Source organism: Aulonocara sp. 'chitande type north' Nkhata Bay, linkage group LG3 (assembly GCF_057382095.1).
Source record: "Aulonocara sp. 'chitande type north' Nkhata Bay isolate Kocher_YH1m ecotype deep benthic linkage group LG3, A_spYH_male_GT1.1, whole genome shotgun sequence".
NCBI classification, from domain to species: domain Eukaryota; kingdom Metazoa; phylum Chordata; class Actinopteri; order Cichliformes; family Cichlidae; genus Aulonocara; species Aulonocara sp. 'chitande type north' Nkhata Bay.
In genome coordinates, this window is record NC_141346.1 from 3017568 (window position 1) to 3087942 (window position 70375).

At 44.3% G+C, this 70375-nt stretch overlaps 5 protein-coding genes and 1 pseudogene across 19 annotated transcripts in view; 3 read left to right on the top strand and 3 right to left on the bottom strand.

The window, feature by feature from the left end:
- LOC147333504 (uncharacterized) overlaps positions 1-935 on the top strand; it is a 13112-nt gene extending 12177 nt beyond the window's left edge. The window contains exon 7 of the mRNA XM_086268040.1: positions 1-935. This exon is cut by the window's left edge and continues 1037 nt beyond it. The gene's annotated coding sequence lies outside the window, so the exon portion shown is untranslated.
- A 9445-nt stretch (positions 936-10380) lies between these two features.
- On the bottom strand, positions 10381-12336 carry LOC147333505 (ladderlectin-like). 2 transcript variants are annotated; one of them, XM_086287277.1, is made up of 7 exons: positions 12296-12336; positions 12127-12204; positions 11979-12029; positions 11635-11744; positions 11396-11530; positions 11005-11116; positions 10381-10713 (listed from the first exon to the last, which is right to left on the bottom strand). In XM_086287277.1, exons 2-7 carry the CDS (start codon positions 12200-12202, stop codon positions 10643-10645), a joined length of 555 nt encoding a protein of 184 aa, XP_086143403.1. In that variant the 5' UTR covers positions 12203-12204; positions 12296-12336; the 3' UTR covers positions 10381-10642. The 2 variants fall into 2 exon arrangements, with proteins under 2 accessions (XP_086143403.1, XP_086143404.1); XM_086287278.1 differs by having other exon boundaries at positions 10382-10713; positions 11635-11741.
- A 10268-nt stretch (positions 12337-22604) lies between these two features.
- On the bottom strand, positions 22605-34388 carry LOC147333506 (CST complex subunit CTC1-like). 12 transcript variants are annotated; one of them, XR_015125574.1, is made up of 17 exons: positions 34067-34388; positions 33750-33834; positions 33266-33365; positions 32968-33190; positions 31758-31987; positions 31552-31681; positions 31186-31482; positions 30983-31105; positions 30667-30896; positions 30402-30546; positions 30126-30328; positions 29884-30053; positions 29691-29805; positions 29142-29547; positions 28975-29064; positions 28688-28844; positions 22605-23227 (listed from the first exon to the last, which is right to left on the bottom strand). XR_015125574.1 is itself a non-coding variant. In XM_086268101.1 (17 exons), the coding sequence occupies exons 4-17, from the start codon at positions 33328-33330 to the stop codon at positions 28830-28832; spliced, it is 2442 nt and encodes an 813-aa protein (XP_086124227.1). In that variant the 5' UTR covers positions 33331-33365; positions 33476-33632; positions 33750-33834; positions 34067-34110; the 3' UTR covers positions 27111-28829. The 12 variants fall into 12 exon arrangements, 4 of the variants coding, with proteins under 4 accessions (XP_086124227.1, XP_086124236.1, XP_086124192.1 ...); XR_015125568.1 differs by having other exon boundaries at positions 27860-28844; XR_015125567.1 differs by having other exon boundaries at positions 27512-28844.
- LOC147333507 (E3 ubiquitin-protein ligase TRIM21-like) lies at positions 23469-25709 on the top strand (annotated as a pseudogene).
- Positions 34389-36187: 1799 nt separating the features above from the next.
- On the bottom strand, positions 36188-44294 carry LOC147333508 (uncharacterized). 3 transcript variants are annotated; one of them, XM_086268152.1, is made up of 10 exons: positions 44136-44294; positions 38864-38917; positions 38452-38748; positions 38188-38362; positions 38044-38100; positions 37803-37948; positions 37596-37676; positions 37319-37503; positions 36944-37189; positions 36188-36854 (listed from the first exon to the last, which is right to left on the bottom strand). In XM_086268152.1, exons 3-10 carry the CDS (start codon positions 38736-38738, stop codon positions 36517-36519), a joined length of 1515 nt encoding a protein of 504 aa, XP_086124278.1. In that variant the 5' UTR covers positions 38739-38748; positions 38864-38917; positions 44136-44294; the 3' UTR covers positions 36188-36516. The 3 variants fall into 3 exon arrangements, with proteins under 3 accessions (XP_086124278.1, XP_086124287.1, XP_086124271.1); XM_086268161.1 differs by lacking the exon at positions 38864-38917; XM_086268145.1 differs by lacking the exon at positions 44136-44294 and having other exon boundaries at positions 38864-38931.
- Positions 44295-68687: 24393 nt separating this feature from the next.
- Positions 68688-70375, top strand: part of LOC147333509 (E3 ubiquitin-protein ligase TRIM21-like) — a 2512-nt gene continuing 824 nt past the window's right edge. Inside the window, exon 1 of the mRNA XM_086268174.1 lies at positions 68688-70375. This exon is cut by the window's right edge and continues 824 nt beyond it. Coding sequence (XP_086124300.1) covers positions 69360-70375 — 1016 coding nt within the window. The 5' untranslated portion in view covers positions 68688-69359.

The window sequence follows — 70375 nt, forward strand, 5'->3', positions numbered from 1 at the left end:
CAAATTACAGTTTTTTTACTTTCATCCCTGAAGAGGAACTTTGTGTTTTTGAGTTTTGTTGAGATGTCCAGTGTGCCGGCTCAAATTTGGATTTATAAAAAACAGATTCAGGTTCCAAAAGGTAAAACAGGGAGAACTCAGCAAAAACGAGGGTTAGATGGCAGGAGGTTTAATAAGTGTGTTGATCAGTGTTTGTGGAAGCTCCGACAGAGTTAGTTCAGTTCTGAAACTTTACTGTGGCCTCACAGCTCTTCTTCTACTGTGTCATTGAAGAACCTTCAAACTCTCTGAGCTGGTTTTCCTCCTCAGTCCTGTTTGATGACAGAAAGCACCAAACTGTGTCCTAATCTCACTTCATTATTTATCAACTTGTTTCTTTACTAACCAACAAATTATTTGAACATGTCAGCAAATAGCAGATTGAAGAAAAGCAAAATAATAACTTTAACTCCAAGTGTCTCATATTTGATGCGTGAGTTTTTCACACTTCTACATCGTCAATGTCATTTTACATAATAACCTGCTGGATGCAGCAAATGTGATACAAATTAAAACTCACATATGCAAATGAATGTTACATTTTTAAGTTCTGTTTTTTATGTTTCGTCAGAAGGTTCAATAAACATTCAATAATTTTTTTTAAATTTTCTGGTGATTATTTCACAGTTAATGGTTTTAACGGCACAGGAGCTAAACAAAAGTCATCAAAGGTCAGCATGTAATGACATGAGTCAACATCACACTGCTCTGTGACGTCTGTGACATCACTTCCTCTTTTGTAAAGTTTTTTTTTTCATTTAAATGTTCCATTCAGAGTTTAATCATTCACTTTATTTGGACACTGTTGATTTGTTTCACACAGTCTGCTCTGTGTGGTGACTTCAGCCTTCTGTGAGTTTTTATTAATACACTCACAGTGCACATGTCAGTCAGGCATCTGTTTGTCTTCCCAATAAACACGTTAGAAAGAGACCAAACCAACAAAACCTCTGCTTCAAACACTAAATCCATCCATTCTCCTCTGCTTATCTCTGTCGGGTCACTCGAGCCCTCCTTTATCCCTCGTTTCAAAGAGCTTCTGGATGTTACCTGGTAACTGTCTTCTATGTCTTTTAATATTATCATCTAATAAATCCTTAAATTTCATTGCATTTAATTGAATAAATGATGAATTTGTTGACTTTAGGATTAGGATTCAACTTTGTTGTCATTACAAATGTATAAACAGAGACTGAAATATAGTTTGCATCTAATCAGATGTGCAAGAACAGTAAGTGCAATAAGAGCAGATTATATGCAGATAAGGATAGTGTGAAAGGTGGGGACAGTTATGAACAGAGTATGTACAAATAAGCTAAGTGTACAGATGTTTATATTGCTATACAAAAAGCAAATATACAGATGTAGTACGGACAATGTACAGATATACAAGTCAAGTGGCTTTATTGTGATTTCAACCATGTGCAGTGGTACAGTACAGAGTAAAATGAGACAGCTTTCCTCTGAGACCCTGGTGCTACACATGACATATAACAGACAAACACACGACTACGTAAAGTGCAATGTGCAAAAAAATTGCAAATAAACAAGACAACACAGTGCAATGGAAATGTGCAAAATGCTAAGTATTTTGAAAAGTAACTTGGTGTGTGTGTGTGTGTGTGTGTGTGTGTGTGTGTGTGTGTGTGTGTGTGTGTGTGTGTGTGTGTGTGTGTGTGTGTCTGTGTGTGTGTGTCAGCCCAGTCTCTGAGTGTTCAGGAGTCTGACGACACGACTATGTCAGTGTCCTAAAACTACAGCAACTTTATCATGTTTTTTCAAGTTTTTCAAAGTAAAATGATTCAGCTGATGTTTGTCTTGGGTCTCCTGGCACCGCTTCACAAATATTGCTGTGAAACTTCATTTATTATATTTTTTGGTGACTATTTAATGAGTGATTTCCTAATATTAAACATTTTTTCCTAAGTGAAGAGAGAGGTGAATAGCATGTGTTACAATCAAAGCAGTTTACTAACAGTCACCAGCTCACGTTCCATGGGATCCAGAAGCTGCTGTAAATGTTCCTGCCTACAATAAAGTTGTGTCATCAGCAAAGAAGATACACCTCAGAGACATGAGACTGAACATTAACCTGTAATAAATAAACAAACATGGTCCCAGTACCGAACCGTCTTTGGATGAGAGTGCAAGAACATGAGTGAGACTCCTTTATAATCTGGTTATTTCTGCTTTAACAGCAACGATAAAAGGAGGAAGATCATCAGGACGCTGCAGCTGCTTCACTCAAAAAACTCTAAAATGACCTGTAATGATACCGGCAGGAAACAGTCACAAAGAAACCCAACAGAGTGGAACTGATCTCAGCAGCTGGACGTCTATTTTAGCTCTTCTGGAAACAGCTCAGTCAAACCTGAAGTGACAAACTGGGACTTCTGCTTCTCATGCACAAACTGCTTCCATCCTGTCCGTGAGCTGCCTGTGAGGCCACGAACCTGCTGCTGTGATCTCTCTCTCACACACACACACACACACACACACACACACACACACACACACACACACACACACACACACACACACACTATCATTTTATTCTGTCTTTGCACATTGCACTTTATGTCGTCCTGTGTTGATTGTCTGAGGTACACCTGTGCACTACTCATGATGTCAGATCAGCATCCTGATGTGGCACACCTGTGAGGTGGGATGGATTATCTCAATATGGCAGATGTGCCCACTACCACACATTTGGACTGATTTGTGACCACTGTTTGGGAGGGATGGTTATATTGTGTATCTGGAATGAATTTTAGGTCTCTACGTCCATCCCATGGGGAATGGGAGCAAAAACAAAAGTGTTGCGTTTATATTTTTGTTCAGTGTATATATACACACACACACACACACACACACACACACACACACACACACACACACACACACACACACACAAATATATAAATACAGAGACAAATATGAATAAAATATACAAAGGGGATAAATAGAATAAATAGGAATAAAAAATAAAAATACAAGTGAATTGCACATTTCAAGTATTGAGTCTATTGCACCGTTGACTATTTACAAAAGTATTGCACAAGGTATTGTACAGTGAGGTGCAGAGGCACTACAGCTTAGTTGTTCCCCCCTCCTTTGTCCCCCTGTCTCCCCTCCCTCTCCCCTCCAGAGAGGAGTTAAACAGTCTGATGGCGTGTGGGACAAAGGAGTTTTTAAGTCTGTTAGTTCTTGTCTTGGGGAGAAGCAACCTGTCACTGAACAGACTCCTCTGGTTGTTAATGGCCGTGTGCAGAGGATGTCTGGCATTGTCCATAATGTCCAGCAGTTTCTTTAATGTCCTTTTCTCTGCCACTGTCACCAGAGTGTCCAGCTTCATGCCGACCACAGAGCTAGCCCTCCTGATCAGTTTCTCCAGCCTGGATGAGTCCTTCTTTGCTGTGCTGCTCCCCCAGCACACCACAGCATAGAAAAGGACTCCAGCAACCACCGACTGGTAAAACATCCTCAGGAGCTTCCTGCAGATGTTAAAAGACCTCAGCCTCCTGAGGAAGTACAGTCGGCTTTGGGCTTTTTTATACAGGTGCTCTGTGTTGCATGACCAGTCCAGTTTATTGTCCACCCACAGCCCGAGGTACTTGTACTTGTTGACCACCTCCACCTCCTCCCCCTCTATCTGAACCGGCAGTGGACCTTCTCTGGACCTCCCGAAGTCCACAACCAGTTCCTTAGTCTTTGAGGTGTTGAGTTGCAGGTGGTTTGTGTGACTCCATGCGACAAAGTTCCTCACCAGACTTCTGTACTCCTCTTCCTGATCATCCCAGATACACCCCATGATGGCCGTGTCGTCTGCAAACTTCTGAATGTGGCATAATTCAGAGTTGTAGCAGAAGTCAGAGGTGTACAGGGTGAAGAGAAGAGGGGACAGCACAGTTCCCTGTGGTGCTCCTGTGCTGCTGACCACTGTGTCAGACGTGATGTCCTTCAGCCTGACGTACTGTGGTCTGTCGGTGAGGTAGTCGGAGATCCAAGCCACCAGGCAGGGGTCCACCTCCATCCTGTTCAGTTTTTCCTGAAGCATACAGGGCCGGATGGTATTAAAGGCACTGGAAAAGTCAAGAAACAGGATCCTGACCGTGCCTTTTCCCCCATCCAGGTGTGAGTGGGCTCTGTGTAGGAGGTACAGGATGGCATCCTCCACTCCGACACCCGCCTTGTATGCAAACTGTAGTGGGTCCTGGGCATGTTGTACCTGTGGTCGGAGGAAGCTGAGGAAGAGCCGCTCTAGAGTCTTCATAAGATGTGACGTCAGTGCCACCGGTCGGAAGTCATTCAGCTCATTGGGCCGGTTCTTTTTGGGGACCGGGACGATGCAGGATGTCTTCCATAGGGCGGGCACTCTCCCCAGTCGCAGACTGAGATTGAAGACTCGTTGTAGCGGCTCCCCAAGTTCAGCAGCACACGCCTTAAGCATCCTAGGACACACCTTGTCTGGGCCTGCTGCCTTTCTGGGGCGAAGCTTCCTCAGTTGCCTCCTGACCTGATCCACTGTGACACTGGGAGGTGTTTGGGAAGAGGGGAGGGGGGGAGATGTCTTGCTGCTGAGAGAGGGATTGGAGGAGGGGGGTGTCATGGTGTCAGGAAGGGGAGGAAGCGAGGGAGGCAGGAGAGTGGGGAGAGGACTCTGTAGTGAAGGTGAGGGTGAGGGTGGGGGGGTTGTGGGCTGGTCAAACCTGTTGAAGAAGTTGTTGAGTTCGTTTGCCTTCTCCACAGTCCCCCCCACTGTGCTTTTCTTGGTGTTGTGGCCTGTGATGGTTTTCACACCATTCCAGACCTCCCTCATATTGTTCCTCTCCAACTTCTGCTCCACCTTCCTCCTGTAGGTGTCCTTTGCTTCCCTCAGGCAGCGTTTCACCTCCCGCTGTGCTGCTTTCATCTCCTCCTTCACTTTGCTCCTGAAAGCCTTCTTCTTCATGTTGAGGACAGCTTTGACTTCCTGTGTTACCCACGGTTTGTTATTAGGATAACACCGTACCGTCTTAGCAGGGGCGACCGTGTCCACACAAAAGTTGAGGTAGTCTGTAAGACAGTGTGTCGCCCCCTCTATGTCCTCACCATGTGGGCTCAGGAGCACATCCCAGTCTGTGGTGTCATAGCAGTCCCTCAGAGCATCCTCCTTTTCTGGGGTCCATCTCCGGATGGAGCGCGTTGTGACCGGCTGCCTTTGGACGAGGGGTGTGTATTGTGGCTGTAGGTAAACCAGGTTGTGGTCTGACTTCCCTAGTGGGGGGAGGGGGGTTGGCTCTGTATGCATCTCTCACATTAGCCTACAGTAGGTCAATTGTCCTGTTGCTCCGTGTGGGACAATTCACAAACTGGTGAAAAGCAGCCAGAGTAGAGTCCAGTGTGGCATGGTTAAAGTCTCCAGATATAATAATGAAAGCCTCGGGGTTTTGTGTCTGAAGTCTTGCTGTGACTGTGTGTATTTTCTCACAGGCAGCTGTTGCGTCGGCCCTCGGAGGGATGTAAACACACACACAGATCACATGACTGAACTCCCGAGGTAGATAATATGGCCGCAAGCTAACAGCTAGCAGCTCCAGGTCCGGACGGCATACCGAAACTTTAACGGAGACGTGTCCAGGGTTACAGTATCTGTTGTTAACGTAGACAATGAGTCCCCCACCTCTGCTTTTCCCGCTGGCCTGCGTGTCCCTATCGGCTCTCACGGATGTGAAACCGCATAGGTCTATGTTAGCCTGCGGCGTTAGCTCGGTTAGCCACGTCTCCGTGAAGATAAACAAGCTGCACGGTATAGTCTGTGGTTGTTCAGAGCGCACAGTTCATCAATTCTGTAACGAGTTCACGTTGCCCATGATCACTGTCGGGATTGATGGTTTGAATCGCCTCCGGTGATCCGCTCTCCTCGCTCCAGCTTTGCAGCCTCTGTAGCTCCTCTTTAGCTCGGCCGGGATGTTGTGTCGCATGCCGGTCTGTCCCTTTGTTCTTAGTGCCAGCAGCTCCGCTCTCGAATAGATGAAGGTACTGTGATACTGTGATACTGTCAAAGGAGGTAACACCTCGAATCCGATGAAACACCTGGCGACGCATAGCGTTTTTTTAAAAGCAGAGAAATGCGCCGTATTTGATAGCTTGCTGCGAGACCTCACACCGAGCGCATCTACTGCAGGTGGGTTGCCTGTTATCAGACCCGGAGTTAGCAACATCCCCCAAAAACCCGAAGAATAGAGTCCTGGCCCCTAGCCCTGCCAGTGTAGCAGAAATGATGAGGATGATGATGCAGCAGCAGCCGTTCTTCTCTGCGTGAGTAGCTTAATGTTGTTCGTGTGTAATTTACGTTGAGTAGGCTAACCACGTTATTACATTAATGCATGTAAGGTGAACTAGCAAACATCATCATAGCTACATGCAGCTGTCTTCTTGTTTGATGGCAGATACTCCCTTCACCCTGGCTAAAAAGGCTAAAATGACCAAAGAAAAAGTGGAAAACAGTTAATCATGAGAGGTTTTTGGACAAAGTTTGTGTTTTTTCCATTGTTTAAGCACTGCTTCCAGCCAAGAGTGATACCATATATGCCCCATAGCTGCAGAAAAGGCTAACATTGTTATCTTTTTACAAAAAACCAGCTGAACATGAGAGGTTTTTGGACCAATTTTGTGTTCTCTATTCTTTAAGCACCGGTTTGAGCACCGTTTAAGCAGGAACATTGTGTACTGTACCTGGACATGGTTGTGTAACACAATAACGGGAAAAGACAATATTAATTATTATTAATTAAAGAATATATTAATGGGCCAATAGGTTCGACTATAGAAGCACAGGGGTGTGTTTTAATGAGACACAGAGACAGGAATGTAACTCAAAAGAACAAACCGGCTTTAGTGAAATAAAGCACGAGTTTGACAACCACAGGTTAAAGGCGATTTACAATTGTAGAAAAGAACAACAAATGAAAGCAAAGTAAAACACATAAAAATAGTAACTTTTGATCTCAATGTTGGGACACCCTAGTAACCTGCCTCCTTAACTGTTATAGAAAGCAGATTACACAAATTCAGTGTTCATTCAGATGTCTGTGAAGGTTCTCAGTCATCCAGGTCATCGTAGTCAAAGGAGCTTGCAAAGAAAAGCGTCTGGATAATGATGACAAGGTGGGGCCAGGTTTCACAATGAATCACCCGAAACTCTGGCTGATTGGGACCCACACCCAGTTTCACACCTTGGCTCAGGTGATTAGAGGATCATCAGGGGGTCCTTTTGTCCCTCTGTGGGGGGATACTCCCACTAGGTTTATATCTGGGACTCTCCACCATTTGACCTTAGAACTGAAGAAGCTTCTCGGATGAGAGGTGAAACGTCTTCAAGCAACTTAAAGAAGTCCAGACGCTTTTCTTTGCAAGCTCCTTTGTTCATTCAGATGAAAATCTCACACACCTTTCACATGTGGAGAATGTTCTACACAACAGCTTATCATTTAAAGTCCCAAATAAAACATGTCCAAGGGGTAAAGTCCAAAAACTCCCAGGGTGTGAAAGAAAATAGGGGTGAGAGAATGTCAGTCAGTGGTGTTATAACCAGCTGTGTGTGAAAGTGTGAGTGATACAGTCCTACCACAACGCAAAGTGCAGCAGATCATCAAGAAAGAAGCGAATCTCAGTCTTTCAAAGTCCAGGTGGGAAGGCTCGCACCTCAGGAACAATCCAGTGTACAATAAACCTGACCTGTCAACAGACAGGGTCAGCAACTCAAATATTAATTATGCTGTTCTAGCTGTAATTCACAACTTAGAAGTTTGATGACGTCATATTTGACATAAATGACAAAAAATAAAACATCTGTCATACAAACTATGCATTAATGCAACGTATTGTAAAACACTTTTCCAAATAATATATGAAAACATTAAACCTTACAATCCAATTAAGTAAAGTTATTGCAAATGCGACAATTATAAATCAAAACAATTTAGATAAATTCAGTTACTCAACAATAAAGTGCAAAACAAACTAAAACTAACTGTATGTGTAGTATGTGCTCACTGATCTCAGCACATCGTGGCCGAACACAGTGTCTCTCAGTCAGAATCCGTATGGGGTTAGAACAATGCCACCTTAAAATGAAACTGAAAAACAATATTGTAACTGAAATAAATGTATTCTTGTATTGAAAGTTTAAAAAAAAATGATAGTGAAAAAACAATCAATTGAAACTACATTTTTTGTATCGCTTACAATTTGTTTTTCAGTTTCAATCTGCTGGCACTGTCCGGGGGCGCGCTTGAGCTACATCTGGTGAAGTTGTGGTAAAATGTTAATGTAACCCAGTGTTAATTTGGTGATCTGATATTGTGTGATATTCAGTATATATGTATATATCTGTATTGGGTGTTCGGTTATAAAATGTTCTTCAATGATTTTGAGGGTTTTTGTATTGCTATTGGTTTGCGGCTGCTTTACGACGGTCAACTGTGGTAGTACATCCTAGTGGGAGGGGCTACGAGCTCACATGGCTTGTAGCTGTGCCAGAGCAACACGTTCTCACTCCCAACTCGTCAAACGTGTGACGCATGGTCAGGCTCCCTCTGCTTCACTTATCGACGCGCAGGGTACCCCTCGCGTCGAGAACTGACGTGCAGGGTCCTCTCATTGAATACTATAGAGCTCCCTAAACGTTGCTTATTGACGACAAGAGATTGCCGTGGAAGAGCCTGTTGTCCGTATTTATATATTTCCGAAATCCCACTGTAGTGACGTGTACTGAACACAATATACAGGGTGGGCCATTTATATGGATACACTGTAATAACATGGGAATGGTTGGTGATATTAAAGTCCTGTTTATGGCACATTAGTATATGTGAGGGGGCAAACTCCTCAAGATGGGTGGTGACCATGGTAGCCGTTTAGAAGTCGGCCATCTTGGATACAACTTTTGTTTTTTCAATAGGAAGAGGGTCATGTGACACATCAAACTTATTGGTAATGTCACAAGAACAACAATGGTGTGCTTGGTTTCAATGTAGCTTTATTCTTTCATGAGTTATTTACAAGTTTCTCTTTGTTCACAGCCATTGACATGTCGAAGAGGTTAACGTTTCTCGCGGTTAGTATCATGGTTGCTAGGCCACCTGAACAGCACGCCTCTCACTTCCGCACTTCTCGTACTTATAGTACGCACCGTACGTAGTACGCGTAGTGCACGTACTTCAAGCATGCGACCCTGAATTGGGACACAGCCCTGGAATCGATTAGTCACTTCCGGAGTACTTCCGGTAAGGTCAAAAGGTCAAGGCTAGGGTCATCAATCAAACTCGCATTCTTGAGTGACACAAGCAGGGGTGGATATTGCTCTGTGGAAAAATTAAATAATTATAACTTAAGCTGTCAACTGACCATAGTTGGTTTTAGTACATAAATATTGGGCTGACTGTGTTTCTGCCCATATGGAAAAGAAATAGGAAAAACTTATAAAAGACCTGCATAAGATGTGGCCTGCTTCATATAGTGAATCATATCAGGCTTACATGATTTACTCATGAAAGTGGCCACTTTCTCATTACTTTCACATAAGTATCCAAAACATACATGTTTCATTTATATGATTTTTCTAGGCATCTTATATCTGTTTTCACTCTTGTGTGCTGTTCATACAAGTTTTTTTTCTTTAGCATTCTGCAGTGCATAGGCAGCGTGAGCTAGTGCATGAGGTTGAGAAATACTTTATTATATGTTTTTAAAAGTTTTAAATTGTGTAACAAAAAAATATACAAATACCAATTTAATAATTGTTTAAGTATTATTAAACAGCACAAGACACAATAGTAGGAATATGCTTGTTTGATATTTAGCAGAACAGTGTCCAAGATGTTTACTGATATACTTTCTTGCATTTGAAAATCACCGTTGGACTGAGTTTAACTGCATTAGAAGAAATGCTGATAGTTATTTTTTAGCCATACTTATAGTGTTTAAGTGTTCTACTATAAATCTCAAGTTCAAGGATGATAAAACATTAGCAAAATTTAAAATAGTAAGCTAACACAAAATTTATATATATTTTTATTTTGTTAGATTTCAAATCTTTTTCAGTGGATAAACCATTAGTATTGCTCACTCAGAAAAAATGAAGTCATCTGTAGTACTTTGTACTCACAATGATTAAGTCGTCCTAATTTAGTCATCAGGCGTTGTTAGTGTCTCTTTGTTTTCTAGGCAATGCGTTTGCATACGTTTTTTAAGCTCAGAGAACTAGTTAGATTTTACAGTGAGGATGTATGTGATATTTAAGAGCACACTGATAAGCATGAAGCATTTAAATGCACAGACCATTTTGATTCAATGCTTAAGATTTTAATGATGAAGAAGATGAGAAACAACAATTCATTCTGGGAAACAACGTTTTGCTAAAAGCATTCTTTCAAGTACACATGCAGTCTGCTCCTGTTAAAAGAGCAACTCCAGTTTATGTCACTTGTCGCTTCATTCCTTATGCAGCATTACAGTAAAAGAAAAGAAGTAAATCAAATCAGAACCAGATTCTTATTGTGATACATTAGAGGATTTGCTCTGTCGTCAGGTAGGCCACGCCTTCACGAGAGCCCAGGAATCAGCAGATGGCCCTGACACAAATAAATGGGTATTGGCTGTCACATCTCCCATCATTCCAACACTTGCTTCCTGTAAGTACACAAAATCAGCATGAACTGAAATCACAATCACATGGAGAAATGATCACTGATCTAAATATGTTGTTCTGTATAACAACAGCACCTGACACATACATGTGTTTAGTATTGCATCAAAACACTATGTAAATAATTAATATGATAGAAAAATGTACTGCTGACATTTTTTCACTCATCACTGTTTGTCACATTAAATGCATAAAGATTATTTGGGGGATTCTGGGTATTGTTTCCTTTTTTCTTTAACATTTATAGTGCTCTTACATTGTACTTTTAGGTTTACCTGAAGAATTCACCATTAAGCAATGCTCGTTTCCCCCAACGTTGTTAGGTTCTCCGTGACACCACTGCGTAAATGTGAAATAGGTTCCATCAATCCAAAACCAGTAATTCTCCTAGAAAACAGAAAAACGTAGGCAAGAATATGTTCACAAATAAGCTACAGTTCCAAGTTCTAAATGTGCATGTAGATACAATAATATGAAGAAGGAATTTTAAAGTCTTGAATAATCAGATCCCATCTTAAAGACCTCCATATCTACTGCAGGTGGGAACTAATCCCTGAGCCTGGTTCTGCCTCAGGTTTCTTCCTGTTAAAAATTGTTTTTCTTCCCCACTGTCACCACGTGCTTGCTAATGGGGGAGGGTCCTCTGAATAATGATAAGTGATATACCTGTTGACCATCTGAGCCACCAACCCATGTTAGTCCACTTTCACGAGAGGCACTAGATATGACGGCTCGAATGAACTGGTACTCGTCGTTGCTGTTTACAGATGCCAGGTTTGCATTCAAGGACTGGCAGATTCGCTACAATGGAAATCAACAGACTGAGTTTATAGAAATGACAACGTAAACAGAAAGAGTTAAGATTGCACAAAGGATAAATGATAAATTCACATCACTGCTTTTACCTGCGCCTGAGCCCAAGTCATTTGACGGTTATCATAGAGAAAGCATCGATTCCCATACTGAGTCCAGCCGCTTGGACAAGATGCTGCTCTCTTCTCAACATGATGTTCTGCTGAAGACAATCAAAGAATATTGAGCTACTTTACTGTGTCGGAAAAAGTTTTTAAAATATAAATTCATGAAAAATGTGTTTTTATCTGAGTGTTAAAGATGAACTTTTTTAAGCTATAAATGTACTTGTCCATCACACATGAAAACAAATTTATGAAAGCTGACGTAGGAAAGCTGATGTACTGATGATAAAAATGTGATTAGTTTTGGTTTCAAACCTGAAAAGTCCACTGACCTGCTGAAATTAATGCCTCTGTCCCATTACTGGCCACATCATCTGGAAGTGCTAGACAACAGCAAATGTTGATTTTCATTATAATTTTCAGTTTAATATATTCATGCATAAGATGTATAGATGATGCTCAGTATACTGGAATACTCACCAGCAGCAGTGCCCAGAGCCACCATTGCGCAGAGAAGTGTAGACACAGTCAGCAGCTTCATGGTGATGTTTAGCATCTCTGTACAAATCAGAAAATTCAAAGTAGGTCGTTTATAAAAGAAAAGATAGACAATAATCTGACACTTCCCAGCAAGCATTTGATATAATACCTTATCTTCCCTGTTATCAGTGTCAGCTTGTAACTTCAGCCTTCAAGTGTGCAGGTGCTGAACCGAACACCAGCACTTATATACTGTTTCTGTACCTTCACTCAAAACCAAGAACAAACAGACTAAAATACACTGTTATTTATTTTAGCTCCATGCTTGCTGGCATTTCGCTTTATAACAATGGTTTTTACCTCCACCCAGATAAAATGTCACTGCTGTTTAATTTGTCATATTGACTGATGGTCAACACAGAGATACATAATCTCATCTTTGTGTCACACTGTTGTTTGCATGGTGAAGGTAGCTGTCTTTTACTCATCATTATCCACACTAGATGAAATAAAACATGCCAACAGTGTGTTCCTTTGTTCTTCCCAGTAATGACTGGGGGCACCCCTGAAATTGAGGAGCAACCTGAACAGTGATTTGGTGAACAGCCAATTGGAAAATGAGACAGAAAAGGACAGTTTAGAATGACTTCCATGTAAAATAAAAGTCATTAGATGATCTATTAGTACACCAACTATATACATTTCAAGTGTGCAAAGAAAGAAAAGAAAAGGAAATAAAATGGTCTCTCAAACCTTTTTGTAGAAGAACACAAAACCCAAGTCCTAACTCAAGCATGGAGCTTTAACAGCAGCCCAGAGGACTCGGCTGAAAACTGCTTGGAAACCAAAAACCTCTGTAAAACAGCGACAGAAGCATCTTTGTGCGTCTGCGGTTCATTAAGTACCTCCAGATTATGGCAAATGTCATCTTGATGATTTTCAAACTCAATATTGCCAAATAAAAAACCAAAAGGATATGGTTCAGTTGGACAACACACACACTTTCAGATTACCAGTCAGTGACATGCAGTAAACGGTGTGGGCTACAGTGTTGAAGACACAGCCAGTGTGCATGATGCAGGCTCTCAGGTGAGCTATTAAAATGTTAGCTTCTTATAGTTAGTAAAGCACAAGCTTTTGAAATAAGTGTTTCCTAGCTTTAGTGGTCTTTTGTGCTACTGAGCCACGTGTTTTCATTTAGTAGTCTTAGGCTACGTTCACACTGCAGGCGAAAGCCCATCAAATCCAACTTTTCTGACCCTCTGCGACCCATCTATCCCATCATGGTGTGACGCAGTGAAGCTGTCACTAATGCACTAGTGCAGCCTGCCTCACTTTCCCTGTTGCAGTAATGTTGAACCAAGTCAGCGCACTTTGCTGAGCTGCACCTGTGCAGATGCAGATGCAGCTGCAGTGTAATGATGCACTCAGGGAGAGCCACTGACTGGCCCACACAGTTTATTAGCTGCACTCCTGCAGCAGCGCCCAGCTCGTCTACATGCGGCTCCAACCTTGTGTTTGCTCTCATTTATTTTTCTGGGTTTCTGGCAGCATGTTCATATTTCTAACTTGTGTAATTTTGACAGGATATATTTTTATGGAGAGCAAAATATTTAAAGTTTATTTTTTGAAGTTTATTTAATAATATTCCTGTCTTTTTTTAATTCATATATATGTTTAAACACATTGTTTTAGTGTTCAATAAATGTTTATCTTGTGTGGCCCGAGACCTAAAGTGTGCCTTGACCTTTGGCCCCCTGTGCGATTGAGTTTGACACCCCTGACCCAGCACAACTGTTGGAACAATACAAGTAAGAATACAAGGCTTTAACTATGTCCTTATTGCAGCATTAATGAGCACAATAAAGCCAGCCTACTGATAAACATAAAGGCTGGTGAACAGATGATTTGTTTTTTTGTGAGACATAGAAAAGTTCTGGCTTCAGCGAACATGATTCAAGGTGAAAGGCGAAGACGTGGGTCAGGCAGCCAGGAGGAGCGGTGTGCCCAGAACCACACGAGGACCACAGAAGAGTGGCTCGTGTTCTTGGGTAAGCCACCCCTGCTGATACACGTGTCCTTCAACATGCAAAGTGCTGCTCGTTGCTACATATAACAATTCTGGTGTGTTTGGTCCATTTCTTGGTCTTGGCTGCCCAGCTTGGCCTTACCTTGGCCTCAGAAACATTTCACGTCAGAGAGTACACGCCTGTCACATGTACGCCTTTTACTAACACTCAACAACAGCCTTCAGTAATTCTATATACCTGAAGCTCTCACATGTACACAAGGCTAGTAGGTCATCCTGAGTTCATCAATATATGTTCGTTTCATCTGTGTGTGTCTGTGGGAGGTTGTCTGTGTGTCGCACAGAGGCTGAAAGGACTTCATCCCAATAATGTGTTTGTTGACTGTTATTTCTAAAAGCTCTTTGTTTCTCTCACCTCATCCCCACCTGTGAAAAGATGACTGAATTTCCCAGAGTTCGTTCTGTTGGAGGTTTATTTCCTTCTGTTGCTGCTCAGAGATCATCAGAATCTATAAAGGCCTAAACTAACAAGCTTTTCCACTGGGACATTATTTTCAACAGACCTGAACAGAGTATAAGAGGACAAGAGAACATGAGTGTTTGTATTCTACAAATAGAAGTGAAGCTCACACTGCAAACAAAGTTGTATAGAAAGATTTTCCATGTGGAAAATTATTGCTATTATTGCCAAATAGTATTTCTTGTCTGGAGAACAGGACTCGCTGAAACATTATCCAGAGCTTTTGCTGACACGACATGTTCCAAGTCAAAGTCAGCTTTGTTGTCAGAAACCATGTGTGCAGATAATACACAGGAACTGGAAACTACAGCCTGAGTGTTGCACTAGAACAACGTAAAAACAACATGAAAGATAAAAAGATTCTGAGTTTGAACGTTTGAAAAGAAATGAACTGTGGATTCATTTTAATTGTGAGAGAGCATAGCAACCAGAGATTCTGAAAGAAAAACACATTAGCAGGATTATGAATTGATTTACATGCCATATATATATACGAAGGGGATAAATAGAATAAATAGGAATAAAAATAAAATACAAGTGAATTGCACATTTCAAGTATTGAGTCTATTGCACTGTTGACTATTTACAAAAGTATTACACAGTGAGGTGAAGAGGCACTACAGCTTAGTTGTTCCCCCCTCCTTTGTCCTCCTGTCTCCCCTCCCTCTCCCCTCCAGAGAGGAGTTAAACAGTTTGATGGCGTGTGGGACAAAGGAGTTTTTAAGTCTGTTAGTTCTTGTCTTTGGGAGAAGCAACCTGTCACTGAACAGACTCTTCTGGTTGTTAATGGCCGTGTGCAGAGGATGCCCAGCATTGTCCATAATGTCCAGCAGTTTCTTTAATGTCCTTTTCTCTGCCACTGTCACCAGAGTGTCCAGCTTCATGCCGACCACAGAGCTAGCCCTCCTGATCAGTTTCTCCAGCCTGGATGAGTCCTTCTTTGCTGTGCTGCTCCCCCAGCACACCACAGCATAGAAAAGTACTCCAGCAACCACCGACTGGTAAAACATCCTCAGGAGCTTGTGCCATTAATGAGGCGTGTTGTATAAAGTGGTGTGAGTGCTCAGGCAGAGTGTAAACAAGCCGAGTAAGAAATACTCCACAAAATGACTACTACATAATTCATTCTAAAGTTCAGAAGCTATATCTGAATTCTGCACTTATATTCTAATCTCTCTGCCTTATTTAAACATCCACGTTTTCAAAAATCTGTGGTAACCTCAATTGTTTTAATAATACATGTCGATTAGCTCTCCATTGTGTAGCCCCTTAAAATACAGCTTATTTCAAACCGTCAATCCTTCCTCTTGGATGCAGGATTATATTCTGTAGGAAAGCTGAACAGATGTGGAAAAAGACCTTATTAACCTTGTTCAACTGACTAAACGCTGCAAGAACATCTTACTTTACTGGCTTGATTAGCAGTGATAAGCACTATACGCACATCTCTGACTGCTTTGTCAAGGAGGGAGTGACAAAGCCGTCCTTCGGTGTAACCCGACCTCAGAAAAGAATCTCCACAGATATTTGCGTACTCATACTCAAGCTTGATATATTACTCACTGTCTCGTGAAGGTCTGATGATCAGTGTGTCAACGTTTGAAAATTCTCTCCCAAGTTGTGCATTAAGGTGAGCCTGACTCTGTCTGGCTGGTACTCCTCAGATAATATCTGATGTTTAGATCATTTATGATGTTTGTGCTTAAATGGTTTTATTTCATATAAAAACCTACAGTTACAAGCAAAATAGAGTAGAAAGCATTCTGTTAGTTCAGGCTTATTAAAAGCAGAAGAAAATCCAAATCTCTGGTGTAATGCACACACTGCTTCAGTCCTTAAGCTGCAGAACAAAGGAGAGAATAAAAATGCAGACAAGTAGCGTCTGAGCCGATCACGTTCATCTGTAGTTCAGACATGTGGATTACAAACTGAGTTACAGGTGAACTGTTAGCTTGTTTCAGTGCTGGGATGATCACAGATTATGATAACGACAGATGGAGATTAGCATCATTCATATAAGAACAGGATCCAGATTTCCTCGCACACAGTGAGAGCGACGGTGATCATGACAATCAAAACAAAAGTAGTTGATCAAAGACACGAAGAGAAGAAGAGCTTCATCTGTCAGTGTCTCACACACAGCAATGACTTCTGAACATTGATTTATGTGTCATTAGAAGTGACCGAGATGCAGGAGATAAACACAACTACAGCACAGAATGATTCTTTTCAATTTTTAATTCGGTTTTATCGCCACTTCACATAATAATACATGATTTACTCTGTGTGCTGGGATATGAGAACGTTTTCAAAGCCACCGTATCAGTTAAAGAACCACCTCTACATCTGCTACCAACTCCTATTGAACAAACACAGCTCAAGGTCATCACATTAACTAACAGCTGAGTACTCTGCTGTGTGACTGAAACGTCTCGTTTTATTTCCAGTCTTCATTTCTGTTGCTTTATCCCACAAGTAGTCAGTAGGTATGCAGATTTTATTCCTCAGACTAACTGTGACAGTTCAGTGTAAACTGTTCTTTCAACATCAGGTTTAAACTTCAAAGAGAGACCATCAGTTAAAGAGGAGATTCAGATTAGAGACCTCTGCTGCCACCTTCTGATGAAGACGCTTTGTTCTCCACACAGAAGTAAAGCTGTGGCTGTGGCTCAGTTCTTCCAGGTGATAAAGTATTTTCCATTTCTGTAGTTGGTACGTCGATATACTGAAGTAAATATTAATAATTCATTTTGGGGTTGTGTCATATTTATTATCTGGGAATCTGCTACATTAAACATGGCCAAATATTCAAAGTATGTGTGTGTGTGTGTGTGTGTGTGTGTGTGTGCGCGTGTGTGTGTGCGTGTGCGTGTGTGTGTGTGTGTGTGTGTGTGTGCGTGTGTGTGTGTGTGTGTGTGTGTGTGTGTGTGTGTGTGTGTGCAACCCACCCACCAAATTCAACACTGTGGACCTCCAGCCATCCTTTTAAAGCTCTTGTCCACTCCTTTCTCATTCAGTGTGACTGCTTTTGCGAGGCTGGTCTTAAAGGGTCTCTTGTGTCTGAGGAGAGGATGGTTACTTCCCAAACATTAATGCAACAACAGCACTGCACTTGAGTTTTTTTCTGGATGGATCAGAAGATTTGGATTTGCTCCCTTTGCCTTCATGTGAGCAAAGCTCCGTTAAATCTATTCTGAAGTTAGTCTCGTGATTTTTAAACATGGACTCATCAGGATTTGTTCAGTGCTGTAAGTGTGTCAGTCTGGTATTTGAATAGTTTTTGTGTGTCCTGTTGTTTGAATACTTATTTCAAAATCTGATATGGTCCAGAGCCTGCTGAGGTGATGTTCACTGTGAGAGGATGTGGAAGCGTTCTTAGTGGGAAAAGCACAACCAGAGGTGCTGAAGCTCTTCAGATCAAACTGACATTATTGTTGTTTCATCATGACTGGCTCCAGCTGAATTGCTGTTGGCTGTTCTTTGTCAGTCTGCGACTGACCTTTGACAACGTTTCTGTATTTTTCAAATGTAGAATTGAGCGTCTGTGGAGGGAGGTTTGGACAGGTGTGACACATTTACTATGATGTACTCACAGCTTGGAGGAAGATGGATTTCTCATCATCTCAGATACTCTTCATCTCTTCTGTGCCCAGCACTCCTTCCTCCCAAGTCTCAAGATGGATTTGTTCTCTGTTGTCTGTCATGATACCCACCCAGGTGTTTTGGAGTCTCCACTGAAGGATGAAGATGTCGAATCTCAATGCCTTGACATTGATCCCCTTGTGCCTTCATCTAGTTTTAGAAGAGACATTTCCTGGACCGCACTCTCACGTGCTCTGTACCTACATCACCATCTCTGAGAGTCGCAGCTTGGCCCGTCACAGGGTGAAGTTATAAGAACGTCTTATTTTACCAAGTCCTCTCTCAGGTTCATAAATCATTGATGGCATTGAGATAGTTTTTTAAATAATCTCTTCTTCTGTAATATAAGAACCTCTCCTGCTTTTAATGGTACTTTTCATTACTTCCTGGTGCATTCTCGTCCCAAACAGATGCTGACGAGTTGACACAGTCACATGGAAGAGGGAGAGAAATCTGACAAAACTAATGATTTCAGTGAACCTCATGTCTAACAATGACAGATGTATAAAATAAATAAAGATGAAAGTAACACGTCCTCTTTAGTTTTCTGTGTTACTAATACTCCACTGATCAGATGTCTGAAGCTTCTCCTCTGGCAGGACAGGAGTGAGGCCTGGTCCTGTGAGCCGCTGTGAGGATGTACTCGGGGAAAGGTCACCGACCTCAGGCTCTTCACCTTTTTAAAGACAAAGCAGTCATTTAGATAGAAGATTGGACAGTGTTCACCTGCACAAAGAGAAATTAAATGAAATGTAATTACTGACCAACACTCACAGTGTTTTCTACAGCTGTGGCCAAACATTTAGAGAACAACAAGTGTTGCTCTTCACACACTTTTAGATCTTTTTGTCAGATGTTTTCTGAAGGATAGAAACTTCTATGTTTCTACAGCATGTGATTGATTATATTTGCTCAGCTCTGAGTTCTAATTGTAGCTGATGAGAAATGACTGAACCATCCTAGTGACAGTTCTGGATCTTAGACTGTAGGATCCACAGGAAGTTTCTAAAGATGATGACCCCGAGCGTGTTTCTGCTGTACTGATGGATCTCCACGGAGCGTCCTGACTCTGTGTCACATGTTAGCTTCATGTGGGTCAAAGGTCAAAGCTGCTGACTGTCAGGAAGCTTCAGAGAAGATCAGACAAAAACGAAACACAGAGCTGAAGATGAAGCAGATCTACATGTGACTGTTGATGGTTTCAGATGTGGATCTCTGTGCTGTCCACACACAGATGCAGGCTAATATATACAAATAGAACAAGATAAGATACAAATACTATGAATAAATGAGTGGAGACTAAATGTAAGTGTGAGGTAGATGTATGTGCAAAGGAGCTATGAGCTTGATATGAAAGATGACCTGATGTGCAAACATTACTGTTAAAACAGGTCAGCTGTCCAAGAGTCTGACAGCAGTGGGAAGAAGGAGTTGTTGAGTCTGGATGTTCTGGATTTTGAACTTCTGAACCTTCGTTCTGAGGGTAGAAGTGTGAACAGCCGTGTTGGGGGGATGTGGGGTCTTTGAGGATGGAGGCAGCTCTCCTCTGGACTCTGCGATGGTGGATGCAGAGGGCAGCGGGGTCCTGATCATCTTCTCTGCAGGCGTTTGGTCCATAGCAGTAGTGCTGCCGTACCATGCAGTGATGCAGCTGGTCAGTGTGCTCTCCACAGTGCAGCTGTAGAAGCTGCTGAGGATCTTGGGAATGAGTTTGTGAGGGATGACTGTATTGAAGGCGGAGCTATAATCAACAAAAAGCACCCTGAGGTCTTTGTTTTCCAGGTGGGAGAGGGAGTAGTGAGGGGCAGCAGCGATGGCGTCTGACGTGGACCTATTGGGCCGGTAGGCAGACTGCAGGGGGTCCAGAGTGTCTGGGATGTTGCTCTGGATGTAGGCCAGCACCACTCTCTCAAAGCACTTTGCAATGATGGGAGTCAGTGCGACTGGTCTGCAGGCGTTTAGTGGCTGGGCTTTTCTTGGGGAGGGGCATGATGGTTGTGGTCTTGAAGCATGTGGGGATAGTGCTCTGTGTGGGAGTCAAATTGTTAAATGTTGTCATTGTGTTACTTAAATTTGTAAGTCTTGGTTCAAGCAGCCTGATCAAAGACGTTCCTTTGTCTCTGACCACCTCTCCAGCCAGTTTGTTGGTGGGGAGGCTGCAGTGTTTTGTTATAGGCTCATCTATGTGAGGGCTCTGTTTGCTGCTTAGTAAGCTTCCTGCTTTATCATCCTTTGTGGGCAGGAGGTCACACAAACGCACCCCAAACACACACACACACATAGGGCCTTATGTTTGTTGATGATAGGGGGTTACAATGGGTGGTGCTTGTGTGTACTGTAACTGTGTTCAGTAAAAGGTCGTCTGTGGGTGGAGTCAGTGCTTTCCTGACACACCGAGCGGTCCTCCCTTGCTAGCAAGTAAAAGCTGTTCGTCTTGTTTCCGTTAACAGGAACAAGTTTGTAAACCAGCGGGGCCTGTGGAAGCACAGACACAACACTCTGGCTGAGGAAAGGTTGAAGATGGAGGTGAGAACGTGGACTAACTCTGAATGCAGAGCTGCTTTGGAGCTGTGGAGACTTACTGAGGAGTAAAGTGGACATGAAGGAGTCACAGAGGGAGGAGGAGGTGAACAGTGATGTTTGTTAGACAGGATCAGACTGAAGAGGGAACATAAGAAGAGTTTCATGCTGAACAGCACAGGAAGATAAGCTCCGCCCAGCAGCTGAGTCCTCTCTGCTCACACTGGTGTTGGACTGCAACATCAGGGAGTCTGCTTCCACATCTGGTTTCCACAGCTGGAGGAAGCTGTCCCACGAGCACGCCTACGCCCCTCTGTCATTACTGAAGTAGTGATGGTGTTTAATCAGTGTGAGACTGTTTCACTGGTCCAAGCAGAGATTTACATAAATGAGCTTTTATGAGTTCTTATATTATCTGATCAGGCCGTTTGCTCCTGTTAAAGAGAAATGTGCATCGAACGTTGTGGGTATTCATGAGTCTAACAGTTTAAACCTGTGTGTGACGTTGTGTCCTTGAACGGCCCTGACAGACAGCTGTAGTCCATAATATTAATGTTTCCTGCTGACTGAAATAAGCAGCTGAGCTCTGTGAGGGCAGAGCTGCTGCTAACAGGTGAGTCTGTTACCTGGACTGGACTGAGTGAGCTGCTGTGTCACAGCTTTATCAGTGACACACTCAGCATGTGTGTGTGTGATATGTCACAGTGCTGGAAACACACATGAAAATATATTAAAGGTTGAATCTTTTTTCTTTTGGTTTGTGGAACAAAAATCAGCAACGAAGAAACGCGAGCGTAAAACTTGGTGTAGAAGTGCAACAAACGTAAGCCGGCTCATTCGATGGTGTGAAGCTTGAAAAGGATTTGCGCACCTACATCATTATTTACGGTTTAAATTGTGCTGCCTTCAGGTGCACCTGGTAAATTCAGGAATCTCTACTCCAAACCACAGCAGTTAGTTAGTCACACAGTCAGTTAGCTTTGTATAAACACGTGTTAGAAATGTTCTTCAATCAGCTCTTTTTACTCTCATTTCACAGCCACTACTTTTTACTTTTACTTGAGTAAAGAAGTTGAATTAGTACTTGGAGTATTTTTAACAGTAGTACTTCTACTTCAGTACACACTGTGTGTACTTTTACCACCTGTGTCTGAGACCTCCTTCAGGGTCCACCTGAAGCTCTCAGTCTGCTGTGGAAAAAGGAAATCCAGGTGAGTTTCTCCTGATCACCTGAGGCCGTCATTACTGTGTGAACCCACACACCACTCCTCACTCCTCCCACCCGCTGCACACAGTCACTGAGTACAGACCGGCTGATTCCTGTAAAGGGAGAGGCAGGAAGAGGCGGAGCAACAGCTGAAAAACAAGAAGCTCAACGTCATTTTGCAGAAGTGAAAGTGTGAGAGAGCAGCAGCAGAGCTGCAGTCGAGTCCTGTTTGTCTCTAAAAGAAGATTCACTGGAGTCCATCAGGTTCCTCTCAGCAACAGTGGTGAGTGCAGCTGATCACACTTCCTGCTTCTACACAAATCTTCACTCTGTTCACTTCATCAGGACTCATCACAGTCACACTGGATCCATAGAAAGCTGCTCATGTAACCACAGATCCACTGTAGGAGCATCGAGCTGCTGCTTCAGTCTCACTGTGGCTCTGCTCAGGACTGTGGACTCAGGCTGTGCTCTGGACTTCAGACTGACTCCACACTTCCTGGTTATTCATCACTTCCTGTTCCTCTTAGATTGATTCTGGATCTGATTGATCATAAGGATTACAGACGTGAAAACACCTATTTATTCTTTATTGATATAAAGCCTTTGATACTGTAAACCAGCAGATTTTGGTCAGTACTTCAAAAAGTCATTCACACATTTTACAAAGATTATCTGACTTAGTGTATCCTGTAAGAGTCACAGATGATCCTCAATCATTCAGAAAACAGTCGATGCTGCACTTTATAACTTTGTGTGGAAACATGAATCTCATTATTTAGACAGATGTGTTTGAATCATCCTGATAATCAGGCTTTAAACATGTCAGAGTTCCACACATCAGCTGTGATATTCAAGCTGACCTGGATCAAACATGTCATCAGACACAAACATAGATGATGCTGTTTAATCCCAAAGCTTATTTAAACAAACTGGAGGACAGAATTCCTCCTTAAATGGGATTTTGATCAAATCCACTGATCTCGTTTTCACACACAGGCTTTATCATGGTGGCTTCTTCTCTACTAACATCAATCTTTGATTTGGACAAACAAATATGTGAAACACAAAAATAAATCAATGTTTTCTGAGGATCCAGAATAACATGAATGATGTATCCCAGCGAGTGACTGGAAAAGTTCATCTTCTTCCACATCCTGAGTTTGTGAGGATGTTCCAGTATCTGTGAGAGAAAACAGGACAGTTTTTACTGACGCACAAATGGACCAAATATACAGACACCTCTGAATAAACATGTTCTCATCAATGCCATTAAAATACTGGATCAACAGTTAATAACACATTTCTGAGGTTTGTGATTCATCGTCCTCCTCACTGTCAGCTCTACTGGAACAGTCACTGTTTAATATTAATGGCTCGTTGATCTGGACGTACAATAAGAAGTGTTCAGTCACCAACAAGGTCGAAGTTTACTTCACAGTGATTGATGGAAAATATCCAACAAACTGATTTATTCAAGTATACAAATGATCTGGATGAATCTTGGACCTTCTGTAAAACAGAGAAACAATTTCACATCTTTGTAACGACTGTATTTATCTTCATCCCCAAACGTTGATCCTGTCCATCTGGACGCTGCACTGTACAGCAGACACTACGATGTTAGGTTTGTGTTTGGATGAACCAGTTTGTGTCTGAGTGTGTTGCTGGGTCTCCACCAGTTACTCTGAGAACTGAAGAAGCTTCTCTGATGAAACGTCTTCAAGAAACTCAAAGAAGTCCAGACGCTTTTCTCTCCAAGCTCCTCAGACTACTGACGCTTGTTTCTCTCTTTGTAAAATGAAATTTAAAGTGAATTTTGAATCAAATGTTTCTCTTCTTTCTCCCTCAGAGTGCAGACATGTCTGCTGCCAGCAATCTGCGATCTGAAGATCAGTTTCTGTGCTCCATCTGTCTGGATGTGTTCACTGATCCAGTCTCTACACCATGTGGACACAACTTCTGCAAAACCTGCATCAGTCAGCACTGGGACATGAATCAGAGCTGTCAGTGTCCCATGTGTAAAGAGACTTTCTACACTCGACCTCAGCTGAGGGTCAACACCTTCATCTCTGAGATGGTTGCTCAGTTCAGACGTGAAGCTCAGCAGAAAGCCAGCAGCAGCAGCTCAGAGCAACAAGCTGCCAAACCAGGAGAAGTTCCCTGTGACGTCTGCACTGGAACCAGACTGAAGGCCCTGAAGTCCTGCCTGGTGTGTCAGACCTCCTACTGTCAGACTCACCTGGAGCCTCATCTGACACTGAAAGGTCTGAAAAGACATCAGCTGGTTGATGCTGTGGAGAACCTGGAAGGCAGGATGTGCACGAAGCACGATAAACTCCTGGAGCTGTTCTGTAAGACCGACCAGACATGTGTCTGCATGCTCTGCTCTGTTTTAGACCACAAGAACCACGAGTTTGTTCCTCTGAGAGAAGAATATGAAGGAAAGAAGGCAGAGCTGGAGAAGACAGAGGCTGAGATTCAGCAGATGATCCAGAAGAGACGACTGAAGATTCAGGAGATCACAGAGTCGGTGAAGATGAGTAAAGATGCTGCAGACAGACAGAAAGCAGAAGGTGTTCAGGTCCTCACGGCTCTGATGGAGTCTGTTGAGAGACGCCTGAAGGAGCTCATGAAGGAGATCGAAGACAAACAGGAAGCTACAGAGAAACAGGCTGAAGGTCTCATCAAAGATCTGGAACAGGAAATCTCTGAGCTGATGGAGAGAAGCTCTGAGGTGGAGCAGCTCTCACGCTCTGAAGACCACCTCCACCTCCTCCAAAGCTTCTCCTCCCTGAAAGCTCCACCCAGCAAGGACTGGACAGAGGTCAGAGTTCATCCACCATCATATGAGGGGACTGTGGGGAGAGCTGTGGCTCAGCTGGAGGAGACAGTCTGGAAACCCATGAAGAAGAAGCTGTTAGAGGCTGAGCTGCAGAGGGTGCAGCAGCATGAGGTGGATGTGACTCTGGATCCTGATACAGCTCATCCTAACCTCATCCTGTCTGATGATGGAAAACAAGTTTATCATAGTGATGTGAGGAAGAAACTTCCAGACAACCCAGAGAGATTTTCTAAGTGTGTTTGTGTTTTAGGAGAGCAGAGTTTCTCTTCAGGCAGATTTTACTTTGAGGTTCAGGTTAAAGGAAAGACTAAATGGGATTTAGGAGTGGCCACAGAGTCGATCAACAGGAAGGGAGACATCACACTGAGTCCTCAGGATGGTTTCTGGACTGTAGGGCTGGTAAATGGAAATGAGTACAATGCTAATGCTGACCCTCTAGTCCCCCTCTGTCTCCATCCTGGTCCTGAGAAGGTGGGGGTGTTTGTGGATTATGAGGAGGGTCTGGTCTCCTTTTATGATGTAGGTGCTGCAGCTCTGATCTACTCCTTTACTGGCTGCTCCTTCACTCACAGACTCCACCCATACTTCTGTCCCTGTTTGAATGATGGAGGTAAAAACTCTGCACCTCTGATCATCTGTCCTGTCAATCAAACTGATCAATGACTGATTTAATTGGATGAATGATTGATTTTTCTTGAAGGGAACAAATGAACATATTGAGTGTAAATCCTCTACAGTCTCCATGTTTCTATAGAATCTGATCATCAGGACTCTGATTCACACTTTGATTCTCATGGAGTTTGATTTGAACAGAAGAAAAGTTGAATCAGGAAATGTTCCCACTGATGGAGACTCGAGCTGAAGAGCAAATATCAGAGAACAAATGTCCAAAAGCTTCATTTCCAATAAAGTTTGTTCAATGCTTTGAGTGAATCCAGACTCATGTGTGGCTGTTATACGGAGCATCAGAGTCCAGCTGAGTTATGTTGGATACAAACTGCTTATTTTGGCTCTGTGAGGAGTTTTGTTCACTGAAAACTGATGAGACGGATAATATTCAAAGAACTCTGTAGAGATTCATGCATCCATGTTCTCCACCTGCAGGTGTGGAGGAGAAAGGTGGAGCACAGACTGCTGCATCCTTCCAGTCACATCATTTTGATGATTATATTTGCATGTTGTGATGATTTGGGTTAAAGACAAACAGAGTTGAACGGCTGCAGTCACAGCATGAAGACGATGCTGAAGCTGAGCTGTCAGTGAACATGTTTCACTGTGATTTGATTTGAAGAATAGAAAGTGTGTGTGGCTGCTGACAGCTGCAGTCTGTTAGTCTGCATGTTCAACACACAACTTGAGGCTGAGAGCGGTGTGTTCTTCCGACTAGCCTGCTAGGTGTTTTGCCGCCTCCTCTCAACCACGCAACACAACCCAACGTTCCAACGTGTCAGGAGCATCAGCACAGCTGAAATGCATTTTTTCTAAGCACCGTGTCTCTGTGGCTTTTAAACCCCAAAACACGCTACAACAAAAATGGGTCCACCCCAAGGATGGGGTCCCCCGGTGTAGTTTCCACTGTGAGAGACTGTGGGCTTCCTCAGAGTGAGGCTGAGAGCGGCAGGCCCAGGTGGAGTCTGACCTGTGGCCCTTCAGATAAAGCTGAAAAAGGCCAATATATGATATTAAATATAAAATATAATTAAAAAACAACATCAGAATGAACAACGAGCTGCTGTTAAGAACTCCCGACGTCCGTCCAAGGCCCGATTGGTTTCTGTTTCCATGACAACAACAACCGTATGTGGAAAAGACCAAAAACTGAAGCGGTGAAAAAGTTTTGTTGCAGATTAACTATTAACTTTATGTTATTCATTGTCAGCTCGTGCCATCATTAAAGCATGTTAGAACACACATGTAGGATTTCACAAATCATCGCTCCTACATTTAATCGTATCCATAACAACTGTGTGTACGTGTTCGCTTTGAAAACATCACATTCTTTATGTTGGTTGGTTTAGACGAGTGATCTCCAGGATGAATGAGGGCAGAGGCCCGTTTCATGGAGACTGTTTAAGTGTAAACCTGGATTAAAAGCCACATTTGAACACCTTCATCAGAGGCTGTGACCATGTTGAAGGACTGATGCTGACGTGCTCTGACACTCATTAGCATAGAAAACAAAGTGGTGAAAGCACAGAGCCCTGAGGAGCTCCACTGGACGGTCTGTTCACAGAACATTTAATTATTTCACTTTTATTTACATGCAAAACAGCCTCAGAGAGAACAGCTGTTTCAGAGCTGCCAGCTTTATTGGAAAGATGAACTGAAATCCTAAAATAGTCCAATTCATGACAAACTGACACGGTGAAATGTTGCAGGATTCAAATGTGTCGATGGATGAACTCTTTCAGTATAAGATGCAATAATACAAAACACATGAAGGTGAGGAGGAATTCATTTAAAGTAAGTGTGATTTAAAGAGGACTGATTCTTTCCTGGTCAGGCTGAAGCTTTCACCGTCTGACCTCTGTAAACAAACCGAAACACGTTCAGTGTTTAGTTTTACCAATTAGGTTTCATGAATCACCATCTGAGAACGTCTCCGATGTGGGCGCCACTCACAGGGATCACTTCCTGTAGAAGGGTCACATGACCTGTTAAACCCAGAGAGCTTCGTGTGACCTCTGACCCTGATCACCAGCGTCAGGGTCAGTGAAGGTGAGATACCGTGTGACAGGAGGAGGAACTATAAAGTTTTATTTGTACGAACACGTAGAACAGATGAAGTCAGAACGAAGCAGGTGGAGCTCAGTCAGGGTGGAGGTGCAGACAGGTGAGCTGAAGGGGAGGAGCCAGTCTGGTCAGGAACTCTCTGTCTCCTCGAGTGAACCTCCTCACCTCTGAAACACACACACACACTCTGAAGGTTGCAGTCAGGGTGGTGAGGGTGGTGTGTGAGGGTGGGGTTACCTTCTGGTCTCTGGTTGGTGTGTTTCCTGCAGGTGAGGCTGAGCGGCCGAATCATGACATCGCTGCTGCACAGACACAACAGGAAGTGGAGGAGGAAGTCGTCAGCGTCCCCGTCACACACCTGAGACAGACACAGAGGTTATGTCTCTGCAGACTCACGGCTCGGCCCTGTGGAAACGTCCTGCAGGACGCCTGTTTCTCTCTGTGGTGGCCCCCCCACAGCGTCCCCACCGTGCTTCACTGTGTGGACGCTGTTCTTTGGGTTGTAGCTGCATCTTCTTCTCGTTTCACCTCCTCTGACCACAGGACGTTTCAGTCTGCAGGGTCTTTTAACACAGCTCCACCTGTGGGTGGAGGGGCCCTGTGGGTTCTCCTGGTGTGACCCGAGTCCTAAATGCCTCTCGCTGTCCTGCCCCTCCCCTGTGGTCTCCACCCTCCATGTGGGAGGTGTGGCGTTCACAGTCAGCCCTGATTACCCTCAGAACTACACCACCTGCTGCTTCATCAGGTCGAGTGGGTGGAGTCAGGGGCACGACCTGAGTCTCGCTGAAACACACGGCTGTAAGGCCCCTCCCTCCTGTTCACGTGGGCCCAGCGTGGGTCCGTCACACCTACAGACTTTTAAAGGTGGAAGTGGCCACGCCCCCAAACCAGTTCAGCAGTAAGGTGTGAGCAGACGGAGCTGTTACCAGGATGCAAACAGGATGTGTCCTTTCAAAGTTAAAGCCTCATCTTAAATTTTAAAGACAAAATAAAGTTTAAAGACGACGATGAGCACGTGACTCACCTGTGACAGGTTAACATATACACCTGACAGGTGCTACTGACCTGGCTCTGCCCACGAGGGAAGACTCTGATGTGACCTCTGACCCTGAGAGCTCTCTGAAGCCCCTCCCACTGAGCATCAGCCAATCCCAGCAGAGCACGAACCAGAGCAGCTGAGAAGCAGACGTGAGCCTCACCTGTCCCGTCATCGATCACCAGCCTGATCGAAGAGCAGAGCCACATGGTTTGATCATGTGACTGTTCATGTGTACTAATATCAGAGAGCAGAGACCGATGAGGGAAACCTCTGGCCACGCCCCTTAGTGACATCATCAAAGCTGGGTTGATACCTGAGTGTTAGCGGCGATGAGTCTGTAGAAACATCCAGGCTGGAGGACAGGAAACCACCGCGTACACACACCTGAGAACACCAGCACCACCTGCACGCACACACACACACACACGTAACTGTGTATCCAGGTGAGCTCAGGTAAACACACACAGGTGCGTCTCTCACCTTTCTCTCCTGCTTTTGTTCACTTTCTTTCTCTGTCATTGGCTCATTCTTTGGGTCCCGCCTCCAGCTGACCACTGGACCAATCACAGCAGCTTTCACTGAGAAGCACAGTCTCAGCCCTGCCTCCTGATCCTCTGCCTCCGCCCCTGTATTCCTCCAGGACACACCCTCCTTTTGCTCCACCCTGATCACCATGGAGACACAGGGCCAGGGGTTGCCGGAGTTGGCTTCTTCTTCTTCTCTTCTCCTCCTTTTACTCCCAGCAGTCTCTTCTTCTTCTTCTACTGTCTGCTTCCTGGCAGTGACATCCCCTCCTGGCTCCTCCCCCTTGTGTCTCAGGTGTGTCTCCATGGCAACAGATGGACTCAGGATGTGCAGGTGGTCCAGAGAGAACTGCAGGTAAACCCTGTGAATTGAACCCAGCTTTATTTAACTCATAATGTTTACAACCAGGAAGGAAGCTCACATCCTGAACCAATCAGACGCCCTCCTACATCACAGAATGGACCAATGAGCAGTCAGCATGCTGCAGGTTGTGTGTGTGTGTACCTGCAGTGTTTGTGTGTGATGAACCTGTCCTGGTCCAGGTGTTGGTAGGAGGGGAAATCTGATTGGAGGAATCTCTCTGTCACCATGGTGAACTGCACCACACCCACCAGACAACCTGCAGCACACACACACACACACATTAAAGAATAAAGCTGTGTGTCCCTGTGTGTGTGTCTGTGTGCGTGCATTGTACCGATCCAGGCGCTGTTAAAGACCGCCCTCTGCGCTCCCTCCTCCTCCTCGCTGCTCTCCGTCAGCACGCAGGCTGCAGCTCCCGCGGCGTCTCTGAGCTGCATCGAGTGTTTGAACTCAGACGTCTGTGACGGCAGCTCCAGCACGCCGACCAGCAGCAGGGGGCGCTGCCTGACACACAAACCGGCAAAAACCATTGGTACGTAATCACACGACTTCATGTGGGAGCTGCTGTCACCTTACCTCACAGCATCTCCACCCCGAGGCTCGGAGGACAGAGTCCTGCAAGACCAGGACAGGAACCCGTTGATCTGGGCGGAGGTCAGGTTGGAGCCATCAGGGGGCAGCAGAGAGCTCAGAGGGGCCGAAGACCAGCAGCCAGTCTGCAGGGACTCCAGGAGCTCCGACACACCGAGGTACTGCCGGACCGCCGAGGACACGCTGTACTGCAGGGACACAGAGCACACTGAGCATGCTCCACACTCACCTGTAAGGAAGACAGGTGAGAGTGGGACCTACCTGCGTCACAGGACAGGTGTGAGGCTCGTCCAGCATCTCAGCGTAGATGTCTCTGCGTCCTCGTCCTCCAGCTCTGCTCAGAGTCTCCATCAGCCTCCAGGACAGCAAGCACACACACTGCTGCCTCCACACACCTTGGACCAGACTGAGGACCAAGACCAGAACCAGGACCAGGAAACAAGCCAGAGCCAGCGGAGGACAGGAGGACAAAGGTTAGGCTCTGCTGTCTCTGACTGTGGACAGGTGGTGGTGGGTGGAGCCTCACCTGTGTGCCAGCTGCGAGCTTAGGTGACAGGTCCACAGGTAATCGGACACATCTGTGTTTCTCTGCAGCAGTAACCGTGGTAACGCCCCATCTCCCGGGCAGCGGTTGTCGGGTGGCGAGCCTCCCGCCCTGCTGAAGGCCGTCACCCTCAGGCTGGAGCGCAGGCAGGTGCAAAGCATGCTGGGAGGGAAGTCCGGGCAGGGCCGGTACAGGAAGTGGGCGTGATGCAACTGAAGGAGGAGGAACCATCAAACTTTATTAGTCGTGGCTGCCACGAACACAAACGGGCATGATGATGTCACGTCATGTGACTCACCTCCACTCTGTCTCCCGCCCTCAGCTTCCTCTTCGCCGCCGGCTGATAGGCCACGCACAGACCCACCTTCCCATCCAGCACGTAGAGCCCCGCCCCCTCACTCACAACCTCAGTCACCGTGCCCTATCACAGCAGAGGAGGCTTAGTAATCAGCACACAGGTACAAACCTGTGGTAGCCAATCAGAGCTCACAGCACTCTCACCTGGTAGCTGATGACTTCGGATTGCTTTATCCTCACAGCTGATTGGTCCAGCTCCACCTCCTCATGCTCCGCCTCCTCACAGTCGTCCTCAGCAGGCTGTGACAGCAGGGACTCAGAGTGTGTGTGTTCCTGTGTGTGTTCCTGTGTGTGCGTGTAGTCGGCGTGCAGCTCGGAGCGCTTCGTCACACACAGGATGTTGTTTCCTCTCCAGCCTCGTAGCGCACACACACGTAGAGCTGTCACACACACGCTCTGCCCGACACACACACGCTGGATCCAGCTGAGCCGGCTGCTGTCCTGCACACACACACACACACTGAGCTTCATCGTCCCTCCTCACCATCATCATCCTCAGAGAGCTGGTACCTGTACGAGCACGGGCAGCGAGCGCGACTCATCCGTCAGCGTGAAGCAAAAGAAGGTCGTTCCTGCCACGGCCAGCAGAGGGTAGACTGAGCCCACCTCTCCGAACACGCTCAGCCGCTGACCTTTGACCCTGGAGCACACACACACACATCTGTCACACACACTGCTCAGAAACTCCGCTGCAGTTCAGAGGTCATGTGACCCACCTGTGCCTCAGCAGCCTGCCGGCCTCTCCGACTCCCACCGCTCCGCTTAGCTCCACCCTTCCAGGAGCAGCAGCCAATCCCTGCTCAGCACCAGGACACAACAGGACAGGGGAGCCAATCAGCTCCAAGAAGCCTGCGGCCTCTTCCTGGCCCGATGCATTGTGGGGGATGTAGTTCCAGTGAGGGAGGAAAACGGGACGATCGAGCCACAGGGGCGAGAGAGACAGGCACTGGATGAGGGCGAGAGAGAGACGCGGGTGAGAGAGAGGCGGAGTGTGTCCTGGGTGGATGCTGGAAGCCTGTACTGATGATGACAGCTTCATCAGCTCTGATCTGCAGTGATGCCGTTTGTTTTATAGCTGCAGTAGATCAGATTAGATCAGATTAGATTAGATCAGATCAGATCAGATCAGATTAGATTAGATCTGATCAGATTAGATTAGATCAGATCAGATTAAACTTTATTGATCCCTCGGCTGCGTTCCTCCAGGAAATTCGGTTTCCAACAGCCCAGCACCGACAGAAGTTACAGAAGGTGAGCAGAAATATACACATATACAAATACAGAGTATAGAAAAGGGAAGAATAGAATAAATAGCAATAAGAACACAAGGGAATTGCACATTTCAAGTACTGTGAGTCATTAATCCGTGCGGTGATGCTAGGACCACACTGAGCCTGCTGCAGCTGTCTGACTGTAATCTGTCAGGTTACTGCAGGTGATGCTATCTGTATACTTTATGTGAGGAGGAGGCTCCACATCTTTATAAAGCTCTGCTGTCATCACGTCTGTGCCAGCACAGTTACTCACTTGCTGACAGACTCTGTCTTTACATCCTTACTTATCGATCAGCTAAGTGAATCCATATAAACACAGCTCACATTTAACAAGTCCTGATGTTTCTGAGTTACAGAAATGAAAGTCAGCTGTTGAGCTTGTTTGCTTGTTTCATGCTGATGTAAACATCAGCAGAGAAGCGTGTGATGACCAGACTCTATCAGCACTTGTGTCCCTGCACAGAGAATGAGCTGAATTAAAGAGGAATTCGATTTCATTCACGTTGCACATGAACACCTGCAGTTTGTTGTGACCTCGTTACCATCAGTTCTGACCAGATCCGGTTTAGTGACGCTGCTGTGAAGAAGCTCCTGAGAACTAACCAGCTGATGGACCATGGGTTAAGGTTAGGCTCCTCCCCCTCTGACTCACCTCACACATGACGCTGCCGCTGGCGTCCGTCAGCCTGTACTCTCCGTCAGGGCCTTCTCTCAGACAGCCAATCAGCAGCAGGTTGACCCTCGGCAGCGCCCTCTGACCCGGCACGGCGAGCTCCGCCTCCCTGGCCCAGGCTCTCTGCCGATTGGTGCTCCAGGACAGGTTGCTGACGCAGGCCAGGTGCTGCTGGGAGACGAGCTGGGAGACGGACAGCAGCCTGCGGACAGACGGGAGGACAGCGGTAAGGCCAGGTCACGTGACCTGCTACAGCGATGATGTCAGCGGGCGTTACCTGTAGCTGACAGGTAAGCTGTGGGCCACACACATCTGCTGCTGGATCGCCTGCACCGCACACATGCTCAGATCGAAGAGGCTGAGGTCACCGTGGTTACCTGGGAAAACAAAGTTTAAAGGGTAAACACAAACATAAACAACTGAAGCCCCGCCCACTGAGAACACCTGAAGTGGACACCAGAGCTGGTGTGTCAACAGGTGGGACCACCTGAGGAAGCAGCTGCTCTTCATCCTCAGACTCTTAGTCCTCCCTGTTCCTCACTGACAGTCGGTCACCTTCATGGCTCTGACCTTTGAACCACACTCACATCTACACACTGGACTGCTCTGATGACACCTGTGAGGGCAGGTGAGCCCTGCTTTCACTGTTTAAATAATGGTTTAAATAGTATTTGGTTTCATAAAAGACATGGACATCGTCATTAAGGATTTAAAGTACAGCTGATTTATCAGCCAGCTGTTTCAAACAAACAGGAACTCACCTGTCTGCGAGGGGGCGGAGCTACACACCACAGGACTCAGGTGTTCAGAGATGGAGGTGAAGATGTTCTTTAACCACAGGGACTCCTAAAGAAACAAAGCAGCAGGTCGGAGGTCACAATAATAAATGTAAAACAGGCTCACATCCTTATATTCTCTTTTCTGTGTGGATTTCTGCTATAGAATTAGCTCGAAACAGCGATCGGCTGCTGCTCTGCCTACGTCATGACGCAGACAGTCTACGTACGCAGGGCTCTGCGTGTACGTAGACTGTTATTTATCGCTCAGTTCGGGCAAACAGGGTCAGTCTGGGACTCACCGCCTCGGTGCTGGGCTTGACCCGGTCCAGGAGCTCCTGCAGGGGGTCCATGTCTTCGCTCCGGGTGCCGGTTTCTCCCCCTGCTGACAAACTCCCGCTCACGGCTTTCAAACAGCTTCCGGTCCTCCTCCTGTTGATGTCCTCCCTCTGACCGTCGCCGCCGTGTTCCCGCCTCTTACCGTTCATAAAGCCGCCATGATGCCCTACCGTCCTACTTTGTTTACTTTTGTTCTGTATTTTAAACAAATCATCAAACTTATTAAACTGACTAGTCTCTGCTCACGCAGGATCTCTACCGCGCATGTGCGGAACAACTTTTCCCTACCCCGCATTTCACAATAAAAGCCCTTCACGTTCACATACACTCAGTGGTCTTCTACCTCCTTTCCTAAGCACTTTTCCTTGATAGAAACGTTCTGAGGTGGAGGAAATGTGTTTAGGAGATGTGATAAGAACTCGGGAAAGGAAACAGCTGTGTTTGAACTACAAGTCGATCACGTGACTCCAGCCCAGCGTGTTCTCAGCCTGATTAGTGCAGGTGAAGAACATGCTTTTATTATGAAGGGGTCAGACTTCCTGCTGAGGCTCAGGGTCATGTGACTGACAGCACCTTTTGCAGCTCACCTGACGCCACAAGGTGTTTCCTTTTCAGGAGGATGACACTGTGCGAACCTCGGGAATCTCAAACAAAAACACATTTCTGTCAAGTGGAAACTTTAAAATAAAATAAAATAATATATATATATATATATATATATATATATATATTATTTTATTTTTTGAGCTTGCAGAGCATAGATGCAGATCAAACTGAAGGTTTGTCACTGTTTTTTGTTCACTTTTTATCCAGGCTGCAGGTGTCTCAGTGGAAAAATAGAGCGTGGCTGAGCGCACCTGTGCAGACCAGTGATACAGTTTAAGATCAGAGAATTGTAACCCCCTCTTTCATATGGCAGGTACAACAAGCCAAGTCTTCATCTAGGACCTTTGTTATTCCAAATTAACCAATTAAAGATATCGTTTAACTTCTGAAAGGATTCTTTTGGAGGAGGCAGAGGACGTGACTCAATATAAAAACTCTGCATAACCTTTCATCCTTGTTCAGGAATAGGACGGAGGAGGATTTTGAATCATTTATAGCCAGAAAATCGTCTAAATAGCTCCATTTGTAGCATTAATTTTGCAACTTTGCTAACAGACAGCCAGTCTAGGGCCTAGGGCCAATCTCTGCTCTCGATCTCCTAACTGGAAACCAAATAGTACAGCTCTCATTGTAAGTGTCATCACCAGAGGTTCCATAGTCAGAATGAATAGCATTGGAGATAACGGGCACCCCTGATGAGTGGAACACTCCAATGTGACGGGTTTAGAAACTATTGTTTGTTACAAAAGTTGAACCCATCTGAGAAAATGATTTCCAAATCCATATCTTGGGAGAAGGTTAAATAAATCTGACCAGTCTATTCTGTCCGAGGCCTGACGAGCGTCCAGTGATAATAAAGCTGCATCGTTAGCATCACATCTCTCATGAATTATATGAGAACCCTTCTTATATTGTGAAACCCTTGATGCTTTGGTACAAAGCGAATCAAATGTGGGATCCAAGGCTCTGATCTTCAGGCTAAACATTTAAAGTATTTTAGTGTCAACCCCCGTCAGACTCTAAATGATGAGTGTTCTGCAGGTTTCTCAGTACTCACTGCCTGTCTCACAGTGGGTGGAGAGCCTCCGTGTGATATGCTTCTACATGCATGTTAAAAAGTGAAAAAAAAAAGTAAAAAGTAAAAAAAATCCAACATGTCCAAATGAAGACTGTCAGATTTGATTTCAGCTCTTTTAAAGTGTCTTTATAAGTTAATTTAACTCTTATTGGAGAGTTGGAACGTTAACTCTGACTTAGTGTTGAATACCAAATCTGTCTGGAGTTGATCATTCAACACTTATTCATGCTAACTAGGTGTTAAGAGTTTATATACTAACCCCCACAGAGGATTTTAGTTTAACTACATCAGAGTTATCTTCTAATTCATTCTGTGAATTTTACTGTTCTGAATTTCTAGAAATTCCTTTGGAAATAAACATTATTGCAAAGAGGACTGCATCAGCTGAGGCAACATGGTGTCCTGTGAGCTCAATTTCCTTTTAATCAGAAAAGGTCAGACACAACAAAAGCCAAGCAAAGCATCAAACAAAGGAAAAATAAAGACAAGTCAAATGTCCAGCCAAAGGATTTATGGGAGACTCCATCAGGGATGGACCGAGTCAACCGGCATTTCACCTCTGAGAAAGATATATAACAGAATAGCTTTAGCTTGAGTTTGAACTTATACAAAACGCAGCAATATATTAAAAAACACAGTTTTATTGATTATAAAATACTCTATTGGAGTCATGTCGGTGTGGGCAGAAATCCAAATGTAGGATATGGGACATAAAACACGGTGCCATCTCTAGACTCCATAGTCCCACAGGAGCTCCTCTCCAACCGCGATGTCCCTCAGGGCGATGAACAGCACACTCTCCCGAGGACCAGCAGGGAAGTTCATGGTGAACCTTTGTGGCTTCACGTTTGGATTCCTTTGGCAATGGTTCATGTGCCTTCTATAGGAGTCCTTGTGCAGGTGGCAGGCACAGGGGGACGCAGTGGCATCAGCCCTGTGGCACTCGTCCCTATAGAAGAAGAGAGACCCTGACTGCCGCCTCTGATTCCCTGCAGCTTTGGTGATGCACGTCCCGTGGTAGTCGCAGACGACGTCTCCTTTGTTGAAGGGCATCAGGGCGATGACACCTGTGAGCAACAGGAAGTCATCATAAGCTCTTTAGAAATGTTGACTTGCTGTCAAACGAGGGTGTGGTCCAAACGATAGGTGCATTTACCTTTGCCCTTTTCCTCCCCGAAGTCCTTCAAAGCCAGGCCCTTCCATTTCTGCTCTGAAATCGAGGACATGAGGGACGGGCTGTCCTGGATCCTGGGCTGTGGAGCAACCCAGGCCCGTAGGACGGCATCAACAGTGGGCTTGTTGGTGCTCCAGGTCTCCTTATCTAATGCCGTCTGTACTCTTGCACGCTGAGGGGCGTTGCCTCTTCTGGCACACCCTGTCCCAGAGCGAGGCGTGAGGAATACTGCAAATCAACCATCTGAGTCAATCGTATATATTTGAACCTCTGTGATGTGAAGAATTGCTGAGCTATGTGTATATATTAGAGGTGTAAATAATGGAGGCAGAGCGTCCATTAGCATGACGGGCTTACCGAGGATGTGCTGAACTCGCTGCTTAAGCTGAAGCTCCCTCCACCTTTTGTAGTGGGCTCGGTAGTGTGGAAAACCAGCCTGTACACACCGGCGTTTTGAAGGTGGCTCTCCATTTAGGGTTACTGGGAAGGTCTGCTGGAAGGCATCCCATTCCCTGAGTGGTAGGTGCTTTGTGGAAATGGACCTACACAGAATGAGAGAGAAACCACCAATAGTTTGGATGTGGAAACTTGTAACGCAGGTTTTCTTGTGGTAACATAAAAACAAAAAGCATACCTGGCCTGTCCCGAGGTTTCTACTCCTGCTGAGTGTGATGCTGACCCAGCCGCAGGATCCTCAGTGTCGCTGCGCAGGTATCTAACCAAATTAGAAAGGTGAAGCAGTTCTACATCCACCAACAAACGCAGCAACACATGTGTTTGAGTGCTATGACCACACTGGCAAAGTTTTGCCAGTATGGATCCAGTGGTGTGCGGCACTCACCTGGCCCTCAGGCGCTGTACATCTCCTGTTGGGTTGGTCAGAGGGACCCCACCTTCTCCCAGGAAGAACCTGCCCCCGTCGTCACTGCCAACTCTTTGGTTTTGTAAGCACACTGGGCGGATGTTCTTAAAGTAGCACTCCAACAGCTGCAGAGACAAGAGCCATCAATGAAAACTATAAATCACCTCCCAGGGTCCACACAGAGCAGGAAGAGAGTCGCTGCTGAGAACAAAGGACTTACTTCTTCTTCCTGGATGGTCATCCTCAAGCTTGCCCTTCGCTCCATCCAGTCCTGCACCTGTGGGTGTGGGACAAAGTGTTGGAGCTCAGGGTGACTTCCATCAACTATCACTTATAATTTACTGTTTTTGTTGGCGGCTCTTACAGAAAGTTCCTGAACAGCACCTGCTGTCAGTCCGTGCTGTAACATCAGGATGGCCTCGCAGTACTGCCTGAACGTTGTCATGGCAACGCTGGGGATGCAATCACCGCCTGCAAGCTTTTGGTGGAAATACTCGATGTCCCTTTTGGCCACGGCGAGGATTTCCTTCTTATCAAAGCTGTTGCAAAGGTGACAGTAAGACAGTGTTGAAAGTGCGTATGTGTCCTGCAGTATGTGTGAGCCAGAGTGGCAACAAGCTCATCAGACCTCTGTGTTGGGCAGGTTTGGGGAGTGTCTGTGATGATAAAGCCACGACTCTGAAGACGACTGCAGAGTTTGGTGCAAGATGTTGCGTCCTTGCAAAACTCCTGCAGCTCCGAGAAGCTCCAGAGTCGACCTTCCCTGGAAAACAGCTTCTGGGAGGCTTTAGCTCTGGAAGCTTCTTGCTCCCTCTCCTGTGCTGTGCCGTCTTTCAGGCACACTCCGCTCAGGTGATTCCAAATGAACAGCTGGGGCTTGTTGCACAGCAGGCAGTACACAATGTTTTTCTCCATGTTGTTTGGACTGCAAATACAAAGAGAGAGACAAACTCTGCACATCACTTTATAGCACCAGTAGCGTGTCTCGGTATGATGCAAAGCTAGCTATGTCGCTACACTGGACACAGAGCAGTACCTACTTTAAAACTGAACCTTTGTTGATCCTCTGCTGTTTCTCCAAAGCACACAATGTTCTGCACAAAGACATTTAACTTTAGCACATGTATAAAACATGCACGCACACGAGCAGTTCGTTCAGCTAAAAGAAACGCTTCATAGAAACCATTTCTACAACCAGCAAACGCAAAGAAAACAAGCCATGACTAAAACAGCAGTTACGTAAATGAGCAAAAGTTGCTAAACAAACAAAACTGAACCAGAAAGTCTCCAGACATCATGTAACCACTGTTTGACAAACGGTCCTACCGTAGGATGATGTTACGGTGATGTCTGACAAACCATCCCACTTAACCGAAGCTGCAAATTCGATAGTTTTGTGCCAAAAGCAGATGGCGTTTTCACTTTAAAATGAACAAACATTCACAAAGGCTTAAAACAATATAGTATCCAAGTCAATAACATGCTAATACTTCCAAGTATGAACACGGAGTAGCGTTAAATCACCCGGTGTTCCAGATTAACTGGTGACGGTGGAACAGATGGTGGATTTTTTAATATTTTGTTGTTAACAGCAACAAGACTGGCGGAGTGTGTCGGAGGGAACCTCACAAATGTCACAGCAACACACTGCAGTGGAACCCCGACTTACGAAATTAATCTGTTCCCGACGGTTTTTTGTAAATCGAAGCAGCCATCGCGCCTTTTGAGTGAGAAGATGCTGGCTGGAGACGGAGTTCTTGGTGGCGGAGGTGGTGGAGGCTGAAGAAAGCATACGTATGCATGCATACATACAGCACCACCACGGGGGAAACTGGCATAACATTAAGGTGTAAAGTTGTTGATTTTTTAATTCAAAGATTAATCAGGCTTTAAACATCAGGAGGTAGTGCAACAGACACTGAAGTGCACATTAAAGACCAGAGAGAACATTATTTTTATTAACAAAAAGTTTTAATCCACCAACAGCCCTGACATCTAAAACACTACAAGTAAAAAAGAAAGGTAACAAAAAACAATTCAGACATTTTTACACAATTAGTAACACTTCAGCTTTCTTTGTAATGTCTGCTTGTATTTTAAGAAGTATCGCATTTGGGTAAAACATTACCAATAACTCAAAATTAGAGGAATAAGTGTATATATGTGTCAGCTGTATGCATGCATACATATGCACGTACATGACGTTCTAAACATTAAAACTAAAACTTTTTTAAACTTAGATAATTAAAAAAAAATCTATTTTATCATTTATTTTTACATTTTTGTGCATTTTTATGTTTTTGAACTAATCACTACTGCTACTTCCATCGCTTTTCGCCCTCTAAGGCACACTTTCACCTGAAGGTTGACTTGTTGCTGGCCTCTTTGTGAAAAATCTATCCAACGACGTCTGTCTACTTTTCAAAATGGATCTGAAGTGGGAGAGGCAGACGCACCAAAATGCTCTATAGCACGAGCGGTAAAGTTCTTTTCAGGGTGATTGTCCTTGATATCGGCCGATGGTATGACGGCCTCCTCCTCGCTGAATTGTTGCTGTACTGATGAGTGCAGCATCGCCTCCAACTCTTGCAGCTCTGCCGTTGACAGCTCCTCTCGATGTTCATGCACAAGGTCGTTTATATCCTCCTCGTCAACCTGCAGTCCCAGGGCGGTGCCGAGATTTACGATCTCCTCAACCTTGACTTCAGGTTGAGGTTCCCCCTCAAAGCCTTCAAAATCTCGAGGGGCAACAGCATCAGACCACAGCTTCCTCCAAGCAGAATTTAGCGTTCGACGACTCACCTCCCGCCATGCCAAAGAAATCAACTTGAGGCATGCAGCGATGTCGAAATGATTTTTCCAAAACTCCCTGAGGCTGAGCTGCGTACTCTCTGTTATGTCCGAACACCGTTTGAACATGTGTTTCGTGTACAGTCTCTTTAAATTAGAGGTCACTTGCTGGTCCATGGGCTGGAGGAGAGGGGTCGTGTTGGGAGGGAGGAAGAGAACCTTGATGAACGAGAACTCCTCCAGGATATCGTCCTCGAGGCCAGAGGGGTGGGCGTTATCGATGATCAGAGGGCACTTCATGGGGAGCTCGTTCTCCTCGAGGAACTTCTTGACAGCAGGGCCAAAAACCAAGTTGACCCATTCGACAAAGAACTGTCGGGTCACCCAGGCCTTGGGGTTGGACCTCCACATAACCTCGAGCCTCTCCTTTAAAATTTTGTGTTTCTTGAAGGCACGCGGATTTTCTGAGTGGTACACTAGGAGTGGCTTGACCTTACAGTCCCACTGGCATTAGCACACAGGGCGAGGGTGAGACGGTCCTTCATGGGCTTGTGGCCTGGCATCTTTATTTCCTCCGCGGTGATGTACGTACGCCGCGGCATCTTTTTCCAGAAGAGGCCAGTCTCGTCACAGTTGAATACCTGCTGGGGGATGTAGCCTTCTTGATTTATAAGTTCCTCAAATTTTTTAACAAATTCTTCGGCAGCCGTGTGATTGGAACTTGCTGCCTCGCCGTGACGCACAACGGAGTGGTTGCCAGTCCTCTTCTTGAACCGATAAAACCACCCATGCGATGCCCTGAACTCTGGGGAGGTTAGGGGTGCCTCCTGCGAGGACGTCGATGCCGTTGGCTGCTCATCGGAAGCTGCCTTACTCACTAAATCATTATAAATTGAGGACGCCTTCTCGCAAATGACAGTCTCTGTGGGGGTATTGCCAGTCTCTCCCTTGTCTTTAATCCAAACAAGGAGAAGCCTTTCCATCTCGTCGTGTATGGGGGTCCTCCTTTTGGACATGATGGTGGTGCCCTTTGAAGGTTTACCTGCTTTGATGACTTCTTTTTGTTTTAGAATTGTTCCTATGGTCGAAGGATTTCGGCCATACTCGCGTGCAATAGCACAAAGTTTCCCACCTCGCTCATATTTATCAATAATTTCTCTCTTTGTTTTCATCGACAGTACTTTACGCTAGGGCTGGGTTTTTATAATCGATTCATCGATTAAAATCGATTCTGGCTTGGATAACGTAAAATCGATTCATTAAAATCCTGAATCGATTTTTAATATAAATTTATTTTGCCCGAAATGCCAGAATCTCAGGTGACATCTCACAAAATTTCAAGAACCACCAAACAGTAAATGAGAGCAGGTACAGGGACTCTGCACATAGACTTAAACACACAGCGCGACCCGCGGATCAGAATCAGTTAGATGGCGCCTTTCTCACGGTCGGGGCTGAAAGCCGACAGCTCGCTGATTCTGATCTGTCGGCGGGTCGGCGCTTTGTGTTCACGCCCTTTATGCGCTGATTCTAAAGCTGTTAGTTTGATGTCTCTCCAAACAATATTGACCGAACCAGCAGCAAAAGAAGATCCAAACGCTTCACATAAACATCGTCATGAATTCACTTTTACTGTTTTGCTTCCATCGCGATGCGCAGCTCTCTCTCTCTCCCTCTCTCCCTCCCCCTCTCTCTCTCTATACTTCAGGAACAGTTTCCCTTTCTTCATTATTCGCTTGCTTGTTACGCACAAGTCTACTGTTGCTTACAGCGCTGTCGGCCGCTGTTTTTTTCCCTTTTACATTCTTCCGAAAAGAAAACCTAATTTCTGCCGTTCAATACTGAACAAATTTAAACTTTTTAAAATTATTCAAAATGCAAAATGCTGTGTCTGTAATAAAACCGCTGTAACGTCAGAGGTAATGTTCATATGTTGATTAATGGTTTTCTTTCGTTTTTGATGTACTGCAGAATATTTTAATAAAATCCCAGAACAGGAAAATCACCTTCATGTTTTTCTGTGTTTTATCTTCAGCTACTTTGACACAAAGGCATCTGCTGTGACGCTCACACCTGTGATAAAGTCTTGCGTGTGTCAGCTTCCTTTTTATTGATACAAAAATATGTAAATGTACTGATCTGAATTATATTTCTGACTGTCAAAATTTCCCAGATTTAAATCGAATCGAACTAAATCGAATCGATTCGGGACCTTGTGAATCGGAATTGAATCGATTCTAGAAATCAGTGACGATACCCAGCCCTACTTTACGCTTCATTTTGCTAGCTGCGTGGTTCAAGTGGAACAGCGAAGCGCAGGTGTCACTACCCGATCCGTACCGGAAACCTGATCGGTACCCCGCATGCGCGAAAGGTGTCTACTTCCGGTCGAAGCATTTTACGATAGTTACAGGTCAGAGTATCTGTTAAGATGTTAAGAATAACAAGTATCTCTTAACATGTTTCCGTTAATGAAACATTTAATATAATGTAGACAAAAATAAAAAAATTAAAAGATAGTGACGGATCGGGACTCCCGATCCTTACTGCGCATGTGCAAAGTCAGACCGTACAAATCGGTTCTACCCGATCCGTACCGCGCATGTGCAGGGGTTTTCTTCTTCTTCTGTTCCTTTAATGGCAGTGTACTCCCCAGTGTACGAGGATACCGCCACCTGCTGACTGAGCGAATGAACCCTATTGTAAACTGAATTAGCGTCATTACAAACGTGTGTTAAATTTGATTTCGCGATAATCGAGTGTGTTTATGCTTGTCTGTGTGGAGAGGATTGTTGGAAAAGTGATGATAATGTCTGCTATCACTGTCAATTGCCAGTAAACACTTCATCTGGCTGCTGAATCTTCACGTGACATATTATAAAGTCTGTATTATTAACTCTGTCATTAGGCACCATTCTTCTTATTTTACGGCGCTGTTGTTCAATCGGGGAACGCTTTCTGTTGAGGAGAAAAGCAAAAATTTGTTGCGGATACGGATTATTCATTGTTTAAATGTCCTGGTAGTCGAAAAGGAGGCAGAGCTGCTGAGAAATGCTAGGAGCTAACTGGGCGCTAACCGTATCATTCAAATATATTGAATGTCGCAATGTTGGCAAAGAGAGGAAGTGACGTAAGATTTGCGCATGCGGGGTACCGATCGGGTTTCCGGTACGGATCGGGTAGTGACAGCAAGTACGGAAGCCAAGGGGTTGTCACATGATTCGGAAGGCATTGTGGGCATTGAAGGCTCAGCCAATCAGAGCCAGCGGATTTCGTTACGCGGGCATTTTGCCGTAACACGGGCAGAAGTATTGCCGTTCAGTGCCTTCGTAACTTGAACTTTTCGTAAGTCGGGGCTCCACTGTATTCTGCATTAGCCAAGTCAGCTAGCATTAGCATCCATCAACCTGCAGCCTAAAGCCACAGTGTACACACAATGACCCGCATCCTGATGTGCGAATGACCGAACAACAGCCTGTACTGTGAGGTGCGCCGTGCACATTCATTGTAATGTTTACTAACCTGAGGCAGTGAAGCTGCTGTCAGCCTGGGTAACAAGTAGACGAAAACACAATAATCTTCTGTAAACCGTGAACACAAACGACACACATGCTGTGCTGGGGTTAGCTTCACAACAGGAAGTTCTTTCTGTGAAATTCTTCTTCTGCGCCCCAAAACACTGCTCGGTACCACCATCGCGCTCTGCGCCCTCTAGTGTCCGGATGTAGAATTGCATTTAATGCCTGAAACTCACAATCCAACAGGTTTCTGCAACGTTTTTAAATCACTGTAACGTTTGAACCGTTCGCTCAATTGAACCTAATCCAATTGTTTCTGAAAGCAGAGACTCTGCGCTTTCTCTGCATTTATCTTTAGCGTGAATATGCATGCACACTTTGTTCACCTGATAGAAAAAGTCACATATAAAATTACCCGATACTTGAAAAAACACCAAAGTTAGCAGGTTTACTCTCGCTGTAGTTTCTCCGTAGCGTTACATTCACCTGGAAGTATGTCGGTTCTCAGTCATCCAGCTCAGCATAGTGTAAGGAGCTACTGATGGAGAGTCCCACATTTAGCCATATGGGAGAGTCCCCAAAAGGGTCATGGACCCCTAATCATCCTCTACCTAATCATATGAACCGAGGTGTGAAGATAACAAAGCCAGCAGGCAGAGTGGCACCTTTGTCTCTCATGCACGAAGAGAGACGCCTCTGAAAAGGCCTCCAGGCCTCTTTAAGTGCAGTCACACCTGACAAAAAGGGATCTTAAAACTGGATTATAGATGTTCAACGATGGTCGTTCACACAGCACAAAAGCATTGCACATCTGCCTTTCACGAGCTGCCGTCTTCCAGCAAAAAGCATTTACAATTCCTCATCAGCCGTCAAAGGGTTTCCTACAGCTCGCCTCCTGCCTCTGCACAGCCAGGGAGCTCCTAACGACCTCTGACCTCCTGTAGTTTGGAGTTATCAAAGTAACCCATGACAGTAATGTTTATGCTGAGAGATGGGCTTAATATGATGGAATAAAAATCAGGTCTGATTTTATAGAAATGCTGTTGAATGCATTAGCTTTAAAATAAGTGAGGAATGTGCTTTTCTATCTCCAGTGCACCCAGGAGGCATTTCTGCTGCACACAAAGGTAACTGAATGTCATTTCTTCTTTTCAGGGTGGAAATGTGTCCAGACTCTAACATGGACCCACGGGCCCCACCCTTGGGATTTATGAGGAACAGGGAAAATGATCGGGAGAGAAGCAACAGACTGACTGAAAGAACTGGAACGAGCTCGTATAGAATCAGCTAAACAATATTGTGGATGAACAAATAGAAGCTTAAACACCTCAGACAAAACTATTATAAAACGGCCCCAAAGCTAAAGAATAACAGCACGGAAACTGTGCAAACAGTTAGAAACATTAAAAATCCACCTGCTTATTGCTGCAAACCCAAAGATACAGAAGAATCCTTTTGGTCCACCTTCATCACTTCCCTGCTCCTCCTCTGCCTCACCTCGTGCTCTCATCCTGGGTTTGCATTGAAAGTGTTCCCCACCTAATCCCTTATCTATGTAATGCTGAGCTTGCTAAACCTTTTTATACTTTTTGTTTTATTGGTGACTCCAGAACTCGTGCAGCTGTTAGTGATCACAGCAAGTTTCCCAACCCCAGTTTTAGTTTCCACTCACCCTTTATTTACAGACAGACATCAGTAACATTGTCAGCTCTGTCTTGCCTGTTGATGGTCTTGTTTTCACATTTTGGGGTTAATCCTTTTAAATAAACTATAAAAACAATCCATGTGTCAGAGCCTCGTTTGTGCTGATTAGAGTCAAGTTTCTTTATTTGTCACATGCACAGTTATACAAATACAACACGCAGTGAAATCTATCCTGACACGCTCCTGCACTGTGGAAAGGGGACAGAAGAACATGATGTTATATACATTAAGTATAGCAAATATACTTTGATGTATATATTATATACACTGTAGGTGTTGGAGCTGTTATCGATGAAACACTGTCCTTCTCCCTGCCGTCTCTCTTCATGAGATCCTCCACCGATGGGCCAAAGTCGGCTGTCATTCCCAGAATGGTCCAGGTCTCTATCTTACAATGAAACACAGACCGATCTCTGCTTCCTCCTCTGCCTCCTTCATCCCCTCTGAGGATCCAGAAAAGGCTTCAAAGACTCTACTCCCTGTCAAAATTAGGGCTTAAAAAGTTTTCTCCCCCAATAAAGATTAAACCATAAGCTGGGAGGGCTGGGTTTGTTTGCTCTCACTGGTCTGATCGAGCATCCCTGACGTTTCACACTGGTTACCAGTTCTTCAGAGGGAAAAACACAGGTGGGAACAGGAGAGAAACAAGGCACAAGATAAACAGCTCCCCACGGGGTCACATGGGACTATTTCACACATGGTGTGTTCAAAAGCACATCATTAACCACGTACATTCTAAACCCTAACCAGCTTCACAACATCATTCACACTATATGAGGGTTAGTGTTGAGGAAAAGACTGCAGAAGCTGGTAATCCACAAGTGCACGGTGCTTCAGGAGACAGGTGGTCAGGAGCTGCTGAAAAGAAAGCTCACCATGGTAGGGACAGTGAGGAAGAACAAGCCTGAACTTCCCCCTCAGCTGGTATCAACCAGAGGAAGGACTCTCATCCAAATGTGCTTTCACTGACACACACACTCTTGTGTCATAAGTTCCCAAGAAGAATAGAAATGTCATCCTGACATCTTGTCGTCCTACACAAAGACGCCGCTGTCAGCACCACAGAGGACAGGAAGCCTCTGATGATCCAGGACTACAACAAGAACAAAGGAGGCGCTGAGAGCCTTGATAAGGTTTCATCCATCATACATTTTATTTTTATTTATGTGAATCATAGCATTTTTTATTGTTATATATAATATATATAATTATATATATTATTTATTATATTATATATATATAGATTCAATATTGTTCCTAATCTCTTATTTATTGTTCTTGTTATTACAGCTTAATGGTACAAACACCTGCAAGTGAATGACAGCACGCACACACACACACACACACACACACACACACACACACACACACACACACACACACACACACACACACACACACACACACACACAGCACAAATTAGTTCTTAATTAATTAAGTAAGTAAGTAAAAGACAGCAAAGGAGTCGACCAAAAAGTCCACAGGGAACTTCTCCTGGTTTGGCAGCTTGTTGCTCTGAGCTGCTGCTGCTGGCTTTCTGCTGAGCTTCACGTCTGAACTGAGCAACCATCTCAGAGATGAAGGTGTTGACCCTCAGCTGAGGTCGAGTGTAGAAAGTCTCTTTACACATGGGACACTGACAGCTCTGACTCATGTCCCAGTGCTGACTGATGCAGGTTTTGCAGAAGTTGTGTCCACATGGTGTAGAGACTGGATCAGTGAACACAAGCTCCTCAGACTACTGACGCTTGTTTCTCTCTTTGTAAAATGAAATTTAAAGTGAATTTTGAATCAAATGTTTCTCTTCTTTCTCCCTCAGAGTGCAGACATGTCTGCTGCCAGCAATCTGCGATCTGAAGATCAGTTTCTGTGCTCCATCTGTCTGGATGGAGAGAAAAGCGTCTGGACTTCTTTGAGTTTCTTTTCATCACAGAAGCTTCTTCACCTCATCCTCAACACGGACAGAACCAAGGAATGAATACTGCACTTTTGGAAGAACCCCTGATAACACAACACTGAATATGCCACAGTCAGACTGATGGCAAACAAAAACACAGAACACTTAAAATAAACACTGCACTACTTCACCTCATTTTGAATGTACGATCGATTCACTGACTAATGTGCAACATACTCACAACAGACTTCTGTAACAGGTCCGTGAAAAATGTGCAATACTATAAGAGAACTACAAACGCTGTACAGTTTTTCCCCTTGTGTTGTATGTTCACCAGTATGATAATGATGAAGCAGTAATCTCAGTTAACGTGGTTTTATTAACCAGCACAGCAGCAGAGAACTTACATGCTTGGATTCAATAACGGATTGGCGCCTATACCACTCAAAACATACACACACCTACACGGAGGTACGGCAAGCGGATTAGGACAAAATACCAAACTAACAGCAGGTTATCTACATCCCCCTTCTTTAGTACATCCCCAACCGGACATAAAGTTTAATGCATACTGAATAATAATAATCACAGCATAAAAGGTGACATACGCTGACCCTTAGGAACATTTAAATTTGCAACCAGATGGAAGAAATAAACATGACAAGAATATCATTTTGCTGTATAAAGTTAAATATGATTACTACTGAAAATCACCTCAAACAGAATTTAACTTGAAGCATTGACATCAGTTACTGATGGCTCAAACATCAAACCTGAAAATGTTCTGTGTTTTAACTAGTACCCAATTAATCCCTATATCTTGGATTTGGTTTGCACACACGACCAAAGCGTGTCCTGTAAACACCATCACTCTTGGAAGGTCTTGGAGAATGCAAAACATCAGAAGAGCTCTCAACATGAGTGCTGTCTTTAAACTGTTCTACATCATTGTTTTCACCCACAACCTGCAGTCCATCATAATGATGATGATCAGTGTCTTTCTGAACAGTAACAGGCTCAGACACAGGCAATATGTGTCTGCGATTTCTCCTGTAAGTGTTTCCATCTGACTGTACCAGGTAGGATCTAGGTTCTTTACAAAGTTCCTTTACCACACCTGTGCGGTCATAACCCTGTGGGGTCTGTAACCTCACTACTTGTCCTTCGTTGAGAGGTGGAAGTGGTCGGCTGGATCTGTCATAACAGACCTTCTGAGTCAGTCTCTTGTTGAGTAGTTGGGCTTTCACTCTCTCAGATTCAAGGTGTTGTGGTTCGAGCAGTTTCGTTGTGATTGGGAGCGTAGTTCGAGTCTGTCTGGATAGAAGTCGTTCTGCAGAGGAACCCAGGTTCACATCACGTGGAACATTCCTGAGGTTCAGCAGGTTGAGAAATACATCAGTGCCATCTCTGTGTGACTTCTCCATCAGCTGTTTAGCACTGCGCACTGCTCTCTCAGCAAGCCCATTGGATTGAGGATACTCTGGACTGCTGGTGACATGTTGAAAGTCCCACTGTGAAGCGAAGTCTTTGAAACGCTGGCTTGTAAACTGCCTGCCATTGTCTGAGATCAGAGTGTGTGGAGCACCATGAACTGAGAAGTGTCTTTTCAGCTTTTTGATGACTGTCGCTGATGTCAAATCCTTTAGCAGGTCAATCTCAAACCAGCCTGAGTATGAGTCGACTACTACTAAATAGTGCTGACAGTGCCACTCAAAGATATCTGTAGCCACAGTTGACCAAGGAAGCTCTGGAACTTCATGCAGATGAAGGGGCTCTTTTTGTTGATGAGGTTTAGTGCTGTTACACACCGAGCAGGAAGTAACTGTTTGTTCAATATCTCTTGACATGAACGGCCAGAAGACGATCCCCCGTGCTCTCCGCTTGGTAGCTTCTACGCCGGGATGTCCTCTGTGCATGATGGTGATGTAGTCTCCTTGCAGTGATTTTGGGATCACAGCTTTGGAACCTTTAAGAATGATGCCATCATCCACAATCAGCTCATCCCTGAAAGGAAAATATGGATGAACTGCTGTGGGAAGGTTGTGGAGTCGTTGTGGCCAACCATGTTTGATGAACGAGCTGAGCGCTTGCAGTGTCTCATCCTCAGCTGTGTGTCCTTTAAGTTCCTCCAGGCGTGAAGAAGAGATGCAGCTCACCGTCATGACATCAAAGTTGTCCTCTTCTTCAGGCTGCTGGAAAGTGGAGCTGTTGGGAGCACGAGACAGTGTGTCAGCCAGATACATGTGTTTTCCACATTTATATGTGAGGGTGATGTTGTATTTTTGGAGCCTTAACAACATCCTCTGTAATCTGGCTGGTGCAGCGTGAATAGGTTTCTTTAGTATGGTGACCAGTGGCTGATGGTCTGTTTCTACGACCACAGGGTTGCCATATATGTAGTCATGAAACTTTGTACATGCGAAAACAACAGCCAGCAGCTCCTTTTCTATCTGAGCATATCTGGTTTCAGTGTCTGTCAGAGTACGTGAAGCATATGCCACAGGTCGCCCTTCCTGTAAGCAAGCTGCACCAAGACCATACTGTGATGTATCGCACGTTAGTGTCACAGGTTTGCTGACATCATAATATGACAGAACAGGTGGATTAGACATGTGCTCTTTAAGTGCTTTGAACGCAGTCTGATGCTGTGTGTCCCACATCCACTCGCTGTCCTTGTGTGTGAGCTGTCGCAGAGGAGCTGACAGATGGCTGAAGTTTGGAATGAATTTTCCAAGATAATTGACCATCCCCAGGAACCTCTGCAGGGCTTGGACATCTGTTGGAACTGGCATCTCTCTGATTGCGGCTGTTTTGGAAGGGTCTGCTTTAAGCCCCTCGCTTGTGAAAATGTGTCCGACATAACTGACCTGATTCAGCCGGAATTTGCACTTTAATGGGTTTAGTCGCAGGTTTACTTCTCTGGCACGATCAAGGACTTTTCTCAGGTTGTCGTCATGTTCTTTCATGGTTCTTCCGCCGATGAGTATATCATCAACAATGATGGCACATGGATACCCAGCGAATATCTGCTCCATGGCTCTCTGAAACATCTCGCTGGCAGCGTTAAGACCAAAAGGCATTCTGAGGAACCTGAAACGACCAAAACAAGTGCTGAAGGTGGTTAGCATGGATGATTTTTGATCCAATGACACCTGCCAAAAAGAGTTCTTAGCATCCAAAACAGAGAACACAGTAGCGTTTGACATTATTGCAGCCACTTCTTCTACTGTGCGCATGGGATGGTGTGGTCTTTTCAGAGCAGTGTTTAAATCTCGAGGATTTATGCATATCCTGATTTCATCTTTGCCCTTCTTGTTGGTGGCTACCATGGAAGACACCCAGTCCGTCGGCTCTGAGACGGGAGTAATGACGCCTAATTTCTCCATCCTGACCAGCTCTGCCTTGACCCTGTCTTTCATGGCCAAAGGGATGCGATGTGCTGGGCGAACAACTGGTTTCACATCTGGGTTCAGTGTCATGCGATAGGTGACTGGCAACCTCCCAAGCTCATCAGAAAATAAGTCGCTGTATTCTGTGATAAGCTGTTGTGACAGGTCATCTGCAGACATGCTCAATTGGTGGACGTCATTGCTGAATGATACAAGTCCCATTTCTCTGCATGCACATAGTCCAAGTATTGGCTGAACATCTTCATTAATAACAAAGAATGATAGCACATGTGGCTGCCCATGCAGAAAACACTGCAGCTTAATTACACCTGAGGTTTGAATCTTGCTGCCTCCAAATGCTACTAGGTTAACGGACTTGGGGTGTGCTTTCATTTGTTTATCTGCTCTTATAATGTTAACCGTTTTCTTGGGAAGCACATTACATTTAGCACCTGTGTCCACCTTCATTTCAACAGGAATCCCATTAATCTGCACGGTGACAAAAACTTCCTCTTTGTGTTCCACATCCACATCAGTCGCATGGATTGCATATTGCAGATTTACACCATCAACGTAGAATGTGTCGTCTCCGCTGTCATCAGCTTGGTCTGGTTCCACATGATGAACTGACTTTCTGTGTCTTGCTACGTTTTGGGTAGGCCGAACAGCTCTGCACCGTTTCTTAAAGTGATTCCACTTTTTGCATGCATGACACTGCTGCCCAAAAGCTGGACATTTGCTCTTTTTTGCAGCATGAGCACCCCCACAGTTAGTACAGTTAGTGACATGCTGTGTTTCAGACCTGTCTCCTTGTATTTTCTTTTTATCTCCTCTGTGCTTTCTCGTAAATGTGGGCTGGAGCACATCAACATTTGATGCAGATTGTTGAGGAAAAGCAAGTGTTTTATTATGCTCTTCAGTCATTTCATGAATCTGGCAGACAGATATGGCTTTTGCTAGCGTTAAATCACTATCACGTAGTAGCACTTTCCTTAAATTGTCATTGTTGATGCCACAAACTAGTCTGTCTCTTATTAGTTCTTCACTCAGATCACCAAATCTGCAGCTTTTTGCTTTAATCCGTAAATCACTTACATAGGATTCAACAGTCTCGCCAGTCCTCTGATTCCGCGTGTTGAACTTGTGTCTTTCCATCGTGACATTGGTTTGAGGGCTGCACGTTTCTCTGAATTTCCTTTTGAGGCACTCAGGATCCTCCTTCGATTCTGCAGGAATGAGGACTCGTCCTCCCTCGCCGGGCTCTCTCACTTCTGGCGCGTAAACAAAAGACCGCTCCCGTTCTATAGCTTCGGGACCTGCTAAGTTGAGCAATATGTAGGCTTGTGTGCGCGCTGGCTTGTCAGAGTGTGCCGCCGCTATAAAAATGTCATACTCTTGCTCAAAAATGCGCCAATTTTCAGCAACATTACCATCGAAAACAAGCGGGTCGGGCCTCCTGAATCCTTCCGCCATGTTGTCTGCAGTCCGGATACAAAAAACGCACCCACAAAATAGACTTGAGACGGGGGAAAAAAAAAAAAAACACCGTCAACTACGAAGTACGTGTTCCGTCGCTTCTGACACCATGTTGTATGTTCACCAGTATGATAATGATGAAGCAGTAATCTCAGTTAACGTGGTTTTATTAACCAGCACAGCAGCAGAGAACTTACATGCTTGGATTCAATAACGGAATGGCGCCTATACCACTCAAAACATACACACACCTACACGGAGGTACGGCAAGCGGATTAGGACAAAATACCAAACTAACAGCAGGTTATCTACACCTTGTATATAGAAAATATTGCCATTGCCCCATTCCTGACTTTATTTCTATCCTTCTGCTTCTTCTGTCTTTATATTGTTATAGTATTATATTGTTATGTTGTTAGAGTGTGTGCAGTTTATTAAAGTGCAATTCGAAAATGTTTTTTGAAATGAAGACTTAAAAAGCGTTTTAAAAACCAGTTTATTAAATTGGAATTCAAAAATGAATTTACAAATACAGATTTTATTCTACAATTCATTAATTAAGTACAGAATTTCTTTATTTCGGTGCGCGTGGCTCTTGTGGTCCTCCATACGGCTGGACGGCGTCAACACGTTAACGAGCTAACTGCGCTAACGCACTAGTTCCCACCAGGGGCGATTCTAGGATCAGAGCTTTGGGGGTGCTGAGCACCCAGAGAGCTGCCCATCCAGGCAAGATAAACTTTACTCATCACGATGAGACGTCCTCCCCGTCTCTGTCAGTCCCTGCATCCTTAAATGTCTCCAGTTGTCCCGAGTTCCCTCTGTCCTCATCGTCTGTTGTCTTCATCTCCATTTTCAGTCATAATAATTTTACCATCTCTGTGCAAGTCTGCAAATTTCTTTATTAAATCGTAAGATTCTTAAATGCACCAAGTCTCTCTGTGCCTGAGTCCTCGTCACAAAACATGACATCACTGCTTTGTACATTTTAACACAATTGAATCCCACATTTGTGAAAGAAAAGCAAAACACTATTTTAAAGTCTGTAACAAAACCATCAAATCTGATAAAGGTTATTTAAATGCTGCAGAAGAAGAATGGATTGGAATTTAAATAAATATCCTAACCTTAATTACTGCGGGAGAATAATGAGTGATGCTCACAGTGAGTAAAAAGTAAACTGAGGGCATTTTTTGGACAGAGATTCACTTTTAATGTGTTTGTATAATACAATACAGATATATGAAAAAAGACTCCGAGTCCTTGAAATGTGCAAAATATTATTAATACGTTAGAAAACCTGAGACACCTTGGCCTATGGTATGAAAAGATGTTTACTGCAGATACTTCTATGGCCCTGCAGATCTTTTCTTTTCTTTTATCCTATGTCGCCTCAGCTTGAGGTTGGTAAATCTGTCTGTCACATTTTGGTGGTCAAGTCTCTCAAGCATCTCTTTCTCAACTGACATCACAGCCAGGTGCTGGAGTCTGCTTTGACCCATGGTCCTTCTCAGCCAGGTATGGAGCTGACTCACGCAGCTACTCAGCTACAGCTGCTAACTGGGTTTGTTAGGGCAACCTGAATAACAGTTTTCAGTGTGGGGAAGATCTGATTATCCAGAAGATTGCACAATGTTAACATATCTGGGATGGCACCAGCCTCACTCTTGAGCTTCAAAACGTTTTTGGCAACCGTGACTTCCTCTGACTGAAGCTCAACATGGTAATGCAGTGCCAGGGCTGACAGCCCAGTTTGTTTAGCAGACTCGGTATAGCAGCTTTAATATAGGGAGAACACAACTTCCAGATTGTATGAGTAAACTTAGTTGGGGTTTTTTCTTTGCCAGTTTAACAGTTTCTGTTGTGCCTGTCACTGTTTCCTGTCTGTTTTCTTACCTGGTTCTTCCTGACCTTGTACTTTCTCCTCATGTTCTCCTCTTTCCTCTCTCCCTCTTTGGACTGACAATCAAACACAAATAGGTTGTATTCAATTAGATTAAAAAAAGTATTATTAAGATCACTAATAAAAAAAGTCCTCTCTCAGTTTACTTTCAACCAAAAGGCAAATAACCAAAGCAGGAAGGCGGCCGGGCCAGATGGAGTGCTGGGCCGGGTGCTAAAAGACTGTGCTGCGGACCTGGCGGACGTCTTCACCTCTATATATAACACCTCGTTGTCCTGTTCACTGGTACCATCCTGTTTCAAAGCAGCAGCCATCGTTCCCATCCCAAAACAGTCAAATGTCACATGTCTGAACGATTTCAGACCTGTGGCACTCACCCCCATTCCCGCCAAATGCCTGGAGAGACTGGTCATTAAACACATCAGAGCTGCTTTTCCACCATCCCTGGACTCGCACCAGTTTGCATACAGGGAGAACCGGTCAACCGAGGATGCGATCGCCACAGTGCTGCACACATTACTGAAGCACTTGGAACACAGGAACACCTATGCACGGCTCCTCTTTGTAGACTACAGCTCGGCTTTTAATACCATCCGGCCATACAAACTCCGTCCCAAACTCCACCAACTGGGACTTAACTCCTCTCTGTGCAACTGGATTGTGGACTTCCTCACTAACCGTAGACAGAGTGTCAGAGTGGGTAAGAACACCTCTTCCACCCTTGTGGTCAACACCGGTGCCCCTCAGGGGTGTGTTCTGAGCCCTCTGCTATACACTCTCTTCACCCATGACTGTATTTCCTCCTGCGCGTCCAATCTCATTGTTAAGTTTGCAGATGACACTACAGTGCTCGGACTTATATCCAACAATGATGAGACAAACTATAGGACAGAGGTGCAACAACTAGAGTCATGGTGCCACGACAATAACTTGGTCTTAAACACCAAAAAGACCAAGGAGATCATTGTAGATTTCCGGAAGAGGGGTCATAACAACCATCTGCCTCCCTTCATTGGCAGTGAGGCGGTGGAGAGGGTGAGCAGTTTTAAATTCTTGGGGGTAACTGTGACCGAGGACCTGTCCTGGGGCAACCATATCACCTCAGTTGTACGGAAGGCCCAACAGCGCCTCTACTACCTGAGGAGACTGCGGAGCGCACACATTCCCAGATCTCTGATGTTGAACTTCTACAACTGTGCCATCAGCAGCGTTCTGACGTATGGATTTCTAGTGTGGTTCCCCAGCTGCACCAAGGCCGATCAGCAAGCACTCCAGCGGGTGGTGAAAGAAGCTGGCAGAATTATTGGAACAAGTCTGCCAGAGATCAGTAATATCTTCCCCACTCGCTGTCTGAGGAGGGTGCACAGTATCCTGCGGGACCAACATCACCCTGCGCGCCACCTTTTCCATCTGCTGCCCTCAGGGAGAAGGTACAGGTCTATACAGGCCAGAACATCCAGACTGGCCAACAGCCTGTATCCACAGGCTGTGAGGCTCCTGAACTCTCTGCCCCCCTCTCACGGACAATAACCATATCCAACTTCTTAATAGCAATGAACTGGTCTGCATTGGTGCATCATATCTTTATTCTCTTCCCCCTCCTGCCCCCCCCCCCCTCTTTCTTAAATAGATAACTATCATATCTGATATCATATCTCACAGTACAATAATATTGAATGGGTTGCATTGTTGTATTTTGTCATGTTTCTCAGGTCTTTGTCTGAATTTCTACGAACATTATTGCTAAGGATTGTCTTATTGCATTGGAGTCACACTGGGTTAAATATGTACACTTGGGTTTTAAGGGGTATTTATTATTTTCTTCTTTTTTTGGGGTTGTATGGAAGCCCCAAACGCAATTTCATTGTTCTTGACAATGACAATAAATACTACTACTACTACTACACATGTACATCTAATAAAGGATATAAATACTGAAACACTGATCCAACACTTTTACCTGAATGTGGCTCCTGTTTTGAAAAAACTTCCTCATATCCATTATGAACCTGGCTGTCTCTCTGTACACAAACACACACGCACACAACAGGAGTTAATGCACATATGACAAAATAACCAGTTTCTCTGATTACACTTCAAACAGGACAGTGGTAACAGCAGCAGCATGTTAAGTTTTAGATTTTAAATAGGCTGTATAAATTTCAATGGGAGCAACAGGACGGTCAAATATGGCTGATTTTACTACAGAGCAGGACGGATTGTAGGGCAGCAAACATAGTCGGGAAACACGTTTTTAACCCAGCAGGTAGTGATGGCCCGCTTGAAGCTGACGCTCCGGAGCGTGTGTCGAAAAAAACAACACACTGGTTCAGAAGCACTGTGTCGAGGCTTGCTTCGTTTGGCAAAAGTCACGTGACCAGTGACGTCCGAAGCTTCATTACGCACGTAACTGCTTCGGTACCTGATTCAAACGGATATGAGGAAGTGAATCATCCACGGGATTCGTGGAGTGTGTTGATGGTGACAGATAGCGAAGAGGTGATCATTCCACTGACAGATATGGAGCCAGCGAGGAAGAGAGGACGTTCTGGTGTGTGGGAATATTTTGAGTTGATTTTGCTCAATTCATTTTATCTGCTGAAGTGAAAAACTTGAAATGTCCAAAATCATGTTTTCATAATGTAAATATCATTACAGCATATGACTTCAGGAACACTTCCATGTGAATTAAAGCTAATGAAGACTACAACAATGTATTTGACACTATACGTACATGACATTGCTACAGTTTAGAAAATCATTTTGTTTATTGTTTTTAGGTGATAGTCTGCAGGACCCAGGAATACCTGCATATCTACCAGCTTGCAGTGTGGTTCCTGCACTCCACAGCCTCTTCTGTTCCATGCAAGTGGATTTTCTCCAGGGCAGGAGAAACTATTTCTAAGAAAAGAAACAGACTCAGCCAGCGCACAGTAACACTAATCCTCTTTTTAAATGTAAATAACAAAAGGGCTACCTTACATTGATCATGTTTTTACTTTGCAAGTTCTTGATTAGGGGTGGGTTTTGATTATCGCTTTTCTGATTACAATCCATGCTAAATTGAATAAAGTGATATTGATTCATTAAAATCCCGTGTCGATTTGTAAATTAACGTTATTATGCCTGAAACGCCAGCATCTCAGGTTAAACCTCACAACATGTCGTCAAACACCATACAGCTAAAACAGTAACTGGGAGCAGGTTTACGGATTCTGCATACAAACGTGAACACAGAGCGCGGACCCGACGCGTCAGAGTCAGATTTTGGTGTGTCGTCGGGTCCGCGCTGTGTTTGCCTCTCTTTTTTTCGCTGGCTTCTGCAGCTGCAGGTTTCATAACTCTCTGTTTACATCTCTAATTAAGTCTCACATGTGTCAGCTTTCTTTTAATAGATACGAAATTATGGATATATACTGTTAAATGATCAGAATTGTAATATTTCTGACTGAGGCAAAACTTTCCAGATTCCAATCAAATCGGATCCTGTATCGAATCAAAATGATTCTACAAATCAGTGACGATGCAGCCGTACTCAGCTTCCTAAGCATTTTCCCTTTCCAGTTCACAATCAATCCCACCCCTAGGTCAAAAATATGTATAGGACAATTGGCCTCATCTAATATTTTGTATGAACCTGTCCAGCTGTCCAGTGATTAAATGACAAGTAGATGGAGGCAGGACTCCACAGCAGGGGCATACTCCATAATGTGCTGTGCATTCTCATATGTATATTATATATATTGCTCACTTATTGTATTTACCAACATCAAGGAGTTATGAGCAGAGAAAGGCCACACCATAGTGCATGTTTAAATAGGGAAAGTTTATTGATCAAAATGTATTACGCAAATACGCATTACATTTTTTCAGCCCCCCAATCGAGTAAACAAAACCAATTACATGTTCAAAGCAACGGAACGGTGGCCCAATATCAGAGAGAACTCCACTCTTGAGTGAGCAGCGATGATTGAGCAGTCCGTTTTATTTTGCAGATTCAAGCTGCTCTTTAAAATTTTCACCACCAGATGTCACCGGAGAGGACTGTGTTGAAAAGCTTCGAGTAATGAACCGTTTTTCAATACAAGCTTCAGTGCTTCGGAAAGCTTCATTTGGCCATCACTACCAGCAGGTTACCTGGTGTAATGTTTTTCAGGTAAACAGAAACATGGTCTGACTCCTACCAACTATATAAAGAGTAACTGAAGGTTAAATGCAGCTAATATGTCCTGTTTTAAACCAGACACTTATGTCTCCGCTCCGCTGCGTCTCAGGTCTCAGCCTCTGCGCCAGAGCCAGAGCAGGGGAGAGGCCAGCTGGAACAAACCATTTTGGGAGGGGGGAGGGGTTATCTATACTTTTGTTGTTAAAATGTTCCATCTCAATTAAGTACTGTATGCTTTTGTAACGATGTAAAAGAATGGGTATGGTTTTGTTGTTGTTAAATTCCTGTTAAACTTGGGATCTCAACCATGGGTTTATTTTGAAACTTTTATTTTGAAAATCCGCAGCGGAAGTCTGCTACTGGTAAACGGGTCTTTCCTAAGCTTATCCGTTAGTAGCAATGAAGCTTTTGCTGTGGTAAGTTCTTCCTCAGTCCGCCCTGACTCAACATGAGTTTAAAACATATTTGAAGATCCTCATTGAGGTTAACATGACAGTGCATTAACAGCATGAACTGCCCCTCCAGTAGCATCTGAGTAGATTCAGTTTTATGACCTTGTTTTGCAATTAATTGGTTAGGCGGTAGGAAAAATGGACACGCTGAGCTAGCGGCTAACAGCTAGAGGAGGCTGTCGTGTCTAATACTGTGAAACTTCTCTTGATAGTTTGGGCGGGATCCTGTTGCTGGAAACCCATGGTTATTCATGTCCCATGTTATTGCAGGTATGTGTATTTGAAACATGTATTTGGTTGAGCTGCAGGCTAATTCTGTTTAAGAAATACTGCTTATTAAGTTTTGCCCAGTAGATGGCAGCATCGTTTCATTTACTATTGTACATGAAAGGAAATTTTGGATTTGGTCTGGAAGTTTATTTATATTTACATGAATGTGCATTTAAGAGAATTAATTTCTCTTTTTTTACCTAAACCACAATGAAGTAATATTTTTATTTTATTTTCCGCAATAAGTTTTGTTGCCATTTTATTTTTCAATCAATATTTGTTTTTTTTATTTATTTTAAGAAAACTAAGAGTTCCACTATACGATCATTTGTTTATCCGTGAGTAGCAATGAAGCTTTTGCTGTGTTTGGGCGGAGTCCTGTTGCTGGAAACCCATGGTTATTCATGTCCCATGTTATTGCAGAGACCCACTAAAGGGGAATAAACCACGCCTGAGCTCTACCCATCTGAAGTCCAGCGAGTTTTACTCATACAGCACCGGACATGGAGACTGAGGGGGGTTACATTGGTGCCGTGAGCCGTCAATCATCTGTTTGGACGGTCGACTCCTCTCAGCGACGTGGGGCCAGTTTCAACGCTGCACATTTGTGATTTATTGTTGTTCTTTCTGACACATCTTTTTTAAAGGAACAAATATAGCATTTTTGTTTTATTCTAGTCGCTGTGATGGACATCACAGAGGAGGGATCGAGTACTCCTAATTGGGGCTGGGACAACGCGTCGACGTAATCGATTACGTCGACGCGTAAAATACGTCGACGTAAAACAATTTCCCTCGATGCGTCGTCACTTTCAAAAACAGACATGGCGGCAGCGAGTAGCGGTAACATGAGTGAGGCAGTCGACTTAAACCACTGCACCCGAACACCGAAAGGGAAGTGATTCAGTCGTTTGCCGGCTTTGTGAGGTGGAAATGGCCTATCATAAAAGCACGACGGCTATGCACCAGCACCACAAACGACGACATCCAGGAGCAGCTTCTGCAAAGGACAAACCACCGTAAGTTTTCAACTTTTTTACTAACGCTAGTTTTTACCCGTTAATTCATCCAGACCCCCCCCCCCTCCCCCCCCCAGACATACACTCACTCATAGACAGAGATAAACACCCAACCTCCATAAATACAAAACTAATTTAAGCTGCTTAGCAGTAACATATAGCAGCTGCTGTTTAGTTGTTGTTTTTTTTATTTGTGGCCCATGCTGGCAAAATGAGTCTGAATGCGCGCAGGCTGATTATCAGAATCGGCGAAAGACGAAAATGTGAGACAGCGAATTGGCCGCAGGAGAAATGTTAACAAGGATAATGCACCACCTGCTAAACGTAGCCGTCGTGGACACTGTTACAACATTGTTAAAGTGCTTGCAAAAGCAAAATGACAACGAACTCTTGATTTGTCAAGTTTAATGTCTTTCATCCTATTTGAACGCTGTTTTTATACATAATGCTTCTCCAGCTTGATCTTATAGGTCAAAGTTATGCCATCTAATGGCTAGAAAGCAGTGCACCAGTAAAGGTGCCATCAGCTATGGCTGTTTAAACGCTATTTTTTGCAGTTATTTTTTGCAGCCATATCATATGTTCAACATTGGTGATTATCATTAATCTCTTACTGTTATGCTATGATAGCACATGGCATAACAGTAAGGCACATACATGGTTTATATATATCTATATATATCAACCAGATCCTTATCTAATTATTTTGATATTATGCTTTCCATATAATTATTTTGTAATTATTCGAATTCATCTGTGTGCTATGTGTGATTTATGATTTCAGGAACAAACAGAAAAGTCTGGAGGACTACTGTCAGAGAAGAAGTACACCATGCACCCCCCAGGAGGTGGCTGTACTTACTGAGAGCGTCTTAGCTGTGATTTTAAAAGACATGAGACCACTTGCTGTGGTTGAGGGTGAGGGATTCAAAGAAATGCTGACCACTTTCCAACCAGGATACACTCTGCCGTCTAGGCGTCATTTTACAAGCATGATGGAGAGAAAAGTTCCTGTTTGATCCAAACAGCTTTTTGAGACAGTAACCCGCCTTTGTTGCATCTAGGCTGGATTGTTGTAACGCACTTTATTGTGGGGTTACTGATGCATCCATTATGAGTCTGCAGCTTGTGCTGCAGCACGTCTTTAACTGCAACAAGTCTGAGCACATTAGCCCATTTTAATTTCACTCCACTCCCTACCTGTACATGTGAGGCTCGTTTAAAGTCTTTTATTTGTCTTTAATCTCTTAATGGGACTGCACGTGCTGTGAAACAATTCATTCACAAGCTTTAGTGCTACTTCAGGAAGTGCTTCCTGCTGCTCTCCATCAGTCTGGATGACGAGTCTTCAGCCTGAACTCACCTGTGAGCCACAAGAGCCCAAACATGGTTTGTATTTCACCTTCATGCAGTTGTGTTTATAGTGTACATGTTAGTTATTAATGCAGTCTGCACTCCTCTCTCACACAATGTCAGCCTGACTTTGTCTTTAACCAGCTTCATTTCTACTTTACTGTAAATATAAAAGTTCCTGCACTACATCACAGTATGAGACCCTTACCTGTGACTCTGTAACTGAATGTGTTTATTGTAGTCTGAACGAATGTATCGTTCTTTATCACGCTGCTGTTGGATCTGTAGAGTTAACCTGCAGCTTCTGTTAAAGACCTGGATGAGCTCTATTGGTTAAAAGGGCTTTGAGGGCTTTGACAACAACCTCACCACTGAGCTGATGGAGCCTCTCGATGACTCGAAAGGTTAAAAACGTTAAACTCTACAGAGTCTCTGATCTGTTCACTCATCCATCAGTAATCTCCAATTCATTTTTGAGGTGAATGAATGAATGAAAGTGTGGAAACATGAATCCGACTGCCTGATAAACTCAAACTAGTCTCAATACAACAACATGCACTAAATGAAGAAACTAGGGACGTGTAACAGAAACACAGAGCACACTCATGCTGTGTGAGAGATCACACAGCATGAGTGTGAAGCATGAAATGAACAACAGGAGACAATAAACACACAGCAGGAGAGAATCAGGACAACACAAAGTGCACGAGACCAGAGACTCACAATAACACAGAGACTAACCTCACACAGGTGCCCAAACAGAGACACCTGACTGACTTCATAACAGGGACACCAAAGGACAAAACTCACAGAGGACCAGGAGGACAAAAGAACCAGACGTCACCTACAAGAAGCCCAGAGACACAACACTGAGACGTCATGGTAACAGGAACCAGGAACATTTCACCAAAAACATGAAGAAGTTACAGAAACTCAAACACTGGACCTACGACCCCGACAGAGCCGAGCTGAAGGAGGAACACCATCAGGACGCCACACCCCCAACCGCACTGAAATAACCTGTAATGACAACATCCACAGACCAACCAGGAGAGAGCACACAGAGCAGGACTGATCTCATTGGCTGGACGCTCGCTTCTATTTAAATCTAATGACAGCAGCTGCGTCACACCTGAACACGACACTTCTGCTCTCGTGATCTACAACTGTGACTTTAACGTCAGCGACACCAACATCTGACATTATTGTAACGACATGTTTCATTATGTCATCGTTTACAAGCTGCAGAGCAAACACGCTGAGGAGTCAGAGGTCAAAGGTCAGTGGTTTGATTCTCCTGTGAGCAGAGAGAGGATCTGAAAGTGCAGCAGGAAGTGTTGATCAGGAAGCTTTGGACAGTTTCAGACAGTAAAGGAGACTCCTGATTCACACACAGTTACACAATGATGCCATCAATAACATGACCTGCTGCCATGTGTGGTTGCTGTGGGACACCAGGACCCCCTGACATCCCTGTAACAGACCCTCTGTGTGACGTCTCATCTAACCCATCAGCAAAGACACCAACAGTTCATCCACCCTCCTCTGGTCTCTGTGAGGAGCAGTGAGGGGCTCGTAGCGTCTCTGTGCTTTGACAAGATTTAAAGTCACCAACAGATTTTTGTGTCACTTTGAAACTGCACCACAATCTGAACTTGACAAGAACAATTCAATAGTAAAGCAAAGGGTTTAAGTTCTGTACGAGAGTTTAGATTTAGACGTTTGTCTCACTGGTGGATGCAGGCGATGCGTGCAGAGTGTCAGGCAGCAAAGTTACCTGTCAGACTGTCCAGTAGGTGGTGCAGAGGGTGGAGGGGATTCTTCATGATGATAACAGCTTGTTTAATCATCACAGCCTCAGCAACTCATCAGAGTAACACAGCAGCATACTCACACAGAGAGCACACACCCGATGAGATCAAAGGGAAGCTGGAGGCGTCTCTCAGTCAGTGCAGACAGCATGAAGGCTGCAGCTGCCTCCCTGCTCCTGCTCCTGAGTCCCACCTTCATCCTTTCACTCTCACAGCTCAGCAGGTCGAGCGGGCACCTGTTAAGACCCTGGAGGTTGGTAGTTTGACTCCTGGCGGCTCCAGGCTGCATGCTAAATATCCTCGGGCGGGACACGAACACAAAGTTAGATGCATTGGACTGTGGATGTGTGTGCGTTAGACAGAAAGCACTTTGATAGAAAAAGCACAGAAAGAAGTGTTTGTGTGAGGCGAGTTTCATACAGCCAGTAAATATTGAGTAAAGTGAGAGTTCAGGTGGTGTAGAAGAGCACTACATGAGAACCAATCACAGCACAGACTCCAACAGGACAGGAGGCTTTCAGCCAGTTTGGACTGAGCAGCTGTCATTTCTACAAACCTGCCCAAATGTATGATGTGTTCAATGCTGTGATCACGATGTGCTCAGGGCCGTGCAGAGAGGTTTAAAGGGGCGGGTGCTTAAAGCTAAAAAGGGGCACATTGAACCAGGCTGAATAACAACAACACACATTCATCAAGAATCTAATATGGGCAACAAGGCAAAGCAAACGTAGCCGATGCTTTACCTGATGGGTACAATGTTGCTGTTGAGGGGTTGCTGTGGATAGTGCTGGAGGGCAGGGCTGTGTTGATCTGAGACTGTAACCCCTTGTGTCATACTGGGACCTTTTTGTGCCACTTTTTTTGTTCGCATGGAAGCCATTTCCACTGTGTTGGGTGTAATATAGCGAAACTTGCCACCCGGTTTCGTTTTTGTAAAAGATTCAAAATTTCAGTCTGATTTTCTTACATCAGCCTAACACGGCTTAACAGCAAAAATACTCACACTGGTCGCCCTAGGGACCGTTTTGGGCCCATTGAAACCCATTATAAACGCTATTTTTCACGGCAAAAAAATTACGGTCAAATCGATCGTGATCGGTTATGTTTCCGTTTCCGTTTGCAGTACTGGCCTTAGAGTTGTAATTTTTTTATTTGTCCACCGGGTGGCGCCCTTGCTCCACATTTGACCCCGGGCTGGAAAACAGCGGGCTGCTTAGACAGACCTGCGGAAAATGAAGCCTCATTTCCGGCGTGCAGCAGCGGCTTCGCCCGCTGATCGGGCGGGACCATTTTCGGTCCCTAGGGTGATGAGAGGGTGCATTTTTTTTTTTAAATCAACAGGAAATGACGTATTTGTTGTGACGTGGTACCGGATGTGTGCGCTGGAAAAAGGAGTCCGACGCAACATGCCCCGGTCATCGTCGCGAGTTACCCCGGGAGGAAGCACTCATTTCGGCCTAGAGGAGGAGCATTTACCGCCCGGAGACCATTTTCTGGTCCTGAAAAAAAAAAAAAAAGGCGATCGAAATGAAGGTTGGTGCCAATCTTTAGTCCATCTAAAGGCCTAATTATAATAACAATCAAATATTACTTCAAATGTTTTTTTTTTTAATATTTCGTTTTGTTTTGGGGGGCTAAAAAAAACGGTGCGCTCATGTAATTAAACTGCGATTAAAAGGGTTAAAACCCCCAAAATATAATTAAAACTTTACATGAGTATTTCAGGGAGAAGTAGTTTTAAAAGACTGGCTAATTTAAAGTGGAAAAAAATATGAATATATAATCTTTTTATAGCATTTTTCGGGCGTGGCAGAAAACGGTCCCCAGGGTGTTCAACGTAAGTTTTTTAAAGTATGACACAAGGGTTAAAAAGTCCACAGGAGAGATGGTAGCTGATTAAACAAGTATCATGAGATAATAACTAAATGCAAAGATTGGTGACAGCGCTTGGAACCATAAGGACACAAAAAACTGTGAGAAATAATTTAGGCTCTGCCTGTGATTCACTCTTTGCTTCTCTTCTTCCTTCCATCCCATCATTTCATATATCACTCTCCACTTGCTGTCTATCTGAGAACAAGGCACAACTTGCTATTGCAATAAACTATAATCTAATTATCCACACCTAACAACTCTTGCACTTAATCTATAATAAAATGATGACAGAAAAATGTTATAGCCCTGCCTTTAGTAGCCTCACACAGCTCCTGCTGTTTCCTCCTCATGTCCTTACCAGCCATGTCTGGACAATGTTATATCATGAGTAATATTTTTTTAAATCCAGCTAAATAAAACACACACATGCACACACACACAGTGACATGTTAGACCTTCTTCAGAATACTGTATATACTATGGGCATCGCACTGATCCAGAATCCTTACATTATTATTTATTACTAGAGCTACAATAATAAAGCAAAGAGGAGGGGGAAGTAATAAATATGAAATAATGTATTTATGATGATTGCATTTGTTTCACTATCCACTCTGTGCAGGGCAAAGCTTATTACATGTTTAAACTGTAGAGATACAATCATTTTACTGCTGTAAAATCCAACTTTTGTCTTATTTAAAATATAAATCTAATATAATCTGCTTCTTAATGTATGTTCTTTAAAATACAGAGTGTGTTTTTTAAATTATTATAATAATGCATAATTATGTGGACATGCATATTAGATCGTTTTTAGTGAAATATAATCCCTCCAGAAAGGCAGGAAAAGCCCTGTAACTTACTTTAAAACTAAATATGTTTCTAAATACTTTAAAACTAAATATGTTCCCTAAAACGGTGACAGAGCTACAGACCCATGACAGCCTTACACAGGTAGCCAGCAGCTGTGACCAGCACTACATGTGCAGTTAATAAAAGGACAGGTAATGTTTGTCGCGCTGTTGCACACACAGCACGCTCGTTTGTTTCAGTTCGTCAGTTGCAACAAGACAGCTTACCAACGTGTACGTAATAAGCTAATACTCCTGGGTGCTACACACTACAGTGTGCGCTGTACACCTACTTACTGGTTTTGTCGCATCAGTCTGTGTCTCTGAGTTAACTTGTGTTTCTCCTACTGCTCCGGACCGCTAAAAATGCGCGTGCTCTTTGTGAGCTCGTTCCCGGCTCGTAACCAGCGCGTTCTGCCGTCAAGGGCGATCATTGGTTAAATGTGATCATGTGACTGATGCAAGCCAGATCCTTTTATTTAGCAAAACTGTGATTAATAGTTAAATATTATTGTTGAGGGGCACAGACAGGACTCCGCACGCTCACACACATTAAAAAAATAATAATAATTTTTTTTTTTTTAAAAGTTGCCTCAACAAAAGGGCACTTTGAGCACCCATCAGGAAAGGGGCGGGTGCTCAAGCCCCTCTAGCCCCCCCTCTGCACGTGCCTGGAGGTGCTGTTAGAGCCATTAGAGCAGGCTGTAGGTGTCGCAGGTGCAGTGGTTTGTATCATATCTCATTTATGTCATCAGTAGGAGGTAAGTGTACATGTAGCTGCCGTCATAGGCAACTCTCGCATTTAAGTTCATTTTATTAGATATGTAAGGTTGAAACAATTAGTAGTTGAAATATTAAGAAATCAATAGTAATTTATGTTTTGTTCATTGGATTTATATGTTTAAATGTGTTATTTTTACTAATTGTGCAATTAGATAGGAACCTTTATATATGATAATAAATGATATTATTTTATTATCACGTTGATGCAGCACATGGTTCAGTTAGCTTTGTATAAACACGTGTTAGAAATGTTCTTCAATCAGCTCTTTTTACTCTCATTTCACAGCCACTACTTTTTACTTTTACTTGAGTAAAGAAGTTGAAACAGTACTTGGAGTATTTTTAACAGTAGTACTTCTACTTCAGTACACACTGTGTACTTTTACCACCTGTGTCTGAGACCTCCTTCAGGGTCCACCTGAAGCTCTCAGTCTGCTGTGGAAAAAGGAAATCCAGGTGAGTTTCTCCTGATCACCTGAGGCCGTCATTACTGTGTGAACCCACACACCACTCCTCACTCCTCCCACCCGCTGCACACAGTCACTGAGTACAGACCGGCTGATTCCTGTAAAGGGAGAGGCAGGAAGAGGCGGAGCAACAGCTGAAAAACAAGAAGTTCAACATCATTTTGCAGAAGTGAAAGTGTGAGAGAGCAGCAGCAGAGCTGCAGTCGAGTCCTGTTTGTCTCTAAAAGAAGATTCACTGGAGTCCATCAGGTTCCTCTCAGCAACAGTGGTGAGTGCAGCTGATCACACTTCCTGCTTCTACACAAATCTTCACTCTGTTCACTTCATCAGGACTCATCACAGTCACACTGGATCCATAGAAATCTGCTCATGTAACCACAGATCCACTGTAGGAGCATCGAGCTGCTGCTTCAGTCTCACTGTGGCTCTGCTCAGGACTGTGGACTCAGGCTGTGCTCTGGACTTCAGACTGACTCCACACTTCCTGGTTATTCATCACTTCCTGTTCCTCTTAGATTGATTCTGGATCTGATTGATCATAAGGATTACAGACGTGAAAACACCTATTTATTCTTTATTGATATAAAGCCTTTGATACTGTAAACCAGCAGATTTTGGTCAGTACTTCAAAAAGTCATTCACACATTTTACAAAGATTATCTGACTTAGTGTATCCTGTAAGAGTCACAGATGATCCTCAATCATTCAGAAAACAGTCGATGCTGCACTTTATAACTTTGTGTGGAAACATGAATCTCATTATTTAGACAGATGTGTTTGAATCATCCTGATAATCAGGCTTTAAACATGTCAGAGTTCCACACATCAGCTGTGATATTCAAGCTGACCTGGATCAAACATGTCATCAGACACAAACATAGATGATGCTGTTTAATCCCAAAGCTTATTTAAACAAACTGGAGGACAGAATTCCTCCTTAAATGGGATTTTGATCAAATCCACTGATCTCGTTTTCACACACAGGCTTTATCATGGTGGCTTCTTCTCTACTAACATCAATCTTTGATTTGGACAAACAAATATGTGAAACACAAAAATAAATCAATGTTTTCTGAGGATCCAGAATAACATGAATGATGTATCCCAGCGAGTGACTGGGAAAGTTCATCTTCTTCCACATCCTGAGTTTGTGAGGATGTTCCAGTATCTGTGAGAGAAAACAGGACAGTTTTTACTGACGCACAAATGGACCAAATATACAGACACCTCTGAATAAACATGTTCTCATCAATGCCATTAAAATACTGGATCAACAGTTAATAACACATTTCTGAGGTTTGTGATTCATCGTCCTCCTCACTGTCAGCTCTACTGGAACAGTCACTGTTTAATATTAATGGCTCGTTGATCTGGACGTACAATAAGAAGTATTCAGTCACCAACAAGGTCGAAGTTTACTTCACAGTGATTGATGGAAAATATCCAACAAACTGATTTATTCAAGTATACAAATGATCTGGATGAATCTTGGACCTTCTGTAAAACAGAGAAACAATTTCACATCTTTGTAACGACTGTATTTATCTTCATCCCCAAACGTTGATCCTGTCCATCTGGACGCTGCACTGTACAGCAGACACTACGATGTTAGGTTTGTGTTTGGATGAACCAGTTTGTGTCTGAGTGTGTTGCTGGGTCTCCACCAGTTACTCTGAGAACTGAAGAAGCTTCTCTGATGAAACGTCTTCAAGAAACTCAAAGAAGTCCAGACGCTTTTCTCTCCAAGCTCCTCAGACTACTGACGCTTGTTTCTCTCTTTGTAAAATGAAATTTAAAGTGAATTTTGAATCAAATGTTTCTCTTCTTTCTCCCTCAGAGTGCAGACATGTCTGCTGCCAGCAATCTGCGATCTGAAGATCAGTTTCTGTGCTCCATCTGTCTGGATGTGTTCACTGATCCAGTCTCTACACCATGTGGACACAACTTCTGCAAAACCTGCATCAGTCAGCACTGGGACATGAATGTCATCTGTCAGTGTCCCATGTGTAAAGAGACTTTCTACACTCGACCTCAGCTGAGGGTCAACACCTTCATCTCTGAGATGGTTGCTCAGTTCAGACGTGAAGCTCAGCAGAAAGCCAGCAGCAGCAGCTCAGAGCAACAAGCTGCCAAACCAGGAGAAGTTCCCTGTGACGTCTGCACTGGAACCAGACTGAAGGCCCTGAAGTCCTGCCTGGTGTGTCAGACCTCCTACTGTCAGACTCACCTGGAGCCTCATCTGACAGTGAAACGTCTGAATAGACATCAGCTGGTTGATGCTGTGGAGAACCTGGAAGGCAGGATGTGCACGAAGCACGATAACCTTCTGCAGCTGTTCTGTAAGACCGACCAGACATGTGTCTGCATGCTCTGCTCTGTTTTAGACCACAAGAACCACGAGTTTGTTCCTCTGAGAGAAGAATACGAAGGAAAGAAGGCAGAGCTGGAGAAGACAGAGGCTGAGATTCAGCAGATGATCCAGAAGAGACGACTGAAGATTCAGGAGATCACAGAGTCGGTGAAGATGAGTAAAGATGCTGCAGACAGACAGAAAGCAGAAGGTGTTCAGGTCCTCACGGCTCTGATGGAGTCTGTTGAGAGACGCCTGAAGGAGCTCATGAAGGAGATCGAAGACAAACAGGAAGCTACAGAGAAACAGGCTGAAGGTCTCATCAAAGATCTGGAACAGGAAATCTCTGAGCTGATGGAGAGAAGCTCTGAGGTGGAGCAGCTCTCACGCTCTGAAGACCACCTCCACCTCCTCCAAAGCTTCTCCTCCCTGAAAGCTGCTCCACCCAGCAAGGACTGGACAGAGGTCAGAGTTCATCC

Bases quoted from the DNA above. Each gene is read 5' to 3' on its own strand.
- LOC147333508 (XM_086268145.1), bottom strand. From the start codon at position 38,931: ATGTCTTTGTGCAGAACATTGTGTGCTTTGGAGAAACAGCAGAGGATC. The intron at 37,949-38,043 runs GTAAGTCCTTTG...TTGTCTCTGCAG, and splicing joins TGACCATCCAGGAAGAAGAA to CTGTTGGAGTGCTACTTTAA. The intron at 37,190-37,318 runs GTAAGCCCGTCA...GTTGATTTGCAG, and splicing joins GCGAGTTCAGCACATCCTCG to TATTCCTCACGCCTCGCTCT.
- LOC147333505 (XM_086287277.1), bottom strand. From the start codon at position 12,202: ATGCTAAACATCACCATGAAGCTGCTGACTGTGTCTACACTTCTCTGC. The intron at 11,745-11,978 runs GTCAGTGGACTT...GATTGTCTTCAG, and splicing joins AGAGGCATTAATTTCAGCAG to CAGAACATCATGTTGAGAAG. The intron at 11,531-11,634 runs GTAAAAGCAGTG...TTTCCATTGTAG, and splicing joins TGACTTGGGCTCAGGCGCAG to CGAATCTGCCAGTCCTTGAA.
- LOC147333506 (XM_086268066.1), bottom strand. From the start codon at position 34,252: ATGAACGGTAAGAGGCGGGAACACGGCGGCGACGGTCAGAGGGAGGAC. The intron at 31,988-32,967 runs GTGAGTCAGAGG...GCCCTCATCCAG, and splicing joins GCGGCAGCGTCATGTGTGAG to TGCCTGTCTCTCTCGCCCCT. The intron at 30,897-30,982 runs GTGAGTCACATG...CTCCTCCTTCAG, and splicing joins GGGCGGGAGACAGAGTGGAG to TTGCATCACGCCCACTTCCT.